A 72089-nucleotide genomic window follows, 5' to 3' on the forward strand; every position below is an offset into this window, starting at 1 on the left:
GGAGGGCCCGCTGCAGGTGGACGTGTGCAGCGTTCCAAGTCTCCTCCGAGCGCCGCGCCCACTCATCCACCGCAGGAGCCTCGATCTGGCTCTGCTGCCAGGGTGCCAGAACCGGCTGGTAACCTAACACACATTGAAATGGGGTTAGGTTCGTGGAGGAATGGCGTAGGGAATTCTGGGCCATCTCGGCCCAGGGAACGTACCTTGACCACTCCTCCGGCCGGTCCTGGCAGTATGTTCTGAGAAACCTACCCACATCCTGGTTTACGCGTTCCACCTGCCCATTGCTCTCCGGGTGGTAGCCCGAGGTGAGGCTCACCGAGACCCCCAACCGCTCCATAAACGCTCTCCAGACCCTGGAGGTGAATTGGGGACCCCGATCAGCCACAATGTCCTCGGGCACCCCGTAGTGCCGGAACACATGGGTAAACAGTGCCTCGGCAGTTTGCAGGGCCGTAGGAAGACCCGGCATGGGGAGCAAACGACAGGCCTTAGAGAACCGGTCCACAACGACCAGGATGGTAGTATTCCCTTGGGAGAGAGGAAGGTCAGTTATAAAATCCACCGAGAGGTGGGACCATGGTCGTTGTGGAACGGGCAGGGGCAGTAACTTACCCCTAGGCAGATGTCTAGGCGCCTTACACTGGGCGCACACCGAGCAGGAGGAAACATAAACCCTCACATCCCTGGCCAACGTGGGCCACCAATATTTGGCACTAAGACAGTGCACTGTCCGGCCGATACCCGGGTGTCCAGAGGAGGGTGACGTGTGAGCCCAATAGATCAATCGATCCCGACACTCGAGCGGAACATACTTCCGACCCTCCGGGCATTGTGGTGGACTAGGGTCGGTGCGTAATGCCCGCTCGAGCTCAGAATCGAGCTCCCACACCACCGGTGCCACTAGACACGACTCCGGCAGTATGGGAGTGGGCTCCACGAACCTCTCCTCCCCGTCATACAGCCGAGACAGCGCATCTGCCTTCCCGTTTTGTGACCCAGGGATGTAGGTGATCTTAAAAGAGAAACGGGTCAAAAACATACTCCATCTAGCCTGCCGAGGGTTCAGCCTCCTCGCTGCCCGGATGTACTCCAGGTTACGGTGGTCCGTCAAAATGAGGAAAGGGTGTTGAGCCCCCTCAAGCCAGTGCCTCCACACCTTAAGGGCCTGTACCACAGCTAACAGCTCCCTGTCCCCTATGTCATAATTTCGCTCCGCCGGGCTGAGCTTCTTGGAATAGAAGGCACAGGGGCGGAGTTTAGGTGGCGCGCCTGACCGTTGTGAAAGCACGGCGCCAATACCGGCCTCAGACGCGTCCACCTCTACCTGAAATGGTAAAGAGGGATCCGGATGCGCCAGCACCGGGGCCGAGGTAAACAGGTCCTTCAGCCTCCCAAACGCCCTGTCCGCCTCGACTGACCACTGCAGACGCACCGGACCCCCCTTCAAGAGAGACGTGATGGGAGCTGCCACTTGCCCAAAACCCCGGATAAACCTCCGGTAGTAATTCGCAAACCCCAAAAACTGCTGCACCTCTTTCACAGTGGTTGGTGTTTGCCAATTACGCACGGCCGACGCTTCGGTCTACCTCCATCTTCACCCCTGACGCTGACAACTGATACCCCAAAAAAGGAGATCGACTCCTGGAAAAACAGACACTTCTCTGCCTTCACATACAGGTCGTGCTCCACCAGCCTCCGCAACACTCTGCGCACCAGGGCCACATGCTCGACACGGGTAGGTGAGTACACGAGAATGTCATCTATGTACACAACGACTCCCAGTCCCTGCATGTCCCTGAAGATCTCATCCACAAATGATTGGAAAACCGATGGAGCATTCATCAACCCGTATGGCATGACTAGATACTCGTAATGGCCCGAGGTGGTACTAAAGGCTGTTTTCCATTCATCATCCTTCTTGATGCGCACCAAGTTGTACGCGCTCCTGAGATCTAATTTCGTGAAGAAACGCGCCCCATGCAACGACTCAGTCATGGTCGCAATCAGCGGGAGTGGATAACTATACTTCACCGTAATCTGATTGAGACCACGGTAATCGATGCACGGACGCAAACCACCATCCTTCTTCTTCACGAAAAAGAAACTTCGAGGACGCGGGGAAGTGGACGGCCGTATGTATCCTTGTCTCAGCGATTCGTCTATGTAAATCTCCATAGCTTTCTTCTCCTCCTGAGACAGAGGATACACATGACTCCGTGGGAGCGCAGCTCCTGCCTGAAGGTTTATCGCACAATCCCCCTGCCTATGGGGTGGCAACCGCGTCGCCCTCGCCTTACTAAACGCGATAGCCAAATCCCCATACTCAGGTGGAATGTGCAATGCGGGCACCTGGTTTGGACTCTCCACCGAGGTAGCCCCTACGGAAACACCCAAACATCTACCCACACACTGAGCAGACCACTCCATCAGAGCCCTCTCCTGCCACGAAATCACTGGGTTATGGGTACTCAACCAGGGCATGCCCAGCACCACCGGATACGCAGGAGAGTCAATCAGGAACAGCTGAATCATCTCCTGATGATCCCCCTGCGCACACATCCTAAGTGGCGCCGTGACCTCCCTGATCAAGCCCGTACCCAACGGACGACTATCTAGGGCGTGAACGGGAAAAGGAACATCAACAGGAATGAGGGGAATCCCTAACGCTAAACAAAACTTTTTATCAATAAAATTCCCAGCTGCGCCTGAATCTACCAGCGCCTTATGCTGGGCATGAGGTGCTACCTGTGGAAAACATACAGGCATACAGAAATGGGCAACAGAGAGCTCTGGGTGAGTGGGGCGCCTACTCACCTGGAAGGAATCCCCAGTGCGGGGCCTGTCGTCATCTCCCCTAGGAGGCCATCCCCAGCACCTAGCCGCGGTGTGTCCTCCCCGACCACAGTTGGTGCAGTGGATGGACCCCCTAGCCTGCCGACCCCTCCTTTCTCTAGCGCCAGCGCCCCGAGCTCCATGGGACAAGGCTCGGAGGCGCTGGAGGGTGGAATGGACGGACCCTCCGCAAGACGTCCGCGGGTAGCCAGCAGGTTATCCAGCCTGATGGACATATCCACCAGCTGGTCGAAAGTGAGACTGGTGTCCCTGCACGCCAGCTCCCGACGGACGTCCTCACGTAGGCTGCATCGGTATAGATCGATGAGGGCCCGATCATTCCACCCTGCATCTGCCGCCAGAGTACGGAATTCGAGCGCGAATTCCTGGGCACTTCTCTTCCCCTGTCGGAGGAAGACCAGACGCTCCCCCGCCGCTCTCCCCTCCGGGGGATGGTCAAACACCGCCCTAAAGCGGCGGGAGAACTCGGTGTACGTGATGGTCGTGGCGTCGATCTTCCTCCACTCCGCGTTGGCCCACTCCAACGCTTTTCCGGCCAGGCAGGAGATCAGGGCGGACACGCTCTCATGCCCTGAAGGTGCCGGGTGCACGGTGGCCAGGTATAGCTCTACCTGGAGCAGGAATCCTTGACACCCAGCCGCTGTCCCGTCGTAAGCCCTCGGGAGAGATAGTCGGACTCCTCGAGGTTCCGGCGCTGGAATGGCCGGGCTGGCCGATGGTGCTGGCAGGGCGGGGCGGTGGTGGAGGCGAACCCCAGCCTCGGAGTGTGGTAATCACCTCCTGCAGGGCGTTCCCCATCTGCAGGAGTTGCTCTTGCTGGTCCCGAACCTGGGCTTCCAGTCTTGTCTGGGCTGCTTCGGCTCCTGCTGATTCCATGACTGGTGTATGATTCTGTCAGGGCGTGTGTAGGTGTAGTGTAGGAAATCAAATGCAGGACGCCGACTGTAGGTTCCAAAATGCTGTATTTCTGGCCCAACACAGGCAACAGGACAACTAAGCCCAACAGCTAAATTACGCACAAGGCGAAAAGGCAAATGCGCACAAACAGGTGCGACAAACGAAGTGGTGCACGAACAAGTGCAACTATGCTCCAGCGCAGTGGAGAAACTATGCTCAACCGAGCAAACACAACACTGACGAAAAACAATCATACACAACACATGACAAACACAACGAGAAACTTATAGGACACTAATTACGTAAAACAGAAACAGGTGTGACACAAACAGACAAAAGCAAACGAACATGAAACATCTATCGGTGGCAGCTAGAATTCCGGAGACGACGAGCGCCGAAGCCTGCCCGAACAAGGAGGAGAGGCAGCCTCGGCCGAAACCGTGACAACTACTGAACAATATGAAATCAGATCTAGTTAAATGGAACAATCTTCCCATAAATCTTACAGGTAGAATAAACCTCTTTAGAATGGCATGGCTCCCAACGTTGTTGTATTTATTTTCGGTAATACCAATTACCCCACCGAAGGCATTCTTTTAAAAAAGTGTACTCGGTCTCAACAGACTTTATATGGGCAAATAAAATAAATAGGAAAGTTTTACATCTCCCTAAGTCTGAATGTGGTTTTAACCTTCCAGACTTGGAACTGTATCAAACTCGCTACCCAAGGCTTTTACTTGCAACATACAGTTAAATGCACTGAAGAGGAACATTGTGTACATATTGAAGATGTGCATGCTCATCCATCGCCAGAATCTTTTTACGTGTCTATTTTCAAAGGATAAAGCTAAGAACGTTAAAAACGTCATAGTTAAGAACACTATAACAATATGGAAGAAAATGAAACGTATTCTACAAGAACAAATATCACTCCCTAAAAACACAACCCTATGGAACAATCCTTGGATAGCTTTTCAGAAGTCTCCGATAAATTTGCCCACATGGAAAACTAATGGCACAGAAACCGTAAATGACTTGGTAATAGGAAATACATGTCTTTATTATGAAAGCTTTAAAAAGCAATTGTGGATCCACCAATGTAGATATTTTCAAATACATGCACCTTATAAGTTGTATACAGTATCACAAAATGTCTATTTGAAATCTTTTGGAAATCAGCGCAATCCAGATTGAATCCTATTTTAGTCAGAAAAGGATATTCATATGATTGGTAAGATAAACAAAACCTTCTATCTCTTAGAAAAAAAATCTAAACCATTGGAACTGAACTGATATTGGCACAGGGAATGTTGGAACATCACTGGTGAAGGCACAGCTGGTGAAGGCACAGCTGGTGAAGACACAGCTTGAGTGTCATGCAGCCTCGCGGCAGGCTGACCCTCAGTCCAAACACACACACACACACACACAAACCCACCAAAACACAACACAACATTAGTTGTTGTCAGCAACGAGGCGTCCTAATCACAGCCCCCCTGGGAAACAGCTATTTATTGTGTTGTCACTTTTCTGTCTGTGTCTTAAAATGAAAACTCTTTCTGTTTTCTAGTTGTATTGTGTCTACCCCTGTGGAACGGGGAAGCCAGCAGGGAGCAAAGGAAGCCCAGTGGCTCATATTTTATCAGTGTGGGGGTGGCAGGTAGTCTAGTTGCTAGAGTAATGGACCAGTAACCGAAAGGTTCCTGGTTTGAATCCCAGAGCCTGTCGATCTGCAAGGCACTTAACCCTAATTGCTCCAGAGCTGTCAACAATGGCTGGCCGTGATCCCGCTCTCTGAGGGTGTCTCAGGGGGAGTGGGATATGCAACAAAAAAAAATGTTTCCATTTAACCTGACACTGTTCATGTGTAAAACAGGACGAATATGAGCCTATTGGAACGTGTGTGTGTTTGAGTGGTACTGCCTTAAAACTAAAATAGGTCACAGGCAGGATAGTCTATCCCCAAATTGAAATGCACACGCACACGCACACTTAGACACACTCACACAGACACACACACACACACACACTCACACAGACACACACACACACAGACACACACACACACACACACAGACACACACACACACACACACACACAGACACACACACACACACACACACACACAGACAAACAGACAGACAGACAGACAGACAGACAGACAGACAGACAGACAGACAGACAGACAGACAGACAGACAGACAGACAGACAGACAGAGAGAGACTAAAATAGGTCACAGGCAGCATAGTCTATCCCCACTTCCCCAGATTGAAGCACACACACAGACAGAGACACACAGACAGAGACACACAAACTGTAGTGTAAAATGACAAATGTGATGAATGAACGTATGAGTGGGCCGCGTCCTGAGGGGAGCAGTCTTTAGCTCAACCCAGCTGATGAGCTGTCCTGCACCTAACCTCCACACACCTCTACCTCTACCCAGCTGACGAGCTGTCCTCTATACACCTAACCTCCACACACCTCTACCTCTACCCAGCTGACGAGCTGTCCTCTATACACCTAACCTCCACACACCTCTACCTCTACCCAGCTGACGAGCTGTCCTCTATACACCTAACCTCCACACACCTCTACCTCTACCCAGCTGACGAGCTGTCCTCTATACACCTAACCTCCACACACCTCTACCTCTACCCAGCTGACGAGCTGTCCTCTATACACCTAACCTCCACACACCTCTACCTCTACCCAGCTGACGAGCTGTCCTCTATACACCTAACCTCCACACACCTCTACCTCTACCCAGCTGACGAGCTGTCCTCTATACACCTAACCTCCACACACCTCTACCTCTACCCAGCTGACAAGCTGTCCTGCACCTAACCTCCACACACCTCTACCTCTACCCAGCTGATGAGCTGTCCTGCACCTAACCTCCACACACCTCTACCTCTACCCAGCTGACAAGCTGTCCTGCACCTAACCTCCACACACCTCTACCTCTACCCAGATGACTCACTAAAGTACAGTACAGGTGACAGGTGACATGCCAGTGAGAAATAAATCACTCAACCAAGCAAAACAGCACAAAACAGCCTGGCTGGATCAAATAAATAATTGAACGTGTACGGTGCACTACATGGGAACGTCACTGGGAGAGAGAGCGGGGGAGAGAGAGCGGGGAGGGAGAGAGAGGGGGGAGAGAGAGGGGAGGGAGAGAGAGAGGGGGAGAGAGAGGGGGGAGAGAGGGGGAGAGAGAGGGAGAGAGAGAGGGGGGAGAGAGAGCGGGGGAGGGAGAGAGAGGGGGGAGAGGGAGAGAGGGAGAGAGAGGGGGGGAGAGATAGAGAGGGGGAGAGGGAGGGAGAGAGAGAGGGGGAGAGAGAGAGGGGGGAGAGAGGGAGAGATAGATGGGGAGAAAGAGAGAGGGGGAGGGAGAGAGAGAGAGAGGGGAAGAAATAGAGAGGGGGAGAGAGAGAGAGAGAGAGAGAGAGAGAGAGAGAGAGAGAGAGAGAGAGAGGGTGGGTGGGAGCGAGAGGGGGAGGAAGAGAGAGGGGGAGAGAGAGAGAGGGGGAGAGGGAGAGGAGAAGGAAGGGGGGAAAGATGTTTGTAGTTTTCCACTTTGCCAAATGAGGTGAAAGGAAAACGTCCTGTGACTGGATGGAGGGAGGGAGGGAGGAATGGATGGAAGGGACTGTATCAAATTTACAATTACTGTAAAGCACTATAAAACAGATTAGGATTATAGTAAATGTGGTAATGTATTACATAATGTGGTAATTGAAACCCCACCTCTTTAAGGAATACCTGGGATAGGATAAAGTAATCCTTCTACCCCCAAAAAAAAACATTGTAAAGTGGTTGTCCCACTGGCTATAAGGTGAATGCACCAATTTGTAAGTCGCTCTGGATAAGAGCGTCTGCTAAATGACGTAAATGTAAATGTAAATGTAATGTATTATAACGTGGTAGTGTATTACATAATGTGGTAATGTATTATATAATGTGGTAATGTATTATATAATGTGGAAGTGGACATGTATGATATTTACTATGCTGTCAGAAACAGTGTGTATGACCCTGATCATGGGATCATTGTAAAGACTGTGTGGTCTTCTCCCCGTCTGTCTTTCTGTCTGTCTCTAGGTGGGGAGGTTCTTTGGAGAAGTTGACGGCTCAGTGATGGCACGCCTTATCAAGATGGGCATGTTCAAAAGGTAAGACAACTAATTGAATGACAATAAAAAAAATACCTTTTACTGTACTATATCTCATGATAATACATTATACTGGTCTATATCTTTCTCATGGTAATACCTTTTACTGTACTATATCTCTTTAATGACAATACCTTTTACTGTACTATATCTTTCTCATGATAATACCTTTTACTGGTCTATATCTCATGATAATACCTTTTACTGTACAATATTTCATGACAATACCTTTTACTGTACTATATCTCATGATAATACCTTTTACTGTACAATATATCATGATAATACCTTTTACTGTACTATATCTCATGATAATACATTTTACTGTACTATATCTCATGATAATACCTTTTACTGTACAATATCTCATGACAATACCTTTTACTCTCTCATTTCACATCTCAAATTGCTTTACATTGAAAATACACTTGCAATAATGCTATTCTTGTTTTTTGTGATAAAGTATGTCATTCTGCGTATGGTTGTTAGTGTAACCCTACCACACTGTGTGTCATCAGCCCTTTGATTTGATTGGCTGGGTCGGTTTCTCTTACATCTACTGTACACCCTATTGCCTTCGTAGTGCACTACTTTTCAACAGGGCCCATAGGGAATAGGGTGACGTGGGGCGACACACCCATCTCTTTCATCAACTAGTTGCGTTGAGGATAACATCTTTCAGCTGTGTCTTTGATGGAGAAACACTCCTGAGTGATGTGATGCTATTTATAACAGCTCAAAGAAATGGGAGTGCTTGATTTAAGAGGATATTACGCAACCTGTTTCTGTGCATCTCTCTGTGTGTGTGTGTGTGTGTTTGTTTGTTTGTTTGTTTGTTTGTTTGTTTGTTTGTTTGTGTGTGTGTGTGTGTGTGTGTGTGTGTGTGTGTGTGTGTGTGTGTGTGTGTGTGTGTGTGTGTGTGTGTGTGTGTGTGTGTGTGTGTGTGTGTGTGTGTGTGTGTGTGTGTGTGTGTGTGTGTGTGTGTGTGTGTGTGTGTGTGTGTGTGTCTTCAGGGTATCTCTATACGACTATCAGGCCATGTGTAAGATGGGAGGACATTCTGCCAGCAGCGCCAGACCCCTTCTTAATGTGAGTATACATTTAAACAGCAGTCTCTGTGTGTGTGTGTGTGTTCATTGATGCATGTGTGTGTGAATAATGTGTGTGTGTGTGTGTTCATGGATGTGTCTTGTCCTCTTCCACTCCGCAGTCAACTGTCACACACACACTCACACACTCACACCCTCACACACTCACACACTCACACACTCACTCACACATTCACACACTCACACACACACACTCACACATACACTCACACACACACACACTCACATGCACACACAGACATACACATACACACACACTTACACACACACTCGCACACACAGACACTCACACACACTCACACACTCACACACTCACAGACACATACACACTCACACACTCACAGACACATACACACTCACACACTCACACAGACACACACAAACACACACACACATGGGATGGCTGGGATACTGGGCAGGATGGAGAGGGATCTGTAGGCTTACTGGACACATCATATGATATGTGGGGAGTGTGTGTGTGGGGTGTGTGTCCCCTCCTGAGTGTGTGTGTGGGGTGTGTCCCTCCTGAGTGTGTGTGTGGGGGGTGTGTCCCCTCCTGAGTGTGTGTGTGTGTGTGGGGTGTGTTCCCTCCTGAGTGTGTTTGTGGGGGGTGTCCCCTCCTGTGTGTGTGGGGGGGGTGTGTCCCTTCTGAGTGTGTGGGGTGTGTGTTCCCTCCTGAGTGTGTTTGTGTGGGGAGTGTCCCCTCCTGAGTGTGTGTGTGGGGGGTGTTCCCTCCTGAGTGTGTGTGTGGGGTGTGTGTCCCCTCCTGAGTGTGTGTGTGTGTGTGGGGTGTGTTCCCTCCTGAGTGTGTTTGTGGGGGGTGTCCCCTCCTGAGTGTGTGTGTGGGGGGTGTCCCCTCCTGAGTGTGTGTGGGGGGGGTGTTCCCTCCTGAGTGTGTGTGTGGGGGGTGTGTCCCCTCCTGAGTGTGTGTGTGTGTGTGGGGTGTGTTCCCTCCTGAGTGTGTTTGTGGGGAGTGTTCCCTCCTGAGTGTGTGTGTGGGGTGTGTCCCTCCTGAGTGTGTGTGTGGGGTGTGTCCCTCCTGAGTGTGTGTGTGGGGTGTGTCCCTCCTGTGTGTGTGTGTGGGGTGTGTCCCTTCTGAGTGTGTGGGGTGTGTGTTCCCTCCTGAGTGTGTGTGGGGAGTGTTCCCTCCTGAGTGTGTGTTTGCCAGAGCCAGATATACTCAGCAGCAGAGGCATGCTATCTGCATTACTGCTAACTCTGGTAGGATATGATATGCTGCATTACTGCTAACTCTGGTAGGATATGATATGCTGCATTACTGCTAACTCTGGTAGGATATGATATGCTGCATTACTGCTAACTCTGGTAGGATATGATATGCTGCATTACTGCTAACTCTGGTAGGATATGATATGCTGCATTACTGCTCTGGTAGGATATGATATGCAGCATTACTGCTCTAGTATTATATAATATGCTGCATTACTGCTAACTCTGGTAGGATATTATATGCTGCATTACTGCTAACTCTGGTAGTATATGATATGCTGCATTACTGCTAACTTTGGTAGGATATTATATGCTGCATTACTGCTAACTCTGGTAGTATATGATATGCTGCATTACTGCTCTGGTAGGATATGATATGCTGCATTACTGCTCTAGTATTATATAATATGCTGCATTACTGCTAACTTTGGTAGGATATTATATGCTGCATTACTGCTAACTCTGGTAGTATATGATATGCTGCATTACTGCTCTGGTAGGATATGATATGCTGCATTACTGCTCTAGTATTATATAATATGCTGCATTACTGCTAACTTTGGTAGGATATGATATGCTGCATTACTGCTCTGGTAGGATATGATATTTCCTCTTACTTCTCTCTCTTGTTTCTCTGAGAGTCATTCCATGTGTGTACCTTTGTTTTCCCGCATACTGTGCTACTGCATGCTCATTGGAAGTCTAGACTGGGTTAAATCAAATTTTATTAATTTGATTGATTGATTTTCTCTATCCCTCTCTGTCTTGCTCTCAATCTCTCTCTTTCTTTCTTTCTTTCTTTCTTTCTTTCTTTCTTTCTTTCTTTCTTTCTTTCTTTCTTTCTTTCTTTCTTTCTCTCTCTCTCTCTCTCTCTCTCTCTCTCTCTCTCTCTCTCTCTCTCTCTCTCTCTCTCTCTCTCTCTCTCTCTCTCTCTCTCTCTCTCTCTCTCTCTCTCTCTCTCTCTCTCTCTCTCTGCAGCCCTTCTATGGTCTGGCGGCTGCTCTAAAATGGTTCCTCACCAACTTCCTACTGTAAGTGTGTCAGAGAGATCAGAGATCGTTGGCTGCTGGTAGCTAGGCAATTCTCCAGAGCCATTACAATGTGCTGTCACTCTGTTCTATATGTATGACCCTCTCCTTCTCTTCCTCTCTCCTTCTCTCCTTCTCTCCTTCACTCCCTCTCTCCCTCACTCCTTCTCTCCTTCTCTCCCTCTCTCCTTCACTCCCTCTCTCCTTCTCTCCTTCACTCCCTCTCTCCTTCACTCCTTCTCTCTCTCCTTCTCTCCCTCTCTCCCTCTCTCCTTCACTCCCTCTCTCCTTCACTCCTTCTCTCTCTCCTTCTCTCCCTCTCTCCTTCTCTCCTTCACTCCCTCTCTCCTTCACTCCTTCTCTCTCTCCTTCACTCCCTCACTCCTTCTCTCCATCTCTCCCGCTCTCCTTCACTCCTTCTCTCTCTCCTTCTCTCCCTCTCTCCTTCTCTCCTTCACTCCCTCTCTCCTTCACTCCTTCTCTCTCTCCTTCTCTCCCTCTCTCCTTCTCTCCCTCTCTCCTTCTCTCCCTCTCTCCTTCACTCCCTCTCTCCCTCACTCCTTCTCTCCATCTCTCCCGCTCTCCTTCACTCCTTCTCTCCCTCTCTCCTTCACTCCCTCTCTCCTTCTCTCCTTCACTCCCTCTCTCCTTCACTCCTTCTCTCTCTCCTTCTCTCCATCACTCCTTCTCTCTCTCTCTCCTTCACTCCTTCTCTCCCTCTCTCCTTCTCTCTCTCTCTCTCCCTCTCTTTCGCTTTCACTCATTTTCCTTCTTTCCTCTTCCTCTCTGTAGATTTTTACTGGAGTTCAACATATGCGGACTCTGGCACTCCGACCACTTTGCTGAAGGTAAGCACAGTCCAGGAAAGCATTCATTCCTATTCATCTCAATCAGCTTCCATGTGTTGTGTTGCACTGTTTGGCTTCCCATGTCCCAATCTGTGTCTCTCTCATGTTGTCTCCTGTCCTGACCACATCCACCCAATGTCTCGATCACCACTATCATCATCTTCATCATCACCTGTCAATCATTCTCACCACCTCATTCCTCCCACCCAGCCAAGCCCGGCTTCAAAGGTACAGGTTAAATCATGTGCGTGTGCGTGTGTTTTGTATGGCAACAGATGATCAGAGGATGTACTGTATCTATCTAATTTATTTAAAGTTGATCAGGATCAGATCAATTCACAGTAATGACAGCTAGTAAAAATAATTCAAGAGTCTGACATCTAAGGTCTATCCTTGTCCACAGTCATTGAGATGTCAATCACCATGCATGGTGGTTATGCTATATGACAGCTGTAATATAGACAGACTCTATCATCACTTATTAGAAGAATCTATCTAAACCCTGTTCCAGTCTCATGCAGTGGTGATTGCCAGGTATCTCTGCATGGAAATACACTGTGGTCCCTTAGCTCCTAGCCCTTCAGTGTTTGTCAATCTGAAAGAACCAACGAGGTGTAAGAGCTGGATTGAGTTGGAAAAAGGGGTTAAGGGTTGTTCGGGGACTGTGCCTCGTGCCCGTCTCCTGAGTGGCGCAGTGGTCTAAGGCACTGCATCGCAGTGTTAACTGTGCCACTAGAGATCCTGGTTCGAATCCAGGCTCTGTCGCAGCCGGCCGCGACCGGGAGACTCATGGGCGGCGCACAATTGGCCCAGCGTCGTCCAGGGTAGGGGAGGGAATGGCCGGCAGGGATGTAGCTCAGTTGATAGAGCATAAAACGCCAGGGTTGTGGGTTTGATTCCCACGGGGGGCCAGTATAAAAAAAAGATGTATTCACTAACTGTAAGTCGCTCTGGATAAGAGCGTCTGCTAAATATGTAAAATGTAAATGAGTGATTAGGACTGGAAGTGTGTACGTTAGTTTGAGCAATGGTGATTGGCTCTCCCTATCATCAGGATACAGTAAGTGAATAGTGATCGGTTGTCTCTGTCCCCAGCGTCGGCCCAGAAGAAGAAGGGAGACATCCTGCAGCCGTGTGACACGGAGTACCCCAGCTTTCTGTACGAGCCCTCCATCAAGGAGACCAACAGCCTCATCAAGTGTGGACGCTGTCAGAAGTAAGAACACACACACACACATGGGCATGCAAACACACACACATCACACACTTTTTCTGACTTAAAAAAAAAGTAAAAAACATCGTTTATATGAATGACAAAAGCATGAAAATAACTTTTATATAAACAAAACAATAATATACATTCTAGAAGCTATAGTCTACTTTATATAAATCTCACAGCTTGAGTCACACGTCACCTCAGTCCTCTTAAATCTCTCTTAGAGTAGATCACTTTTTCCTGAGATTATTTCCACCCCCATGCTTCACAGTAGGTATGGTGTTCTTTGGATGCAACTCAGCATTCTTTGTCCTCCAAACACGACGAGTTGAGTTTTTACCAAAAAGTTATATTTTGGTTTCATCTGACCATATGACATTCTCCCAATCCTCTTCTGGATCATCCAAATGCACTCTAGCAAACTTCAGACGGGCCTGGACATGTACTGGCTTAAGCAGGGGGACACGTCTGGCACTGCAGGATTTGAGTCCCTGGCGGCGTAGTGTGTTACTGATGGTAGGCTTTGTTACTTTGGTCCCAGCTCTCATCAGGTCATTCACTAGGTCCCCCCGTGTGGTTCTGGGATTTTTGCTCACCGTTCTTGTGATCATTTTGACCCAACGGGGTGAGATCTTGCGTGGAGCCCCAGATCGAGGGAGATTATCAGTGGTCTTGTATGTCTTCCATTTCTTAATAATTGCTCCCACGGTTGATTTCTTCAAACCAAGCTGCTTACCTATTGCATATTCAGTCTTCCCAGCCTGGTGCAGGTCTACAATTTTGTTTCTTGTGTCCTTTGACAGCTCTTTGGTCTTGGCCATAGTGGAGTTTGGAGTGTGACTGTTTGAGGTTGTGGACAGGTGTCTTTTATACTGATAACAAGTTCAAACAGGTGCCATTAATACAGGTAACGAGTGGAGGACAGAGGAGCCTCTTAAAGAAGAAGTTACAGGTCTGTGAGAGCCAGAAATCTTGCTTGTTTGTAGGTGACCAAATACTTATTTTCCACCATAATTTGCAAATAAATTCATTAAAAATCCTACAATGTGATTTTCTGGATTTTTTTTTCTCAATTTGTCTGTCATAGTTGACGTGTACCTATGATGAAAATTACAGGCCTCTCTCATCTTTTTAAGTGGGAGAACTTGCAAAATTGGTGGCTGACTAAATACTTCCCCCCCCCACTGTATCTGTCATTCTCTCTCTCTCTCACTCCAGTCTCTCTCTCTCTCTCTCTCTCTCTCTCTCTCTGTCTCTCTCTCTCTCTCTCTCTCTCTCTCTCTCTCCAGTCTCTCTCTCTCTCCAGTCTCTCCCGCTCTCTCTCTCCACTCTCTCCAGTCTCTCTCTCTCTCTCCCCAGTCTCTCTCTCTCCAGTCTCTCTCTCTCTCCAGTCTCTCTCTCTCTCTCTCTCTCTCTCTCTCTCTCTCTCTCTCTCTCTCTCTCCAGTCTCTCTCTCTCTCTCTCTGTCTCTCCAGTCTCTCTCTCTCTCTCTCTCTCTCTCTCTCTCTCTCTCTCTCTACCTCTATGTATCTGTAATTCTCTCTCATCCCATCTATACCTATATATGTCTCTTCTGACAGGCAGCCACTAGCCTGAAGATCAGAGAGAGAGAGACTGGAGAGAGAGAGACTGAGAGAGAGAGAGAGAGAGAGAGAGAGAGAGAGAGACTGGAGAGAGAGAGAGAGAGAGACTGGAGAGAGAGAGAATGGAGAGAGAGAGAGACTGGAGAGAGATAGAGACTGGAGAGCGAGAGACTAGAGAGAGAGAGAGAGAAACTAAAATGAATTATCCTAAATTGGGCGGACACACTCCATTTTCTAAGGATTTGTTTCCAGTGTGAGGGCTAAGCAAAGGCCATCTCAATTTGATCTGTGGGAAAGAGCGGTTTGAGGTGTTCCAGCGCCCCCATTTGGTGGAAATGGGATATAACAAACATTATAATAATATAATATGCCATTTAGCAGATGCTTTTATCCAAAGCGACTTACAGTCATGTGTGCATACATTTTTACGTATGGGTGGTCCCGGGGATCGAACCCACTACCCTGGCGTTACAAGCGCCATGCTCTACCAATTGAGCTACAGAGGAATTATGTGTGTCTAATGACAGGGAATGGCATTGTATTGAGAGGTGTGTGATTCATAATTAATATATATATACTATCTTACTCAAACTTGATCTTTATCCATAGATTACACATTAATTTTGGATTTTAGATTAATCCATAGATTAAAGTCCATACCAGACAATAGAATGGTTCAAGAGTGCATCGGTTCATACTGCTAAACTGTTTAATGAGCACTAGGTGGCAGTGTTTCATAGTGTGTGTTACAGTTTTTACAACTGCGACCTGGCCAAGATAAAGCAAAGCAGTGCGTTAAAAACAACAACAACACAGAGTTACATATGGGATAAAACAAAATGTACAGTCAATAACACAATAGAAAATCTATATACAGTGTGTGCAAATGTAGTAAGTTATGGAGGTAAGGCAATAAATAGGACATAGTGCAAAATAATTACAATTTAGTATTAACACTGGAGTGATAGATGTGCAGAAGATGATGTCAGTTACTAGTTACCTGTCCAAAATTGTAATCAGTAACGTAACTTTTGGAATACCCAAACTCAGTAATGTAATCTGATTACTTTCAGTTACATTTTGATTACTGTCCCTTTAAGAGGCATTAGAAGAAGACAAAAAGCATCCATCAAACGCATTTGGTGTGTCATCATAGTGGTCTCTGATTGGTGGTCATCATTTGGTGTGTCATCATAGTGGTCTCTGATTGGTGGTCATCATTTGGTGTGTCATCATAGTGGTCTCTGATTGGTGGTCATCATTTGGTGTGTCATCATAGTCGTTTCTGATTGGTTTCAGACTCTCTCAGGTGGAACAAACTAAAACTTGTTTCAATGCTGAATTGAAAGTCATTGAGTGAAGAGAAAAGTGCTAAACCACTTCTATGCTCGCTTCGAGGCAAGCAACACTGAAGTATGCATGAGAGCACCAGCTGTTCCGGATGACTATGTGATCACGCTCTCCGTAGCCAATGTGAGTAAGACTTTTAAGCAGTTTAACATTCACAGGGTCGCAGGGTCAGACGGATTACCAGGACGTGTACTCCGAGTATGTGCTGACCAACTGGCAAGTGCCTTCACTGACATTTTCAACATGTCCCTGACTGAGTCTGTAATACCAACATGTTTCAAGCAGACCACCATAGTCCCCGTGCCCAAGGACACTAAGATAACCTGCCTAAATGATTACCGACCCGTAGCACTGACGTCTGTAGCCATGAAGTGCTTTGAAAGGCTGGTCATGGCTCACATTATCCCAGAAACCCTAGACCCACTCTAATTTGCATACCGCCTCAACAGATCCACAGATGATGCAATCTCTATTGCACTCCACACTGCCCTTTCCCACCTGGACAAGAGGAACACCTACATGAGAATGCTATTCATTGACTACAGCTCAGCGTTCAACACCACAGTACCCTCAAAGCTCATCACTAAGCTAAGGATCCTGGGACTAAACACCTCCCTCTGCAACTGGATCCTGGACTTCCTGACGGGCCGTCCCCAGGTGGTAAGGGTAGGTAACAACACATCTGCCACGCTGATCCTCAACACGGGGGCCCCTCAGGGGTGCGTGCTCAGTTCCCTCCTGTACTCCCTGTTCACCCATGACTGCATGGCCAGGCACGACTCCAACACCATCATTAAGTTTGCCGACGACACAACAGTGGTAGGCCTGATCACCGACAATGATGAGACAGCCTATAGGGAGGAGGTCAGAGACCTGGCTGTGTGGTGCCAGGATAACAACCTCTTCCTCAACGTGACCAAGACAAAGGAGATGATTGTGGACTACAGGAAAAAAAAGAGGACTGAGCACGCCCCCATTCTCATCGACTGGGCTGTAGTGGAACAGGTTGAGAGCTTCAAGTTCCTTGGTGTCCACATCACCAACGAACTATCATGGTCCAAACACACCAAGACAGTCGTGAAGAGGGCACGACAAAGCCTATTCCCCCTCAAGAGACTGAAAAGATTTGGCATGGGTCCTCAGATCCTCAAAAAGTTCTACAGTTGCACCATCGAGAGCATCCTGACTGGTTGCATCACCGCCTGGTATGGCAACTGCTCGGCCTCCGACCGCAAGGCACTACAGAGGGTACTGCGTACGGCCCAGTACATCACTGGGGCCAAGCTTCCTGCCATCCAGGACCTCTATACCAGGCGGTGTCAGAGGAAGGCCCTCAAAATTGTCAAAGACTCCAGCCACCCAAGTCATAGACTGCTCTCTCTGCTACCGCACGGCAAGCGGTACCGGAGCACCAAGTCTAGGTCCAAAAGGCTTCTTCCAAGCCATAAGACTCCTGAACAAATAATCATGGCTACCCAGACTATTTGCACTGCCCCCCCACCCCCACCCCATCTTTTTACACTGCTGCTACTCTGTTAATTATTTATGCATAGTCACTTTAACTCTACCCACATGTACATATTACCTCAACTACCTCAACTAGCCGGTGCCCCCACACATTGACTCTGCACTGGTACCCCCCTGTATATAGCCTCCCTACTGTTATTTTATTTTACTTCTGTTCTTTTTTTCTCAACAATTTTTTTTGTTGTTATTTTACTTTTTTATTAAAAAATAAATGCATTGTTGGTTAAGGGCTGTAAGTAAGCATTTCACGGTAATGTCTACACCTGTTGTATTCGGCGCATGTGGCAAATAAAATGGTTTAAGGACAACAAAGTCAGGTATTGGAGTGGCCATTACAAAGCCCTGACCTCAATCTTATAGAACATTTGTGGGCAGAACTGAAAAGGTGTGTGCGAGCAAGGAGTCCTACAAACCCGACTCAGTTACACCAGCTCTGTCAGGAGGAATGGGCCAAAATTCACCCAACTTATTGTGGGAAGCTTGTGGAAGGCTACCCGAAACGTTTGACTAATTTAGTGTATGTCAACTTCTGACCCACTGGGAATGTGATGAAAGAAATAAAAGCTGAAATAATCATTCTCTCTACTATTATTCTGACATTTCACATTCTTAAAATAAAGTGGTGATCCTAACTGACCTAAGACAGGGAATTTTTACTAGGATTAAATGTCAGGAATTGTGAAAAACTGAGTTTAAATATATTTGGCTAAGGTGTATGTAAACTTCCGACTTCAACTGTACATTTCATTTGAAGATTTAAGATATTTTTTCATGATGGCAGTGTGCTTTTACCTTTGATTACATGATTGTTTCGTACAAGTTGTGTACTAACCATTTAATTGCGCTCTCTCTCTGTCTGTCTCTCTGTCTCTCTCTCTGTCTGTCTCTCTGTCTCTGTCTGTCTCTCTCTGTCTCTCTCTGTCTCTCTCTGTGTGTGTGTGTGTGTGTGTGTGTGTGTGTGTGTTCCAGGATGTTTGTAACCCAGGTGGTCCCTGACAGTAACCTGCTGATGTTGGTGATACAGGCAGACTGTGACTGTTCCCGTCAGTACCCTCCTATCACCATGGAACCCAAGGAAGTGAAATATATCCTTTAACTTACTGGTTCACTCTCACAAGCCCTCTTCCTGACACAGACAGTGATTGAAAGAGGTATAATGGTGTTGTGGAAGTGGGATTTGAGATCTATGAATAAGCAGTTCCAGTCATATATCAGACAAATCACTTATCTTATTATGTTCTCTTTCATTTAAACCAGTTAGGAATTGCTGTTTTACACTGTGGGGAGCAGTCTCTTCTTAAACTCTTCTCCTTGACACATTGAATCACATTAAATCTCTCATAAATCAAATTGATATCCCACATCAATGTTCAATCAAATGTATTTATTAAGCCCTTTTTACATCAGCAGATGTCACAAAGTGCTTATACAGAAACCCAGAGAGAGAGAGAGAGAGAGAGAGAGAGAGAGAGAGAGAGAGAGAGAGAGAGAGAGAGAGAGAGAGAGAGAGAATACACCAGATATGACAGACTGACCCTACACGTAGACTATTGCAGCATATATACTTGTTGTTCAGAGGGGTTGGGTTAAATGTGGAAGACACATTTCAGTTGAATGCATTCAGTTGTACAACTGACTAGATATCCCCCTTTCCCTTGTTAAGTGTGTTGGTATTGCAGCATATATACTTGTTGTTGTTGTTAAGTGTGTTGGTATTACAGCATAGATACTTGTTGTTGTTGTTAAGTGTGTTGGTATTGCAGCATAGATACTTGTTGTTGTTGTTAAGTGTGTTGGTATTGCAGCATAGATACTTGTTGTTGTTGTTAAGTGTGTTGGTATTGCAGCATAGATACTTGTTATTGTTGTTAAGTGTGTTGGTATTGCAGCATAGATACTTGTTATTGTTGTTAAGTGTGTTGGTATTGCAGCATAGATACCTGTTGTTGTTGTTAAGTGTGTTGGTATTGCAGAATAGATACTTGTTATTGTTGTGAAGTGTGTTGGTATTTCAGCATAGATACTTGCTATTGTTGTTAAGTGTGTTGGTATTGCAGCATAGATACTTGTTATTGTTGTAAAGTGTGTCGGTATTTCAGCATAAATACTTGTTATTGTTGTTAAGTATGTTGGTATTGCAGCATAGATACTTGTCGTTGTTAAGTGTGTTGGTATTGCAGCATAGATACTTGTTGTTGTTGTTAAGTGTGTTGGTGTCCTTGACCTCTGTGTACATAACGCCTCAGTAAAGTGTGACAGGATGAAATCTCAGAAGGTCCGTAGGAGACCCGAGTCCTGCCACGCATACCACCCTCAGGTCAGCACCCCATATTGGTCCACTGCCTCCCCTTATTGGTCCAGTGACACCTCTCTGAACCAATCACTTCAAGTGGATGGATTGACATCAGAAGAGAACATCTGCTGTACTATCCACAAAGCTCCCTTAATATTTTGGGAAAAACAAAACATCAAACTGAGTATTTTCTATCCTAAAAATCAAAAATATGAACTTTCTAGCCTTATGCAGTGTGTTCATTATACCACAGGTTGTAACTGTATGTGTTGTTATTGATTGATTACAGGAAAACGCCAAGGAGTGTGGAGGTGCATCACAGATCTACCCGTCTGTCTCTCTCTTCCTCACCTGTCTCACTGCCTCCTTCGCCTGTCTCAAGGCCTCCACGCTGGTCTTCCGATGACAGACAGACAGCTACCTAGCCTAAACCCTGACCCCCTCTGAATCGGAATCTCCCTGGAGGATTCCAGAATGCCTGAACATAGCATGCCTGCTACTGCTTGCGTTATCTTTATCAATCAATATGACTTAAGTTATGATATTGATCATTTGGGTTGTTGGACTGAAAGGAATATGGCAGCTGAACAGAGAGCTGTTGATTGACTCCATGCTTGATGACTTTACAATCACAGAGAGCTGATGACTCCAGATGCTTGATGACTTTCAATCACAACCGCCAAAGTTGTGCTTATTTGGACAACAATTCTAAAACCATGAAAGGGCTTTTAGATTTTTTATTCTTCTTCAGTGTCTTATAAGAGAACATTATAGTGTTTCTATGCAAAAGGAAACATGCTTTCTTTGACCGTGGAAAGATCCAGTATCTCCTATACGTATTCCAAAGGACTTGACTTTGCAATAGGACCATGGAAGACTATCAGTCTGTGGATGATGTGTTTGATAAAAATAATACTCTGGATCCATGCATGTGTATGTCTGTTTACCTCAAGCCATGAAATGGAGGAGGAACCTTGGATAAGACATAGGCGCCTTTGAACAGTGATACAATTCAGATAGTGGAATCAGTGACCTCTGCTGGTCGAAATATGACATTGCAGGATGTTGATGAATCAAGTGGAGACTGACTGGCTGGCTGCTGAAGGACGGATGAACGAACACAATGGAATCAACTTCCACATTGTTCTCTTCATAACTTATCACTCTTTGGTCTACAAACACATCAAGTATCTACTATTAAATGTGGGCTGGGTTTTCACTTTTGGAAATGGATGGACGCTGTTTCAGGAATAACCTTCAAGTCACATATCTTAGATGCAATCTGAGACTTACTGAACCAGTTGGCTTAATTGTAAAACAAGAACCATTACTGACCACCTACTTCTGTCTTGGACTACTAGGTGAAACAGCCATTCTGTTTAGAAGGAGCAACATTACAATGTGTTGGACTACTAGGTGAAACAGCCATTCTGTTTAGAAGGAGCAACATTACAATGTGTTGGACTACTAGGTGAAACAGCCATTTTGTTTAGAAGGAGCAACATTACAATGTGTTGGACTACTAGGTGAAACAGCCATTTTGTTTAGAAGGAGCAACATTACAATGTGTTAGATATCAGGATCTCCAAGGTGTCTTTCATCTGAGCTTTACTGTATGACTCCAAAGGCTTTTATGATGGTTTATAGTTTTTAGCTAAATTCATGCATTCAATTATGTTTTTTTTTCATGGCATAATCTCTTCTTTCTAATTCAAATGCCTTTAGTCATGAATTAAATGATTATTAAATGCATAATTAAGAATAATAAGATGGAATACTGCTAAATTAGTATTGCTTGCTGGACATAAAAAAGTACTGTAAGATTTCAGTGTCTAGTGATATTCTAAGCAGTCTTGTTTTAGCAGTCTGTCCCTTTAACTTTGACAGTAATGCTGTAATGATGTTTCGTCATCATGTGGTAACTGTCCTCATGATACAGTATTGTTGAACAATATGCTGTTGCCTGTGTATGTATGTAATGTGATTGACATGTCCTGAGTCCTGTGTGTCTGGCTGCTTGTGTCCCAAATGGCACCCTTTTCCCTATGTAGTGCACTACTTTTGACCAGGACCCATAGGGAATAGGGTGCCATTCGGAGAATAGCCTGAGAGTCTGGGAGGCAATATGATTCATACAGCACAGTTTGATTGACATTGTAGATGGAATGGATCAAAAATAATGCAATAAATAAACGTAATTTCTTTATTTAAAAGCTGTACTCCCTTTTGATGCTTGTATTTTAGCCATGTAATTTAGCCTGTCAGTTATGACATGTTTTTTATCTTGTATCATCTTATAATTCATATATTCAGCAGTGTATGCACTCAAAACTCCAAAGATTGTATTTTCTTCAATGCTTTGTTTTTATTTATGTACTGCTTCAGGGAAATGTAAAGGCATGGTGTCCGACAGTGACAAGATTATTGTCTTTCTGTCTGAGGCACTGTCATTATACAATATTGACAATACATTCAATAGGAAAAATGTGTCATTGCACAAGGAGAAGTGCTAACCTTTCTTGCCCTTCTTCTTGGTGCTCTCATCCCAGGTGTTGGCACTGACCAGGGACATGTTGCCCTGGCCCAGGGAGGGAAGCAGTTTGGGCCGGGGGGCAACCGGGGGTTTGGGGACCATCTTTGGAGGAGGAGCATCCCTCTGGGCTCTCCTGGCCAGCAGGGGTCCTGTCCGGACGAAGGCCTCAGGCCTGGTGATGTCCCTGGGGGGGCTGGTTGTACTTCTGGCAGCCTCCTCTGGCTGGGCAGCCTCCGGCATGGAGAGAAAAAACACATTGAAAAATGACTGTGTTGTTCTTGGGTACTGACTCACAAAAGTAAGAATGAACAGATTGGAAATCATCATCAGTGGAGGAAAAATAAGAATGCCCCACATTGCCCTCCTCAGAATGGAGGCTTTCTAGTTTTCCTGAGACCTGCCAGTCTGTCCACATCCAGGGCTCTGTCGCTGCCCAGCCTCACTACAGTCAAAGCTCATGTGGCCCGGAGAAAAGCACTTGAAGCACAGCTGGTGCATCTGACAGTGAGCTTTGGTCCAGTGATTAGTGCTTCCACAGACAGCGCACTCACACTGATGTTTGTGGAACTGTTTACGGGGCCCTCTGTTCACAGACTGAGTATTGCTGACCAGAGCATTCTCTAACAAAGTCAAAACGTTCATTAATGTCCCACCCTCAGATGGGACATTAAAAATATGAAACATTAGGTCTTTTCACAGGACCCACTCCCTCCTGAGGGCAGTCAAAAACGGCAGCCACCTGCTGTGAAAGTTGTGTTCTACATGCTTTACGTTCCCTTAACAGTTCATCCAACCGATGCTGTACCTCACTGGCTGTCCAGTCACGAATGGGTTTGCTCTTGAACACTTGGGCCAACTCTTTATCAGGACAGTTGCGTACAAACATGACTGCCAACTCTGAGCACTGATTGGGTAAGGTCCTGCCCTCACTCACAAGGTACTGTTCGGCTGCCTCTGCAGCTTTGTTAAGCCTAATCCAGAAATCTATTGGACCCTCATTAGCATATGGTTTGATTGAATAGAAATCAGCTAATGGCATACCTGAGCAGACAGTATCCCCAAAGTGTTGCTTGAAAACACTGAACACCGCCTTAACATCTGTGACAACAAGGTTGTTACGCTTCCAGACTTTGGTCACATCCCGTGCCCTCCCCATGAGCCTAGACATCACCTCCCCAACATTCCCAGACCCAGTGTAACCCCTCTTCTCTAGGTAGACTTCCATTAACTCCTCCCACTCCAGGACAGAGTACTTATCTGAGCCATCACCCCTAAAAAGAGGTGGAGCACTAACATCTGACTTCACAACCAGATTCAGCTTGGACGCATCAATAAAGGTTGACCAACACTGCTCAGGCAGGGGAAACTGCTGGGGTTGGTGAGGGGGACGGGCAGGAGAAAGACTTGAAACCCCAGGTTGCAGTAAACTCGCTCTGATAGATTCTCCTATCTCTGAACCAATCTGCTTAATAAGGTCACTAAGCTGACTCGGAGGTGTCCCATTATCACCGAGTACTGTGGATGATGGTACATCAAAAGACAGAGGTGGGATACCCTGGTCAGGTGGAACAAACAGCCTACCCCTCCCAGTGCTTGCAAACTCAGGACTAGCAAACGCTCTACTCCCAGGAGCTGACTGTACAATTGGTGTAAATGGAAGGACACCCCTCCCTCTACCCACACTAAAATCCCCAGCATAACACGGGTGCATTTAGTGCATTCAAATACCAAAAAAAATAAATGCAATAAACAAATTCATCCAAAACATACAAAAAAGCACTAATACCTGTATCTAATGAATATGCTACATTCACTTTCACTGTTTACAGTATATATTCACTTACAGTAAACCATCAACAAATTCATATGCGCAGGTCGTGCACCTCATCCACATGCACAGCTCCGGCGGTCGGCTTGAGCTGACCAGTCGGCAGGTCACGTAATTAGGACACTGCCACAACTGGAATTCTGATGGTTGGATAATTTTTATTCGACCTGCACACGAAGAGACAACACACAATATGTTAGCTCTTGGTGCAGCCACAGCTCTCGGGCACCTTGCTAGTTGAAGGTCAGGCAAAAGAGAACAGGTGCTGCATGAACACATTCAGTGCCTAACAACACACTATACAATACAAGTAAAATGATATACAACATAATTCTGACAAAATAAAAGACATACCTGCACACCACGAGACAACACACAATAGGTTAGCCCTTGGTGCAGCCACAGCTCTCGGGCACCTGCGTGAGCACATAGAAACTCACTCAAACACTGCCCCAAATACTCCCGAGTTACAATAGGTACCCTAATTAGCGAGCTCGGTGAAAGTTGTTAACATAAATATTTATATTGTCCACATTGTAACAAAACCTGTAGTTGCGTAACAGCACTTTGTGTAACTTTACCACAGCTTTATATTGACAAATTACGACGCCAAGGACAATATACCTTCCTAGTTGAAGGTCAGGCAAAAGAGAACAATAAGAGGGTACATAAATACAGATAACCCGCGATGGACCAAACCAAAATATACACAACTTTTACAATTAGGTGTATTACCAATATAGATACATAAAAATGTTTGTACACCAAAAAATAACATTAGCTATTGAGCTGTAATTAAATAAAGAAACCACATTGAATTATTATTATTATTAACTTATTAACATCCCCTCTTGACCTGGCCTACTTGAACTGTCCTTGTGTGCAATTTGGTGCATAATCTAGGGGAAACATCACACTACTACACATATAATTCAAGTCATACCTTTATTGTCATTCATGCTCTTATGTTTAACCGAGTAGTTTTGCAAAAGTGTAACCTGCGTCAATTCAGAGCTAGGAAATATTGGAATAACGTGCTTAAGAGGACACCTGACACGCACAACAGGATAACGCAACAACCACATTTTCAATTGACAATCATTGATTTAAATGGATGTGGTCAATAGATTTGTATAGGCATATATACTCATTTAATTTAACTTGTAAGCCAAGGTTGGATTAGTAGGTCTATGCAACATGCACCTGGATAACCGCGTCATGAATCGGAACGGGCTCCAACGTCCTCATATACACATTATGACAAAATAAAGATCTTAATCTTTCACGAAATAAAGACATAGAAGAAAAAAGGTTCTAGAAACTCAATTTCTCCATGGCAATAGAATGTAAACATGTATATTGCGCCAAACATATCCAAATATCGCCTACAACTCAATTCTCAGCGCAGCATATTGGACGACTCCACAGGCATTGATCATTCGCGACTTTAAGTCATTCCTGTTATCTCTAGAGCATCCCGTATATTTATAGCGCTGCATTTCGTCCCCCTCTGACCATGGATAGGGTTGGGAGCATTCCTGAGTTCACTTATGGTCCCACTAAGGTAATCTTAGGAGATATTCCTTTTGGCATACTGTAAATGCCTGTGCATAATGTACCTAATAAAGCATAATTATTTTAATTATCTTCAAAGGAATTCTGTAGAAGCAGCCTTTATTTTCAGACTCTGCAGGCCTGCTGGGAGGAAGCATATTACAATAAACAGGTAAGATTCATCCCACAAAAACAGTAACCACAGAAAAAAAGAGATAGATTTAATCCCAAAACAAGAGTTTTATTTCAAGACAGTTTAGAGAAGATGGTCATAAGAGTTCTTAATATCACTTGCAAATTGTGAGACATGAGCAGTTGTGAAATGTTGCGAGAGGCCCTTCTGAAAGCACATTATATGGTCTTTAGTGGCACGGTCTCACACCTTACCTCATCTTGCAGAAGAAGCTCATGGTCCACTATCTGCTGCTCCAGAGTCGAGGCCAGGTCTCGCCCCATGTCACCATGGAGCACATGAGCGACTGGCTGGTGTCTCAGGGCAAAAAATCCCTTAGGGAGAGGTGAGTACCACGTCAGCTCTCACCTTCACTGCCATTCTCTGTCACCAGCAGCACTCCAGGAGGTGTGGGTAAAATAAACAACAGATAAATAGGAAGCCAGGAAAGTTGAAATGCTTTGTGTTTTATTTGAAGGGTGTGGAAGGAAACCCTGGAGGAAGGGAACGAACTCGCTCGGCTGGTAAGAGAATGAGAGTTAGAGACTTAGACTATCAGTCAGTGAGCTCTTTTCTAGCCTTTCAACAACTAGTTAGTACAGCAGAATATATCTGTTGTGAAATTACACTAATGGGACTTCCTGTTTCCTACGGCAGACCTGGGAAGTAAACACCTGCCTAAAAATGATTGACATGGAGCACAAGGCTGTCTGCAAGCTCCGCCGCTCTATGCACCCCACCTCTCCAGCTGGCGCTGACATGTGAGTTCCATGTACTGCCCCACATACGGCTTGCTCCATTCATCTACACATCTGGAGCTATGCAGAAAATAACTAGGGCAGTGTTCTCTGTGTGAACATTGCACATCGTTTAGCTTTCTCTGCTGCTTTTTGTTGATTTCAGCGACCCCAAGGTCCACATCATCATGGAGAGAGCTGTGAGGAGCATTCAGGACAAGCTGTCCAATAAGCCCTGTAGCAACCTGCTCAGCCCATCCCAGGTTGTGGTGGAGCTGGTGCCCAGGATCCTCCTGGCCCTGTGGCTTCAGCCAGAGGAAGGCCATTCAGATCACCCCATCCTCCTAAGCGGGATGGCTGTGAGTATGGTGGTGGCCGTAGGGGAGAAGCTCTCCAGCATGTTGAAGGCCTCTTCTCCTCACACCCCTTTCTCCCGGGCTGCTGCTTTTGACTCTGTGAGGTCGATCCTTGGGAGAATCAGCCAGTCCTTCTCCCTGGATGACCTCACAACCCCTTTTTTTATGAGCTCTGTCTGTGCCTTTGTGGCGGACGAGGTGAAAAGCTGCTTCCAGCCTACTGCAGACACCCTGCCAGTTCCCCCTGTCCTAGTGGTGGCCGTCTCCGCCACACTACCAGCTGACATCCAAGCAGGTGAGTAGCACTCATAGAGAGCACTCTGACATATGCCTTTTGTCATGACATCCTGGTGCCTTGTAGTAGTAAAGCCAATCAGGATTTTAATTGTCACCCCAAACACAGATGCAGACCAGGCTTCTTCCCACCTGGAGGTTGTGGAAATCCCCCATAACACAGAGGCAGACCCGGCTTCTTCTCAGCTGGAGGTTGTGGACATCACCCCTAACAAAGAGGCACACCTGGCTTCTTCGCACCTGGAGGTTGTGGACATCACCCCTAACAAAGAGGCACACCTGGCTTCTTCCCACCTGGAGCTTGTGGACATCACCCCTAACACAGAGTTAGACCCGGCTTCTTCCTATCAGGAGGTTGTGGAAACCACCCCTAACACAGAGACAGACCCGGCTTCTTCCAACCTGGAGCTTGTGGACATCACCCCAAACACAGAGGCAGACCCGGCTTCTTCCCACCGTATGGTTGTTGACATCACCCATAACTCAGAGGCAGACCCAGCATCTTCCCACCAGGAGCTTGTGGACATCACCCCTAACACAGAGGCAGACCCATCTTCTTCCCACCAGGAGGTTATGGAAATCATCACTAACACAGAGGCAGACCTGGCTGCTTTCCACTTGGAGCTTGTGGACATCACCCCTAACACAGAGTTAGACCCGGCTTCTTCCTATCAGGAGGTAGTGGAAACCACCCCTAACACAGAGGCAGATCCTGCTTCTTCCCACCTGGAGTTTGTGGACATCACCCCTAACACAGATGCAGACCCGGCTTCTTCCCACCTAGAGGTTGTGGACATCACCCCAAACACAGAGGCAGATCCTGCTTCTTCCCACCTGGAGCTTGTGGACATCACCCCTAACACAGAGGCAGACCCGGCTTCTTTCCACCTAGTTGTTGTGGACATAACCTTTAACCCAGAGGCAGACCCGGCTTATTCCCAGCTGGAAGTTGTGGAAATCACCCCTAACATAGAGGCAGACCCGGCTTCTTCCCACCGTAAGGTTGTGGACATCACCCCTAATACAGAGGTAGACCCGGCTTCTTCTCACTTGGAGATTGTGTTCGTCACACCTAACAAAGAGGCAGAACCCGTCTCGTCCCACTTGGAAGTTGTGGACATCACCCCTTACACAGAGGCGGACCCGGCTTCTACCCACCTGAAGGTTGTGGACATCACCCCTAACACAGAGGCAGACCCTGCTTGTTCTCAGCTGGAGGTTTTGGACCTCACCCCTAACACAGATAAATACCCTGCTTCTTCACTCTTGGAGGTTGCGGACGTCACACCTGAAGAAAAGCCTCTCATGGTGGCCGTCTACGCCACTCTGCCATCTGACATCCAAGCAGGTGAGTAAGACTTATAGAAAGCACTCTGACAGGTGAAGTTCATCATGATAACATGTAAAGTGTTGGTCCCATGTTTCATGAGCTGAAATAAAAGATCCCATTCAACTGGCCAATGTTTAGAACCTACGGTTTGCATTTATTTACATTCTGCCCCGCTTTTGTCCGTTTCCAGAGGATGTTGCTGTGGTCACCCTGGACGTCACCCCACACGTCACCAAGGACGTGACCCTGGATGTTCCATGCAGGGCGAGGAAAGGGGCAGTCCGGCGTTTCTTTTGCAGGCTTTGGAGGGCAGTGTGCTGCTGCGCTTGCCACAAGGAAGAGGAGAAACAATATTAATTATTCATTAGACCAGAAACAGGATTGAACCATAGACCATTAAATTCTTTGCATTATAGTTGCCTTCAATTCTGATTTTCTTCTGTTTAATTCTTAATTAATTTCAGAACATTTCTCTAAACTTTGTGGAGTAGGTTGTATAAATAAGTGGGAAACATCCCAATCCCAATTTTAATGCTTTTAATAATTAACTTATTACATTTTTTTTAGATATATTATTTGACAAAAAGTGGAGGGCGCGACCAAAAAACTTTAATCATCATAGAAAACTCTTGCTCACTATTAAAAATGCATTGTTTTATTTAAGCAAGGTTAAAAGATTAACGTTTCGGCCTAGTCTATGACGATATGCAAGTTGTGTTTGCCCAGTTAAAGGGGGACCCAGACTCACCCTGGTTCTTGAGGGTTGCAGACACTGAATAATTATCATTTGAAATAAATGGCACTTTTCAAGTCTTGACTAAAAATCTTTAATGAATATGAATTTAAATACAATTGACTTGAGGATCAGAGCAGGTGTCACGGTTTCGGCCGAGGCGGCGCTTCCTCCTTGTTCGGGCAGGTTTCGGCGGTCGTCGTCTCCGGAGTACTAGCTGCCACCGTTCTATGTTTCTTGTTTGATTGGTTTTGTCTGTTTGTCACACCTGTTTTGTGTTATGTCTCATTAAGCACCCTATTTAGTTCCTTGTTGTTAGTTAGGTGTTGTGTGTAATTGTTTCCTTGTCGTGTTGCTGCGCTACCTATTTTGGTGCGCTATTTTGTAGCTTGCCTCCTTGTTGTTTTTTAGGAGAGATTTTACGCACATGTTTAGTGCGCCCGTTTGCTTACGCCTGTGCGCGCTTTTCTCGCCTCCGGGCTGTTCTTGGATTATTTTGTGTGATCTACTAAAGTCTTTGTTTGGACTTAACTTCTGCGTCCTGCGCCTGATTCCACACCACACCTACCTACAGCAACTCTTGACAGCAGGCAGGCTGACTGGCTTGCCCTGAAGGCCCTCTGCCTCTACCTCTGTGTGGTTAATCTCAGCCAAGAGGTTGTATGGGTTGTCTGTCTCTCTCTGGGTGTGAATCACTATCACTATGACCTCTTGCTCAGCCTGCCCGTTGGCCTGATTAGAAGGCTTCCCCTCTCATTCCTTGCTCACAGGAGCAGGGGTGATGGCATCCGGGGTAACCTCTTCCTCTCCTGTATCTAACCCATCTTTCTGGCTGTGAGTTCGACTGAGGTCACTCGTTCTCTCTCCCAGGGTGTTGGATAGTTTCTCCTCCTCTGTGTCTTGTGTATTTTCTACATTGTAGAATAATAGTGAAGTCATCAAAACTATTAAATAACACATATGGCATCATGTAGTAACCAAAAACATGTTACACATATCAAAATATATTTCAGATTTGAGATTCTTCAAAGTAGCCACCCTTTGCCTTGATCACAGCTTTGTACATACAGAATAATACGAAATGTTCTGAGACCAGGTTGCGCTTTCACCTAAGTAAGAATGGAATAAGGCAACCTCAGAGTTACATTCAAGGATACTTTATTGACACACACAGATGAAATGGACATGGAAAGGTAGTGGAATGATAGTGGTCCTGTAATGGACAGATAACAGGGGTAATGAATATGCACAATAACTGATAGCACAAGTAGAGCAACAACACTATTAACAAAGGAAGGGCTGTATTAATGGCATAATGCTACCTGCGGAGTATTACACAACACAGTAAATCACAGAGAGGCAACTTACAATAGGCAATGGTAGTAACTATGAAGAACAACAAGCAAGAATGATATACATGTTACAAACTCACTTTGTGCACGTACACTATCCCACGGTATCTCTGTGCATTCAAATTGTCATCGATAAAATGTTCATTGTCCGTAGCTTATGCCTGCCCATACCATAACCCCACTGCCACCATGGGGCATTCACAACGTTGACATCAGCCAACAGCTCGCCCATACGCTGCTTTACAAGTGGTCTGAAGTCGTGAGGCCAGTTAGAAGTACTGCCAAATTCTCTAAAGCCGCCTTGGCTTATGGTTGAGAAATTAACATAAACGTATCTGGCAACAGCTCTGGTGGACATTCCTGCAGTCCGTAAGCCAATTGCACGCTGCCTCAAAACTTGAAACATCTGTGCATTGTGTTGTGTGACAAAACTGCACATTTAAGAGTGGCATTTTATTGTCCTCAGCACAAGGTGCACCTGTGTAATTATCATGCTGTTTAATCAGCTTCTTGATATGCCATAGTTGTGAGGTGGATGGATTATCTTGGCAAAGGAGAAATGCTCGCTTACAGGGATGTAAACAAATTTGTGTACACAATTTGAGAGAAATAAGCTTTTTGTGCGAATGGAACGTTTCTGGGATTTTTATTTCAGCTCATGAAACATGGGACCAACACTTTACATGTTGCGTTTATATTTTTGTTCAGTGTAGTTATTAGGTTGGGAGATTGGGATCCTATCTGGGCTAGCTAAAGCCAACTTCATGGTTAGTAGTATGACAGAGTAAATATAACAAGACAAATTTAAACATCACAAATCTGAGGGGGCAAGTGACCCTGTGCCCCCTTTGGGCATGACGTCTCTGCTATCAACCACATCATTCTGTCTCCGTGAATATTCAAAACAGACACATTCATTCAGGTCTGGTACTGGTCCTACCATATAGATCAGGGATGGACAATTCCAGTCCTTGGGGGGTCGGAGGGGTGTCACACTTTTTCCCCATCCCTAGCAAACACAGATGATTAAACTTATTGCATTCTAAACTGAAACCCATGAGTACTTGATTATTAGAGTCAAACGTGTTAGCTGGGGCTGGGGAAAAAGTGTAACACCAATCAGGTCCCGAGGACTGGAGTTGCCCATCCCTGATATAGATGCTCTGTTTGCACGCATCGAGGGATGTGGTGACAGTGGTGACAAGGGAGCACACAGAAACAGCTTTGTCCTTTTAGAAAGTCGTCATAATCCTTAAATAAATATGATATGCATGCAAGAAATGCAAGAAATGCAGAGCCACTTCCAAAAACATATTGACAGAGTCTAGTATCTAGTAATCTAATCAATTCGTTTTCAACCCCTTTGTTATGGCAAGCCTAAATAAGCTCAAGAGTAAAAATGTGCTTAACAAGTCACATAATCAGTTAGATGGACTCACTATGTGTGCAATAATAGTGATTTTTGAACGACTACATAATCTCTGTACCCCACACATGCAATTATCTATTAGGTCCCTCAGTCGAGCAGTGAATTTCAAACATAGATTCAACCATGAAGACCAGGGAGGTTTTCCAATGCCTCGCAAAGAAGGGCACCTTTTGGTAGATGGGTACAAATAAAGCAGACATTGAATATTCCTTTGAGCATGGTGAAGTTATTAATTACGCTTTGGATGGTGTATCAATACACCCAGTCACCACAAAAATACAGGTGTCCATCCTAACTCAGCTGCCAGAGAGGAAGGAAAACGCTCAGGGATTTCACCATGAGGCCAATGGTGACTTTAAAACAGTTAGAAAGTTTAATGCTTTGATAGGAGAAAACTGAGGATGAATCATCAACATTGTAGTTACTCCACAATACTAACCTAATTGACAGAGTATGCACTCACTAACTGTAAGTCGCTCTGGATAAGAGCGTCTGCTAAATGACTAAAATGTAAATGTAAAAGAAGGAAACCTGTACATGCATTGTGTTTGCAATAAGGCACTAAAGTAAAACTGCAAATAATGTGGCAAAGAAATGAACTTTATGTCCTGAATACAAAGCGTAATGTTTGGGGTAAATCCAACACAACACATCACTGAGTACCACTCTTCATATTTCCAAGCATGGTGGTGGCTGCATCATGTTATGGGTATGCATGTCATTGGCAAGGACTAGATACTTTTTTAGGATAAAAATAAACGGCATAGAGCTAAGTACAGGCAGATTCCTAGAGGAAAACCTGGTTCAGTCTGCTTTCCAACAGACACTGGGAGACAAATTCCCTCTTCAGCAGGACAATAACCTAAAACACAAGGCCAAATATTCACTGGAGTTGCTTACCAAGATGACATTGAATGTTTCTGAGTGGCTTAGTTACAGTTTTGACTTAATTCGGCTTGAAAACCTATGGCAAAAAAAAAATGGCTGTCTATACAATGTATATTGCATACATTTTACAATCCAGTTGTGCAAAGCTCTTGGAGATTTACCAAGTAAGACACAGCTTTAATCGACTCAGGGGTGGGAATACTTATGTAAATGAGATATTTCTGTATGTAATTTCCAATACATTTGCAAAAATTTCAAAAGCGTGTTTTCAATTTGTCATTATGGGGTATTGTGTGTAGCTGCGTGAGAGGAAATATTATAATTGAATCCATTTTGAATTCAGGCTGTAAGAAAACAACATGTGGAATAAGTTAAGGGGTATGAATACTTTCTGAATGCACTGTATATCTGCAAGAAAGTGATAAATAAGTGACTGTTTGAAAGGGGGTCATATAAACATTGCCTTATTTATATTTTTACATATAACATAAAGTTAATTCTGTCTGAAATAGTCATGCTATAATGGGCGTCGTTTCTCAGACCAAATTTCCATTCTGGCTCAAACAAAGCAATCTGATCATGCTCCAGTCAAAAACAGCTATAGGGAATGGCTATACATTGTCCAATCTCCTTCCACACATTGATTTCATCTTATTCAGAAAAAAACAAATTTGAAATTAAGTGTTGTTTCAGTGTCTTGTTGCAGGTTGTGCAATGTTTAAAAGTGTGTGAGAGAAAAAGCATTAACTTGTGTGTGTGGTGTCAAGTGTGGATGGTCCTATGTATGCAAATAGCCGAGATTGGATATTTCAGCACCATGGACAGCAGCGACATTGGGATAGCGAGATCTGTAATTCAGCAACACATGACACTGGATAGCGGCTGTCTCAGGTGAAGTTGGCATTGGGAAAATCCCATCTAATGGGAAACGAGGCATAGGAGGCAAAAAGACTGAAGGAGAAGACTCCCACAGGAACTCTTGGCTTTTAAATAATAGGGAATACATCTGCAAATAATGTACTGACTTTTCTAACTACACTGTACAGCTTTAGTGTGTCTGTGCGTCATACGTACAACTGCAAGCAATTCGCTTCTCAAATCCTTCTCAAATGTCTGTTTAAAACAACTGTTAGACTAATACAATGCGTACTGTTACGAATTATTACTATTCCCAACAAGACAACGAAGTGATGGTCTATACCCGCCATGGAGACATATAAAGGCTACTTCCCCCCCACCAAAAGTTCCCACGCTGAGCGATATTGTTTACTACATCACTATGCATATAATTCAAGTCATACCTTTATTGTCATTCAGTTATATTCTTTCAGTTACGTTTTGATTACTGTCCCTTTAAGAGGCATTAGAAGAAGACAAAATGGATCCATCAAACGCATTTGGTGTGTCATCATAGTGGTCTCTGATTGGTGGTCATCATTTGGTGTGTCATCATAGTGGTCTCTGATTGGTGGTCATCATTTGGTGTGTCATCATAGTGGTCTCTGATTGGTGGTCATCATTTGGTGTGTCATCATAGTGGTCTGTGATTGGTGGTCATCATTTGGTGTGTCATCATAGTGGTCTCTGATTGGTGGTCATCATTTGTTGTGTCATCATAGTGGTCTCTGACTGGTGGTCATCATTTGGTGTGTCATCATAGTGGTCTCTGACTGGTGGTCATCATTTGGTGTGTCATCATAATGGTCTCTGATTGGTGGTCATCATTTGGTGTGTCATCATAATGGTCTCTGATTGGTGGTCATCATTTGGTGTGTCATCATAGTGGTCTCTGACTGGTGGTCATCATTTGGTGTGTCATAGTCTTTTCTGATTGGTGGTCAGACTCTCTCAGGTGGAACAAACTAAAACTTGTTTCAATGCTGAATTGAAAGTCATTGAGTGAAGAGAAAGGTGTCAATATTTTTTCGCAAACTTCCTTTCTGAATTTAAAAGTAATCCAAGAAGTAATCATCTCGTTTTTCAAAAGTATCTGTAATCTGATTACAATATTTTTGCTGGTAACCAGAGCATATGAGTGGAGTGGAGCGGGAGCGAGCGTGGAGCGTGAGCGGACGGATTTTGAACAGAGCGCAGAGCGGCATTTTTAAAAGGACGGAGCGTCGCCCTATGTCCCGCTCCAATTTCGCTCGCTCACACCACGAGTCTGAAGCATGCTCAAGCCTGACCCAGAATCCATCTGTTTAATTTAATTTGTGTCATCCATGAATTTGTATTTTATAGAGCGAGAGGAGCAGCAGCAGCAACAAGAGAAAAGGGTTGAGGAATTCAAAAGTGTATTCACTGCACGCAAAGGCCCAACCATAACAAGGGAGAGAAAAAGAGAGCTGGATGTAGCATTTTTTGAAATGATTTTCATGGACTATGAACCGCTGAGTAAAGGAGAACGCGAAGGGATGCAACACTTCGCCAGCGCAGCTCAACCGGGCTACACTCCCCCAAGAAACTATGATAAATCAGTACTTTACTTTGTCAAATTTACATCTGAGATGCCCCATTCACATGCTTCAGCTGGCGATCAAAAAACGCCGTTAACAAGCACGACAACATTAATAGGCTGTTAGTGAAAGTCGGGCACCTGGTGAAAAGTGTACGCAAGAGCACAGAGGAAACCGACCAATTAGGTGTCCGCCCCACAAATGCCTGCGCCATTCGATGGAGCAGCCAGCTGCGGATGATTCAGTCGTTCATCCGGTTGTTCCAAAAAGACCCGTTATGGTAAAACAAACTCAAGTCTAATGTTGCTAACATCACCCTGAATCAAGTACGGCAGCTGACGCACCTTGTCAGTGTGCTGACACCACTAGCAGACCTCACAGACAAAATGCAGAAGGAGCTGGGGAACCTGGGGATGATCCTCCCTGCTGTCACAGAAATCAAATCCCTGCTCACCGATTACACTCACGCTGCACTTCCAATGGGCATCGCTGCTTTTGCAGAAACATTGGCAAACAACGTGTCAATTCGCTATGGAATATACTATACTGATTAACATCTCATTTTAGCGTCAGTGTTAGATCCCTGTTTCAAGACAGAATGGATAATCCGAGATGAGTCTGTATGCAACAAGATCGGGGAGATAAAGTAAGGCTGTGGTTTAAGCTAAAAGTGAAATACATGCAGATTTTGTTCCTTTTTTGGAGTGAGCGGGGGGGCGATTTGAGTGGAGCGCGATGCAAACTGCGTTGAGCGCTGAGTGATAATGAGCGGACTGGCCTGATGTGGCTTTGAGCGGGGGGAGCGGAGGGGTGAACAGCTCCGTGAGCGAGGAGCTGAGATTCTCACCGCTCCACTCCGCTCATATGCTCTGCTGGTAACATAACTGATTACAAGTACAGTTTTCTTGTAATCAGATTACGTGTGTGTGTGTGTCTGTCTGTCTGTCTGTCTGTGTGTGTGTGTGTGTGTGTGTGTGTGTGTGTGTCTGTGTGTGTGTGTGTGTGTGTTTTACACTCTGCACCCTCAGCAGTAAAGTGAAATATTATGACTCCAGTTCTGAGAAGATGAGACTTTGTATCCCAGAGCTGATGTCTTTACAATATCACTCCTGTCATCTGTCTGACATCACTTTCAATTTCCTTTTCAGTATTTTTGTAGTGTAGTCCTATTCTATTACCCCAGTGATATCTGAGACGTGCTGAGAGCTAGTCACATAGTAAAGGAGACATACAGTTGAAGTCGGAAGTTTACATACACTTAGGTTGGAGTCATTAAAACTCGTTTTTCAACCACTCCACACATTTCATGTTAATGTCGTATCGAGTAAATGCTGGCAATTATTGCTGATAAACAAAGGAGTCCGCTCATACTGAACCTTTGACCATAAGTTTTATTCACATCACAAGCTTTCAGCATGAGTTACAGGTGTCAAGATCACCCGGAGAGCAGTGTCCTCGAATTGTAATGGCTGCTCTGCCCCCCTGTGCCTCCAGCATATACTTATAAACAATGTAAAAATATGGGTTGCTCCCTTTGCTGTCCAATCACCTGTCTCCCCTGGGGCGTCACCCTAAAAATGGCTACTTTTGAACTAAGATAAACATTCTTTCAGTTCCACTTAAAAACCCATTAACAAAGACATAATCCTAATACACTACATTAACAAACTATAGTTTTGGCAAGTCGGTTAGGACATCTAATTTGTGCATGACACAAGTAATTTTTCCAACAATTGTTTACAGACTGATTATTTCACTTATAATTCACTGTATCACAATTCCAGTTGGTCAGAAGTTTACATACACTAAGTTGACTGTGCCTTTAAACAGCTTTGAAAATTCCAGAAAATGGCTTTAGAAGCTTCTGATAGGCTAATTGACATTGTTTGAGTCAATTGGAGGTGTACCTGTGGATGTATTTCCAGGCCTACCTTCAAACTCAGTGCCACTTTGCTTGACATCATGGGAAAATCAAAAGAAATCAGCCAAGACCTCAAAAAAAAATGTGTAGACGTCCACAAGTCTGGTTCATCCTTGGGAGCAATATCCAAACGCCTGAAGGTACCACGTTCATCTGTACAAACAATAGTACGTAAGTATAAACACCATGGGACCACGCAGCCGTCATACCGCTCAGGAAGGAGACACGTTCTGTCTCCTAGAGATGAATGTACTTTGGTGCGAAAAATGCAAATAAATCTCAGAACAACAGTAAAGGACCTTGTGAAGATGCTGGAGGAAACAGGTACAAAAGGTACTGAAAGGTTACTCAGCAAGCCAGACTACGGTTTGCAACTGCATATGGGGACAAAGATCGTACTTTTTGGAGAAATGTCCTCTGGTCTGATGAAACAAAAATAGAATTGTTTGGCCATAATGACCATCGTTATGTTTGGAGGAAAAAGGGGGTTGCTTGCAAGTCGAAGAACACCTTCCCAACCGTGAAGCACGGGGTGGCAGCATCATGCTGTGGGGGTGATTTTCCAAGTTGTTTAAAGGCATCTGGGGAGATGGTGCCGGAGAAGATGGCTGTCGTTTTACAGCCCTCTAACCAATTGTACTATTATGTGTGTTTTGTCGCGTTATTTGTAATTTATTCTGTACATAATGTTTCTGCCATCGTCTCTTATAACCAAAAAGAGCTTCTGGATATCAGGATAGCGATTACTCACCTCATATTGGACGAAGATTTTTTCTTCAACGAGTCGGACGTGAAGGATATCCTACAGACACCCGACAAGGCCCAAATCCCCGTCATTCGCAGGAGAAAGAGACGGAGATATCGTGGACGTAGGTCGGGGTGCCTTGTAAGAATCCGACGGCGAACGAGTAAACTGCCTCTTCAATCAATCCTATTAGCCAATGTTCAATCATTTGAAAATAATTAGATGACCTACGTTTACGGTTATCCTACCAACGGGATATTAAAAACTGTAATATCTTATGTTTCACCAAGTCGTGGCTGAACGACAACATGGACAACATACAGCTGACGGGATATACGCTACATCGGCAGGATAGAGCGACAGACTCCGGTAAGACAAGGGGTGGCTGTCTGTGTATATTTGTAAACAACAGCTGGTGCACAAAATCAAATACTAAGGAAGTCTCGAGGTTTTGCTCGCCTGAGGTAGAGTATCTTACGATAAGCTGTAGACCACACTATTTACCAAGAGAGTTTTCATCTCTATTTTTCATAGCTGTCTATTTACTGCCACAAACCAATGCTGACATTAAGATTGCACTCAACGAGCTGTATAAGGCCATATGTAAATTGGAAAACGCTCATCCAGAGGCAGCACTCCTATTTGCCGGGGACTTTTTTAAATGTGCAACCAGAGGGAAAAAAACTCTAGACCACCTTTACTCCACACACAGAGACGCATACAAAGATCTCCCTCGCCCTCCATTTGGCAAATCTGACCATAACTCTATCCTCCTGATTCCTGCTTATAAGCAAAAACTAAAGCAGGAAGCACCAGTGACTCGGTTAATAAAAAAGTGGTCAGATGACCCAGATGCTAAGCTACAGTACTGTTTTGCTAGCACAGACTGAAACATGTTCCGGGATTCTTCAGATAGCATTGAGGAGTACACCACATCAGTCACTGGCTTCATCAATAAGTGCATCGATGACGTGTTCCCCACAGTGACTGTACGTACATACCCCAACCAGAAGCCATGGATTACAGGCAACAACCGCACTGAGCTAAAGGGTAGAGCTGCCGCTTTCAAGGAGCGGGACTCTAACCTGGACGCTTATAAGAAATCCCGCTATGCCCTCCGATGAACCATCAAACAGGCAAAGAGTCAATACAGGACTAAGATTGAATCGTACTACACCGGCTCTGACGCTCGTCGGATGTGGCAGGGCTTGAAAACTATTACAGACTACAAAGGGAAGCACAGCCACGAGCTGCCCAGTGTCACAAGCCTACCAGACGAGCTAAACCACTTCTATGCTCGCTTCGAGGCAAGCAACACTGAAGCATGCATGAGAGCACCAGCTGTTCCAGATGACTATGTGATCACACACTCTGTAGCCGATGTGAGTAAGACTTTTTAGCAGGTCAAAATTCATAAGGCCGCAGGGCCAGACGGATTACCAGGACGTGTACTCCGAGCATGTGCAGACCAACTGGCAAGTGTCTTCACTGACATTTTCAACATGTTCCTGACTGAGTCTGTAATACCAACATGTTTCAAGCACACCATCATAGTCCCCGTGCCCAAGGACACTAAGATAACCTGCCTAAATGACTACCGACCCATTGCACTGACGTCTGTAGCCATGAAGTGCTTTGAAAGGCTGGTCATGGCTCACATCAACACCATAATCCCAGAAACCCTAGACCCAATCCAATTTGCATACCGCCCAAACAGATGATGCAATCTCTATTGCACGTTACACTGCCCTATCCCACCTGGACAAGAGGAACACCTACATGAGAATGCTATTCATTGACTACAGCTCAGCGTTCAACACCATAGTGCCCTCAAAGCTCATCACTAAGCTAAGGATCCTGGGACTAAACACCTCCCTCTGCAACTGGATCCTGTACTTCCTGATGGGCCGCCCCCAGGTGGTAAGGGTAGGTAACAACACATCTGCCACGCTGATCCTCAACACAGGGGCCCCTCAGGGATGCGTGCTCAGTCCCTTCCTGTACTCCCTGTTCACCCATAACTGCATGGCCAGGCACGACTCCAACACCATCATTAAGTTTGCCGACGACGCAACAGTAGTAGGCCTGATCACCGACAACGATGAGACAGCCTATAGGGAGGAGGTCAGAGACCTGGCTGTGTGGTGCCAGGATAACAACCTCTCCCTCAATGTGACCAAGACAAAGGAGATGATTTTGGACTACAGGAAAGAAAAAAGAGGACTGAGCATGCCCCCATTCTCATCGACAAGGCTGTAGTGGAACAGGTTGAGAGCTTCAATTTCCTTGGTGTCCACATCACCAACAAACTATCATGGTCCAAACACACCAAGACAGTCGTGAAGAGGGCACGACAAAGCCTATTCCCCCTCAGGAGACTGAAAAGATTTGGCATGGGTCCTCAGATCCTCAAAAGGTTATACAGCTGCACCATCGAGAGCATCCTGACTGGTTGCATCACCGCCTGGTATGGCAACTGCTCGGCCTCCGACCGCAAGGCACTACAGAGGGTAGTTTGACGGCCCAGTACATTACCGGGGCCAAGCTTCCTGCCATTCAGGACCTCTATACCAGGCGGTGTCAGAGGAAGGCCCTCAATATTGTCAAAGACTCCAGCCACCCTAGTCATAGACTGTTCTCTCTGCTACCGCACGGCAAGTGGTACCGGAGAGCCAAGTCTAGGTCCAAAAGGCTTCTCAACAGCTTCTACCCCCAAGCCAAAAGACTCCTGAACAGCTAATCATGGCTACCCGGACTATTTGCACTGCCCCCCCACCCCCACCCCATATTTTTACGCTGCGCTACTCTGTTAATTATTTATGAATAGTCACTTTAACATATTACCTCAACTACCTCAACTAACCAGTGCCGGTACCCCCCCCTGTATATAGCCTCCCTACTGTTATTTTATTTTACTTCTGCTCTTTTTTTCTCAACCATTTTTATTTGTTGTTGTTTTATTTTACTTTTTTATAAAAAAATTAATGCATTGTTTGTTAAGGGCTGTAAGTAAGCATTTCACGGTAATGTCTACACCTGTTGTATTCGGCGCATGTGGCAAATAAAATGGCTTAAGGTCAACAAAGTCAAGGTATTGGAGTGGCCATTACAAAGCCCTGACCTCAATCCTATAGACAATGTTTGGGCAGAACTGAAAAAGTGTGTGCGAGCAAGGAGTCCTACAAACCCGACTCAGTTACACCAGCTCTGTCAGGAGGAATGGGCCAAAATTCACCCTACTTATTGTGGGAAGCTTGTGGAAGGCTACACAAAACGTTTGACCCAAGTTAATCAATTTTTAAAGGCAATGTTACCAAATACTAATTGAGTGTATGTCAACTTCTGACCCACTGGGAATGTGATGAAAGAGAAATACAAGCTGAAATAAATCATTCTCTCTACTATTATTCTGACATTTCACATTCTTAAAATAGTGGTGATCCTAACTGACCTAAGACAGGGAATTTATACTAGGATTAAATGTCAGGAATTGTGAAAAACTGAGTTTAAATATATTTGGCTAAGGTGTATGTAAACTTCCGACTTCAACTGTACATTTCATTTGAATATTTAAGATATTTTTTCATGATGGCAGTGTGCTTTTACCTTTGATTACCTGATTGTTTCATACAAATTGTGTTCTAACCATTTCATTGCGCTCTCTCTCTGTCTGTCTCTCTGTCTCTGTGTGTGTTTGTGTGTGTGTGTGTGTGTGTGTGTTCCAGGATGTTTGTAACCCAGGTGGTCCCTGACAGTAACCTGCTGATGTTGGTGATACAGGCAGACTGTGACTGTTCCCGTCAGTACCCTCCTATCACCATGGAACCCAAGGAAGTGAAATATATCCTTTAACTTCCTGGTTCACTCTCACAAGCCCTCTTCCTGACACAGACAGTGATTGAAAGAGGTATAATGGTGTTGTGGAAGTGGGATTAGATATCTATTAATAAGCAGTTCCAGTTATATATCAGACAAATCACTTCTCTTATTATGTTCTCTTTCATTTAAACCAGTTAGGAATTGCTGTTTTACACTGTGGGGAGCAGTCTCTTCTCAAACTCTTCTCCTTGACACATTGAATCACATTAAATCTCTCATAAATCAAATTGATATCCCACATCAATGTTCAATCAAATGTATTTATAAAGCCCTTTTTACATCAGCAGATATCACAAAGTGCTTATACAGAAACCCAGAGAGAGAGAGAGAGAGAGAGAATACACCAGATATGACAGACTGACCCTACACGTAGACTATTGCAGCATATATACTTGTTGTTCAGAGGGGTTGGGTTAAATGTGGAAGACACATTTCAGTTGAATGCATTCAGTTGTACAACTGACTAGATATCCCCCTTTCCCTTGTTAAGTGTGTTGGTATTGCAGCATATATACTTGTTGTTGTTGTTAAGTGTGTTGGTATTGCAGCATAGATACTTGTTGTTGTTGTTAAGTGTGTTGGTATTGCAGCATAGATACTTGTTGTTGTTAAGTGTGTTGGTATTGCAGCATAGATACTTGTTGTTGTTAAGTGTGTTGGTATTGCAGCATAGATACTTGTTATTGTTGTTAAGTGTGTTGGTATTGCAGCATAGATACTTGTCGTTTTTAAGTGTGTTGGTATTACAGCATAGATACTTTTTTTTTTTTTTTTTTTTTCTGGGGGGAATGGATCAGCTTAATTTTGCAGATAGATTGTATCTTCTATCAATGTAATTGTCTGCATCACTTCCAATCCCCCATGTTTATCTTTATTTTTTATATATATATTCCCCCTTATTACTTCTCAACCCCACCATCCTTTCCCCACCCGGAGCAAACTAGTGAACAACAACGCCCAGGCCTCTACTTCCGGTCTATACTTACTATCCACACCTTATGGACAGAGCCAACCTTACAACAATTATATACAGGTAAAAGTCAGTAAATTAGAATATTTTGAAAAACTTGATTTATTTCAGTAATTGCATTCAAAAGGTGTAACTTGTACATTATATTTATTCATTGCACACAGACTGATGCATTCAAATGTTTATTTCATTTAATTTTGATGATTTGAAGTGGCAACAAATGAAAATCCAAAATTCCGTGTGTCACAAAATTAGAATATTACTTAAGGCTAATACAAAAAAGGGATTTTTTAGAAATGTTGGCCAACTGAAAAGTATGAAAATGAAAAAATATGAGCATGTACAATACTCAATACTTGGTTGGAGCTCCTTTTGCCTCAATTACTGCATTAATGCGGCGTGGCATGGAGTCGATGAGTTTCTGGCACTGCTCAGGTGTTATGAGAGCCCAGGTTGCTCTGATAGTGGCCTTCAACTCTTCTGCGTTGTTGGGTCTGGCATTCTGCATCTTCCTTTTTCACAATACCCCCACAGATTTTCTATGGGGCTAAGGTCAGGGGAGTTGGCTGGCCAATTTAGAACAGAAATACCATGGTCCGTAAACCAGGCACGGGTAGATTTTGCGCTGTGTGCAGGCGCCAAGTCCTGTTGGAACCTGAAATCTCCATCTCCATAGAGCAGGTCAGCAGCAGGAAGCATGAAGTGCTCTAAAACTTGCTGGTAGACGGCTGCGTTGACCCTGGATCTCAGGAAACAGAGTGGACCGACACCAGCAGATGACATGGCACCCCAAACCATCACTGATGGTGGAAACTTTACACTAGACTTCAGGCAACGTGGATCCTGTGCCTCTCCTGTCTTCCTCCAGACTCTGGGACCTCGATTTCCAAAGGAAATGCAAAATTTGCTTTCGTCAGAAAACATGACTTTAGACCACTCAGCAGCAGTCCAGCTCTTTTTTTCCTTAGCCCAGGTGAGACGCTTTTCGCGCTGTTTCTTGGTCAACAGTGGCTTGACACGAGGTATGCGGCAGTTGAAACCCATGTCTTTCAAGCGTCTCTTGGTGGTGGATCTTGAAGCCCTGACTCCAGCAGCTGTCCACTCCTTGTGAATCTCCCCCACATTTTTGAATGGGTTTTTTTCACAATCTTGACTAGGGCGCGGTGATCCCTATCGCTTGTACACTTTTTCTGACCACAGTTTTTCCTTCCCTTTGCCTCTCTATTAATGTGTTTGGACACAGAGCTCTGAGAACAGCCAGCCTCTTCTGCAATAACCTTTTGTGTCTTTCCCTCCTTGTGCAATGTGTCGATGGTCGCCTTTTGGACAGCTGTCAAATCTGAAGTCTTCCCCATGTTTGTGTAGGCTTCAGAACTGGACTGAGAGACCATTTAAAGCCCTTTGCAGGTGTTTTGAGTTAATCAGCTGATTAGTTTGTGGCACCAGGTGTCTTCAAAATGTAACCCTTACACAATATTCTAATTTTTGTGACACACGGAATTTTGGATTTTCATTTGTTGCCACTTCAAATCATCAAAATTAAATGAAATAAACATTTGAATGCATCAGTCTGTGTGCAATGAATAAATATAATGTACAAGTTACACCTTTTGAATGCAATTACTGAAATAAATCAAGTTTTTCAAAATATTCTAATTTACTGACTTTTACCTGAATATATATATATATATATATATATATATATATATATATATATATATATATATGGTCCTCTGGTAGAGCACGGCGCTTGTAACGCCAAGGTAGTGGGTTCAATCCCGGGACCACCCATACACAAAAAAATAATAATGTATGCACGCATGACTGTAAGTCGCTTTGGATAAAAGCGTCTGCTAAATGGCATATTATTATTATTATTATTATTATATATATATATATATATATATATATATATATATATATTTATTTTTTCTTTATTTTTTTGCTCCTGAACTTCTTCTACTCTCAACCTCTCCGATCATTTTCATGATGTCCATCCGGTTTGCTTCTAAATGCCATATCTTTCTAACTGTGCTCCTTCCCAAAAGCTCCCAACATACAACCTATATACTTATTATGGACACAGTATGCCCACATCATTAGCTATCTTTGCCATTATTTGTTGTTATTTGTTATTAGTCCCATCCTTCAACTCTATTCAATACCTCCCATCTATCTCTTAACACCATCCAGATAGGATTTCTATTTGCCATAGTTGAAGCTCGCATCCGTTACAAGACCATGGTGCTTGCCTATGGAGCAGTGAGGGGAACGGCACCTCCGTACCTTCGGGCTCTGATCAGTCCCTACACCCAAACGAGGGCATTGCGTTCATCCACCTCTGGCCTGCTGGCTCCCCTTCCTCTGCGGAAGCATAGTTCCCGCTCAGCCCAGTCAAAACTGTTCGCTGCTCTGGCACCCCAATGGTGGAACAAGCTCCCTCACGACGCCAGGACAGAGGAGTCACTCACCACCTTCCGGAGACATTTGAAACCCCACCTCTTTAAAGAATACCTGGGATAGGATAAAATAATCCTTACACCCCCCAAAAAAAAAAAAAAAAAAAAGTGTAAAGTGGTTATCCCACTGGCTATAGGGTGAATGCACCAATTTGTAAGTCGCTCTGGATAAGAGCGTCTGCTAAATGACGTAAATGTGCCCTTGAGCAAGGCACTTAACCCTAATTGCTCCTGTAAGTCGCTCTGGATAAGAGCGTCTGCTAAATGACTAAAATGTAAATGTATATTTCAACCGTACTGTGATGTTTTACAAAAGTTCTGAACCTTTCTATTCTCATTGCTTCTACAGATTGTGAATTAAAAATAAACATTTTTGCTAAAAGTATTATTATATTATTGATTGATTGACTATGACTTTTCAGATCACCCAGTAATGCTATCTGCAAGGTTAGTTCCAGGTAAATATTGCAATCCTTTAGCCATTCCTGGACCTGTGTCCAAAAACAAGCTACAAATGGACAGAACCAAAACAAATGATCTAATGATTCTATCTCTTCACAGCAAAATCTGCAGAGCTGGGAAGATTGTATCCCCCATATAAATAACATTCTATTGGTAGCAAGAATTTTATATAATAATTTAAATTGAAAGATTCTAATTTTTGAATCCGGTGTCATTTTGCGTGTCAGTTCATAAACACTATGCCATGGGATCGGTACGTCAAAGATCTCTTCCCAACTATTTTGCAATCTATATGGGACGGCTGTCAATCCTTTGGTCCTTAAGTGAAACTGATATACTTTTTTATTTATCACAGTTTTCCTTAACCAATTATGTTCTTTAATGCAAGGCCGACAGACAAGTTCCTTACTTTCTCCCCCTTCAACTTTCCTCTTCCACTTTTGCGGTAAGGCTGCAATTATTTGGTTGTAATTTTGGGTAGAGCAGACATTTCCATATGTTTTTGTTAGCTGCATGTGCGACATAACTCCACCAGTCCTACCGATGATATCATTTACGAAGATTATACCTTTTTTAAACATTCTGTCAAAAAATAAAGGTTTTTTGTCAATTAGTATATTTGAATTTAACCACAATATTTGTTGCATTATTTGCTCTGTCGTTTCTGGAGGATTAAATTGAAATTGCAACCAACTTTCTATGGCTTGTTTTAGAAATAGTGACATTTGGGAGGTTATTTCCTTTTCAAATAACTGAAAGTGAGAGGTTGTAATCTGAATAAAGGGAAAAAGGCCTTTCTTGAACAGTGGGTGAGACAATCTTACTAATTTGCTTGAGAACCAGTTCGGATTTAAGTATAACTTTTGGATGACTGAAGATTTTAGTGATAGGTCTAATGCTTTAATATTTAATAATTTCTGTCCTCCGAATTCATATTCATTATATAAATATGCTCTTTTAATTTTGTCTGGCTTGCCGTTCCAAATAAAATTGAATATTTTTTTCTCATATAATTTAAAAAACGGTTTGCTAGGCGTAGGCAAGACCATAAGCAAATAGGTAAACTGGGATAATACTAAAGAGTTAATCAGGGTGATTTTTCCACAAATTGACAGGTATTTTCCTTTCCATGGTAGTAAGATCTTATCTATTTTTGCTAACTTTCTATTAAAATGTATTGAAGTGAGATCATTTATTTCCTTTGGGATATGTATTCCGAGTATATCCACATCACCATCAGACCATTTTATTGGTAAACTACATGGTAATGTAAAAATTGTATTTTTAGTGATCCAATACGTAATATAGTACATTTGTCATAATTTGGTTTTAATCCAGAGAGGTTAGAAAATGTATCTAGATCCTCTATGAGGCTGTGGAGGGATTCTAGTTGTGGATCTAAAAGAAAACATGAATCATCTGCGTACAATGACACCTTTGTTTTTAAGCCCTGTATTTCTAATCCTCTGATATTATTATTATTGGATCTGATTTTAATAGCTAACATCTCGATGGCCACAATAAATAGATATGCCGATAGTGGACAACCTTGTTTCACTCCTCTTGACAGTTTAAAACTTTCTGAGAAATAGCCATTATTTACTATTTTACACCTAGGGTTACTATACATGATTTTGACCCATTTTATAAGAGATTCTCCAAAATTGAAATGCTTGCAGCATAGATACTTGTTGTTGTTAAGTGTGTTGGTATTGCAGCATAGATACTTGTTGTTGTTGTTGTTAAGTGTGTTGGTATTTCAGCATAGATACATGTTATTGTTGTTAAGTGTGTTGGTATTGCAGCATAGATACTTGTTATTGTTGTTAAGTGTGTTGGTATTGCAGCATAAATACTTGTTGTTGTTGTAAAGTGTGTTGGTATTGCAGCATAGATACTTGTTGTTGTAAAGTGTGTTGGTATTGCAGCATAGATACTTGTTATTGTTAAGTGTGTTGGTATTGCAGCAGAGATACTTGTTGTTGTTGTTAAGTGTGTTGGTATTGCAGCATAGATACTTGTTATTGTTGTTAAGTGTGTTGGTATTGCAGCATAAATACTTGTTATTGTTGTTAAGTGTGTTGGTATTGCAGCATAGATACTTGTTATTGTTGTTAAGTGTGTTGGTCTTGCAGCATAGATACCTGTTGTTGTTGTTAAGTGTGTTGGTATTGCAGCATAGATACTTGTTATTGTTGTTAAGTGTGTTGGTATTGCAGCATAGATACTTGTTATTGTTAAGTGTGTTGGTATTTCAGCATAGATACTTGTTGTTGTTAAGTGTGTTGGTATTGCAGCATAGATACTTGTTGTTGTTGTTAAGTGTGTTGGTATTGCAGCATTGATACTTGTTGTTAAGTGTGTTGGTATTGCAGCATAGATACATGTTATTGTTGTTAAGTGTGTTGGTATTGCAGCATAGATACTTGTTATTGTTAAGTGTGTTGGTATTGCAGCATAGATACTTGTTATTGTTAAGTGTGTTGGTATTTCAGCATAGATACATGTTATTGTTGTTAAGTGTGTTGGTATTGCAGCATAGATACTTGTTATTGTTGTTAAGTGTGTTGGTATTTCAGCATAGATACATGTTATTGTTGTTAAGTGTGTTGGTATTGCAGCATAGATACTTGTTATTGTTGTGAAGTGTGATGGTATTGCGGCATTGATACTTGTTGTTGTTAAGTGTGTTGGTATTGCAGCATATATACTTGTTGTTGTTAAGTGTGTTGGTATTGCAGCATAGATACTTGTTATTGTTGTTAAGTGTGTTGGTATTGCAGCATAGATACTTGTTATTGTTGTTAAGTGTGTTGGTATTGCAGCATAGATACTTGTTGTTGTTAAGTGTGTTGGTATTGCAGCATATATACAGTGGGGAAAAAAGTATTTAGTCAGCCACCAATTGTGCAAGTTCTCCTACTTAAAAAGATGAGAGAGGCCTGTCATTTTCATCATAGGTACACGTCAACTATGACAGACAAAATGAGAATTTTCTTTCCAGAAAATCACATTGTAGGATTTTAATGAATTTATTTACAAATTATGGTGGAAAATAAGTATTTGGTCAATAACAAAAGTTTCTCAATACTTTGTTATATACCCGTTGTTGGCAATGTCACAGGTCAAATGTTTTCTGTAAGTCTTCACAAGGTTTTCACACACTGTTGCTGGTATTGTGGCCCATTCCTCCATGCAGATCTCCTCTAGAGCAGTGATGTTTTGGGGCTGTCGCTGGGCAACACAGACTTTCAACTCCCTCCAAAGATTTTCTATGGGGTTGAGATCTGGAGACTGGCTAGGCCACTCCAGGACCTTGAAATGCTTCTTACGAAGCCACTCCTTCGTTGCCCGGGCGATGTGTTTGGGATCATTGTCATGCTGAAAGACCCAGCCACGTTTCATCTTCAATGCCCTTGCTGATGGAAGGAGGTTTTCACTCAAAATCTCACGATACATGGCCCCATTCATTCTTTCCTTTACACGGATCAGTCGTCCTGGTCCCTTTGCAGAAAAACAGCCCCAAAGCATGATGTTTCCACCCCCATGCTTCACAGTAGGTATGGTGTTCTTTGGATGCAACTCAGCATTCTTTGAGTTTTTACCAAAAAGTTATATTTTGGTTTCATCTGACCATATGACGTTCTCCCAATCCTCTTCTGGATCATCCAAATGCACTCTAGCAAACTTCAGACGGGCCTGGACATGTACTGGCTTAAGCAGGGGGACACGTCTGGCACTGCAGGATTTGAGTCCCTGGCGGCGTAGTGTGTTACTGATGGTAGGCTTTGTTACTTTGGTCCCAGCTCTCTGCAGGTCATTCACTAGGGTGGTTCTGGGATTTTTGCTCACCGTTCTTGTGATCATTTTGACCCCACGGGGTAAGAACTTGCGTGGAGCCCCATTTCGAGGGAGATTATCAGTGGTCTTGTATGTCTACCATTTCCTAATAATTGCTCCCACAGTTGATTTCTTCAAACCAAGCTGCTTACCTATTGCAGATTCAGTCTTCCCAGCCTGGTGCAGGTCTACAATTTTGTTTCTGGTGTCCTTTGACAGCTCTTTGGTATTGGCCATAGTGGAGTTTGGAGTGTGACTGTTTGAGGTTGTGGACAGGTGTCTTTTATACTGATAACAAGTTCAAACAGGTGCCATTAATACAGGTAACGAGTGGAGGACAGAGGAGCCTCTTAAAGAAGAAGTTACAGGTCTGTGAGAGCCAGAAATCTTGCTTGTTTGTAGGTGACCAAATACTTATTTTCCACCATAATTTGCAAATAAATTCATAAAAAATCCTACAATGTGATTTTCAGGATTTTTTTTCCTCAATTTGTCTGTCATAGTTGACGTGTACCTATGATGAAAATTACAGGCCTCTCTCATCTTTTTAAGTGGGAGAACTTGCACAATTGGTGGCTGACTAAATACTTTTTTCCCCCCACTGTACTTGTTGTTAAGTGTGTTGGTATTGCAGAATAGATACTTGTTATTGTTGTGAAGTGTGTTGGTATTGCAGCATAGATACTTGTTATTGTTGTTAAGTGTGTTGGTATTGCAGCATAGATACTTGTTATTGTTGTTAAGTGTGTTGGTATTGCAGCATAGATACTTGTTATTGTTGTTAAGTGTGTTGGTATTGCAGCATAGATACTTGTTGTTGTTAAGTGTGTTGGTATTGCAGCATATATACAGTGGGGAAAAAAGTATTTAGTCAGCCACCAATTGTGCAAGTTCTCCTACTTAAAAAGATGAGAGAGGCCTGTCATTTTCATCATAGGTACACGTCAACTATGACAGACAAAATGAGAATTTTCTTTCCAGAAAATCACATTGTAGGATTTTTAATGAATTTATTTACAAATTATGGTGGAAAATAAGTATTTGGTCAATAACAAAAGTTTCTCAATACTTTGTTATATACCCGTTGTTGGCAATGTCACAGGTCAAATGTTTTCTGTAAGTCTTCACAAGGTTTTCACACACTGTTGCTGGTATTGTGGCCCATTCCTCCATGCAGATCTCCTCTAGAGCAGTGATGTTTTGGGGCTGTCGCTGGGCAACACAGACTTTCAACTCCCTCCAAAGATTTTCTATGGGGTTGAGATCTGGAGACTGGCTAGGCCACTCCAGGACCTTGAAATGCTTCTTACGAAGCCACTCCTTCGTTGCCCGGGCGATGTGTTTGGGATCATTGTCATGCTGAAAGACCCAGCCACGTTTCATCTTCAATGCCCTTGCTGATGGAAGGAGGTTTTCACTCAAAATCTCACGATACATGGCCCCATTCATTCTTTCCTTTACACGGATCAGTCGTCCTGGTCCCTTTGCAGAAAAAACAGCCCCAAAGCATGATGTTTCCACCCCCATGCTTCACAGTAGGTATGGTGTTCTTTGGATGCAACTCAGCATTCTTTGAGTTTTTACCAAAAAGTTATATTTTGGTTTCATCTGACCATATGACGTTCTCCCAATCCTCTTCTGGATCATCCAAATGCACTCTAGCAAACTTCAGACGGGCCTGGACATGTACTGGCTTAAGCAGGGGGACACGTCTGGCACTGCAGGATTTGAGTCCCTGGCGGCGTAGTGTGTTACTGATGGTAGGCTTTGTTACTTTGGTCCCAGCTCTCTGCAGGTCATTCACTAGGGTGGTTCTGGGATTTTTGCTCACCGTTCTTGTGATCATTTTGACCCCCACGGGGTAAGAACTTGCGTGGAGCCCCATTTCGAGGGAGATTATCAGTGGTCTTGTATGTCTACCATTTCCTAATAATTGCTCCCACAGTTGATTTCTTCAAACCAAGCTGCTTACCTATTGCAGATTCAGTCTTCCCAGCCTGGTGCAGGTCTACAATTTTGTTTCTGGTGTCCTTTGACAGCTCTTTGGTATTGGCCATAGTGGAGTTTGGAGTGTGACTGTTTGAGGTTGTGGACAGGTGTCTTTTATACTGATAACAAGTTCAAACAGGTGCCATTAATACAGGTAACGAGTGGAGGACAGAGGAGCCTCTTAAAGAAGAAGTTACAGGTCTGTGAGAGCCAGAAATCTTGCTTGTTTGTAGGTGACCAAATACTTATTTTCCACCATAATTTGCAAATACATTCATTAAAAAATCCTACAATATGATTTGCAGGATTTTTTTTCCTCAATTTGTCTGTCATAGTTGACATGTACCTATGATGAAAATTACAGGCCTCTCTCATCTTTTTAAGTGGGAGAACTTGCACAATTGGTGGCTGACTAAATACTTTTTTCCCCCACTGTACTTGTTGTTAAGTGTGTTGGTATTGCAGAATAGATACTTGTTATTGTTGTGAAGTGTGTTGGTATTGCAGCATAGATACTTGTTATTGTTGTTAAGTGTGTTGGTATTGCAGCATAGATACTTGTTATTGTTGTTAAGTGTGTTGGTATTGCAGCATAGATACTTGTTATTGTTGTTAAGTGTGTTGGTATTGCAGCATAGATACTTGTTGTTGTTAAGTGTGTTGGTATTGCAGATTAGATACTTGTTGTTGTTGTTGTTAAGTGTGTTGGTATTGCAGCATAGATACTTGTTGTTGTTAAGTGTGTTGGTATTGCAGCATAGATACTTGTTGTTGTTAAGTGTGTTGGTATTGCAGCATAAATACTTGTTATTGTTGTTAAGTATGTTGGGATTGCAGCATAGATACTTGTTGTTATTGTTAAGTGTGTTAGTGTCCTTGACCTCTGTGTACATAACGCCTCAGTAAAGTGTGACAGGATGAAATCTCAGAAGGTCCGTAGGAGACCCGAGTCCTGCCACGCATACCACCCTCAGGTCAGCACCCCATATTGGTCCACTGCCTCCCCTTATTGGTCCAGTGACACCTCTCTGAACCAATCACTTCAAGTGGATGGATTGACATCAGAAGAGAACATCTGCTGTACTATTCACAAAGCTCCCTTAATATTTTGGGAAAAATAAAACATCAAACTGAGTATTTTCTATCCTAAAAATCAAAAATATGAACTTTCATTATACCACAGGTTGTAACTGTATGTGTTGTTAATGATTGATTACAGGAAAACGCCAAGGAGTGTGGAGGTGCATCACAGATCTACCCGTCTGTCTCTCTCTTCCTCACCTGTCTCACTGCCTCCTTCGCCTGTCTCAAGGCATCTACGCTGGTCTTCCGATGACAGACAGACAGCTACCTAGCCTAAACCCAGACCCCCTCTGAATCGGAATCTTCCTGGAGGATTCCAGAATGCCTGAACATAGCATGCCTGCTACTGCTTGCGTTATCTTTATCAATCAATATGACTATATGACTTAAGTTATGATATTGATCATTTGGGTTGTTGGACTGAAAGGAATATGGCAGCTGAACAGAGAGCTGTTGATTGACTCCATGCTTGATGACTTTACAATCACAGAGAGCTGATGACTTCAGATGCTTGATTACTTTCAATCACAACCGCCAAAGTTGTGCTTATTTGGACAACAGTTCTAAAACCATGAAAGGGCTTTTAGATTTTTATTCTTCTTCAGTGTCTTATAAGAGAACATTATAGTGTTTCTATGCAAAAGGAAACATGCTTTCTTTGACCGTGGAAAGATCCAGTATCTCCTATGCGTATTCCAAAGGACTTGACTTTGCAATAGGACCATGGAAGACTATCAGTCTGTGGATGATGTGTTTTATAAAAGGCTTTAATAAAATAATACTCTGGATCCATGCATGTGTATGTCTGTTTACCTTAAGCCATGAAATGGAGGAGGAACCTTGGATAAGACATAGGCGCCTTTGAACAGTGATACAATTCAGATAGTGGAATCAGTGACCTCTGCTGGTCGAAATATGACATTGTAGGATGTTGATGAATCAAGTGGAGACTGGCTGGCTGCTGAAGGACGGATGAACGAACACAATGGAATCAACTTCCACATTGTTCTCTTCATAACTTATCACTCTTTGGTCTACAAACACATCAAGTATCTACTATTAAATGTGGGCTGGGTTTTCACTTTTGGAAATGGATGGACACTGTTTCAGGAATAACCTTCAAGTCACATATCTTAGATGCAATCTGAGACTTACTGAACCAGTTGGCTTAATTGTAAAACAAGAACCATTACTGACCACCTACTTCTGTCTTGGACTACTAGGTGAAACAGCCATTCTGTTTAGAAGGAGCAACATTACAATGTGTTGGACTACTAGGTGAAACAGCCATTTTGTTTAGAAGGAGCAACATTACAATGTGTTGGACTACTAGGTGAAACAGCCATTTTGTTTAGAAGGAGCAACATTACAATGTGTTGGACTGCTAGGTGAAACAGCCATTTTGTTTAGAAGGAACAACACTACAATTTGTTGGACTACTAGGTGAAACAGCCATTTTGTTTAGAAGGAGCAACATTACAATGTGTTGGACTGCTAGGTGAAACAGCCATTTTGTTTAGAAGGAACAACATTACAATTTGTTGGACTACTAGGTGAAACAGCCATTTTGTCTAGAAGGATCAACATTACAATGTGTTGGACTACTAGGTGAAACAGCCATTTTGTTTAGAAGGAGCAACATTACAATGTGTTGGACTACTAGGTGAAACAGCCATTTTGTTTAGAAGGAGCAACATTACAATGTGTTGGACTACAAGGTGAAACAGCCATTTTGTTTAGAAGGAGCAACATTACAATGTGTTGGACTACTAGGTGAAACTGCCATTTTGTTTAGAAGGAACAACATTACAATTTGTTGGACTACTAGGTGAAACAGCCATTTTGTCTAGAAGGATCAACATTACAATGTGAGGGATTACTAGGTGAAACAGCCATTTTGTCTAGAAGGAGCAACATTACAATGTGTTGGACTACTAGGTGAAACAGCCATTTTGTTTAGAAGGAGCAACATTACAATGTGTTGGACTACTAGGTGAAACAGCCATTTTGTTTAGAAGGAGCAACATTACAATGTGTTGGACTACAAGGTGAAACAGCCATTTTGTTTAGAAGGAGCAACATTACAATGTGTTGGACTACTAGGTGAAACAGCCATTTTGTTTAGAAGGAACAACATTACAATTTGTTGGACTACTAGGTGAAACAGCCATTTTGTCTAGAAGGATCAACATTACAATGTGAGGGATTACTAGGTGAAACAGCCATTTTGTCTAGAAGGAGCAACATTACAATGTGTTGGACTACTAGGTGAAACAGCCATTTTGTTTAGAAGGAACAACATTACAATTTGTTGGACTACTAGGTGAAACAGCCATTTTGTCTAGAAGGATCAACATTACAATGTGTTGGACTACTAGGTGAAACAGCCATTTTGTTTAGAAGGAGCAACATTACAATGTGTTAGATATCAGGATCTCCAAGGTGTCTTTCATTTGAGCTTTACTGTATGACTCCAAAGGCTTTTATGATGGTTTATAGTTTTTAGCTAAATTCATGCATTCAATTACAGTGGGGAAAAAAAGTATTTAGTCAGCCACCAATTGTGCAAGTTCTCCCACTTAAAAAGATGAGAGAGGCCTTTAATTTTCATCATAGGTACACGTCAACTATGACAGACAAAATAAGAAAAAAAAATCCAGAAAATCACATTGTAGGATTTTTAATGAATTTATTTGCAAATTATGGTGGAAAATAAGTATTTGGTCAATAACAAAAGTTTCTCAATACTTTGTTATATACCCTTTGTTGGCAATGACACAGGTCAAACGTTTTCTGTAAGTCTTCACAAGGTTTTCACACACTATTTTGGCCCATTCCTCCATGCAGATCTCCTCTAGAGCAGTGATGTTTTGGGGCTGTCGCTGGGCAACACAGACTTTCAACTCCCTCAAAGATTTTCTATGGGGTTGAGATCTGGAGACTGGCTAGGCCACTCCAGGACCTTGAAATGCTTCTTACGAAGCCACTCCTTCGTTGCCCGGGCAGTGTGTTTGGGATCATTGTCATGCTGAAAGACCCAGCCACGTTTCATCTTCAATGCCCTTGCTGATGGAAGGAGGTTTTCACTCAAAATCTCACGATACATGGCCCCATTCATTCTTTCCTTTACACGGATCAGTCGTCCTGGTCCCTTTGCAGAAAAACACCCCCAAAGCATGATGTTTACACCCCCATGCTTCACAGTAGGTATGGTGTTCTTTGGATGCAACTCAGCATTCTTTGTCCTCCAAACACGATGAGTTGAGTTTTTACCAAAAAGTTATATTTTGGTTTCATCTGACCATATGACATTCTCCCAATCCTCTTCTGGATCATCCAAATGCACTCTAGCAAACTTCAGACGGGCCTGGACATGTACTGGCTTAAGCAGGGGGACACGTCTGGAACTGCAGGATTTGAGTCCCTGGCGGCGTAGTGTGTTACTGATGGTAGGCTTTGTTACTTTGGTCCCAGCTCTCTGCAGGTCATTCACTAGGTCCCCCTGTGTGGTTCTGGGATTTTTGCTCACCGTTCTTGTGATAATTTTGACCCCACGGGGTGAGATCTTGCGTGGAGCCCCAGATCGAGGGAGATTATCAGTGGTCTTGTATGTCTTCCATTTCCTAATAATTGCTCCCACAGTTGATTTCTTCAAACCAAGCTGCTCACCTATTGCAGATTCAGTCTTCCCAGCCTGGTGCAGGTCTACAATTTTGTTTCTGGTGTCCTTTGACAGCTCTTTGGTCTTGGCCATAGTGGAGTTTGGAGTGTGACTGTTTGAGGTTGTGGACAGGTGTCTTTTATACTGATAACAAGTTCAAACAGGTGCTATTAATACAGGTAACGAGTGGAGGACAGAGGAGCCTCTTAAAGAAGAAGTTACAGGTCTGTGAGAGCCAGAAATCTTGCTTGTTTGTAGGTGACCAAATACTTATTTTCCACCATCATTTGCAAATAAATTCATTAAAAATCCTACAGTGTGATTTTCTGGATTTTTTTTCTTAATTTGTCTGTCATAGTTGACGTGTACCTATGATGAAAATGACAGGCCTCTCTCATCTTTTTAAGTGAGAGAACTTGCACAATTGGTGGCTGACTAAATACTTTTTTTCCCCACTGTATGTTTTTTTTTCCCCTTCTGAAAGGAATGTTGTCCAGGGCCTCCACTGCCACCCTCTTGTTGCCCCTGCCGCTTCTCTCTTCCTGGTCGTACATGGGGCACATGTAGGCGGTGCGCCTCAGGGCGTAAATGTCCACCTCGTCCTCGTCAACCCACGGCTGGTAGGGCCGCTGGGAGGGAACGGCCGACTTGACCAGACAGGGCCTCATTATCGCCAGCTCTAGGTCACGGGGGATATGCCTCAGGCCCAGGCTTTTCTTTTCATGGCATAATCTCTTCTTTCTAATTCAAATGCCTTTAGTCATGAATTAAATGATTATTAAATGCATAATTAAGAATAATAAGATGGAATACTGCTAAATTAGTATTGCTTGCTGGACATAAAAAAGTACTGTAAGATTTCAGTGGCTAGTGATATTCTAAGCAGTCTTGTTTTAGCAGTCTGTCCCTTTAACTTTGACAGTAATGCTGTAATTATGTTTCGTCATCATGTGGTAACTGTCCTCATGATACAGTATTGTTGAACAATATGCTGTTGCCTGTAATGTGATTGACATGTCCTGAGTCCTGTGTGTCTGGCTACTTGTGTCCCAAATGGCACCCTTTTCCCTATGTAGTGCACTACTTTTGACCAGGACCCATAGGGAATAGGGTGCCATTCGGAGAATAGCCTGAGAGTCTGGGAGGCAATATGATTCATACAGCACAGTTTGATTGACATTGTAGATGGAATGGATCAATAATAATGCAATAAATAAACGTCATTTCTTTATTTAAAAGCTGTACTCCCTTTTGATGCTTGTATTTTAGCCATGTAATTTAGCCTGTCAGTTATGACATGTTTTTTATCTTGTATCATCTTATAATTCATATATTCAGCAGTGTATGCACTCAAAACTCCAAAGATTGTATTTTCTTCAATGCTTTGTTTTTATTTATGTACTGCTTCAGGGAAATGTAAAGGCATGGTGTCCGACAGTGACAGGATTATTGTATTTTCTGTCTGAGGCACTGTCATTATACAATATTGACAATACATTCAATAGGAAAAATGTGTCATTGCACAAGGAGAAGTGCTAACCTTTCTTGCCCTTCTTCTTGGTGCTCTCATCCCAGGTGTTGGCACTGACCAGGGACATGTTGCCCTGGCCCAGGGAGGGAAGCAGTTTGGGCCGGGGGGCAACCGGGGGTTTGGGGACCATCTTTGGAGGAGGAGCATCCCTCTGGGCTCTCCTGGCCAGCAGGGGTCCTGTCCGGACGAAGGCCTCAGGCCTGGTGATGTCCCTGGGGGGGCTGGTTGTACTTCTGGCAGCCTCCTCTGGCTGGGCCGCCTCCGGCATGGAGAGAAAAAACACATTGAAAAATTACTGTGTTGTTCTTGGGTACTGACTCACAAAAGTAAGAATGAACAGATTGGAAATCATCATCAGTGGAGGAAAAATAAGAATGCCCCACATTGCCCTCCTCAGAATGGAGGCTTTCTAGTTTTCCTGAGACCTGCCAGTCTGTCCACATCCAGGGCTCTGTCGCTGCCCAGCCTCACTACAGTCAAAGCTCATGTGGCCCGGAGAAAAGCACTTGAAGCACAGCTGGTGCATCTGACAGTGAGCTTTGGTCCAGTGATTAGTGCTTCCACAGACAGCGCACTCACGCTGATGTTTGTGGAACTGTTTACGGGGCCCTCTGTTCACAGACTGAGTATTGCTGACCAGAGCATTCTCTAACAAAGTCAAAACTTTCATTAATGTCCCACCCTCAGATACAGATGGTGCCTGGTCTGGTTCACGGCCACATTGAGAAAAAATATGAAACATTAGGTCTTTTCACAGGACCCACTCCCTCCTGAGGGCAGTCAAAAACGGCAGCCACCTGCTGTGAAAGTTGTGTTCTACATGCTTTACGTTCCCTTAACAGTTCATCCAACCGATCCTGTACCTCACTGGCTGTCCAGTCACGAATGGGTTTGCTCTTGAACACTTGGGCCAACTCTTTATCAGGAAAGTTGCGTACAAACATGACTGCCAACTCTGAGCACTGATTGGGTAAGGTCCTGCCCTCACTCACAAGGTACTGTTCGGCTGCCTCTGCAGCTTTGTTAAGCCTAATCCAGAAATCTATTGGACCCTCATTAGCATATGGTTTGATTGAATAGAAATCAGCTAATGGCATACCTGAGCAGACAGTATCCCCAAAGTGTTGCTTGAAAACACTGAACACCGCCTTAACATCTGTGACAACAAGGTTGTTACGCTTCCAGACTTTGGTCACATCCCGTGCCCTCCCCATGAGCCTAGACATCACCTCCCCAACATTCCCAGACCCAGTGTAACCCCTCTTCTCTAGGTAGACTTCCATTAACTCCTCCCACTCCAGGACAGAGTACTTATCTGAGCCATCACCCCTAAAAAGAGGTGGAGCACTAACATCTGACTTCACAACCAGATTCAGCTTGGACGCATCAATAAAGGTTGACCCACACTGCTCAGGCAGGGGAAACTGCTGGGGTTGGTGAGGGGGACGGGCAGGAGAAAGACTTGAAACCCCAGGTTGCAGTAAACTCGCTCTGATAGATTCTCCTATCTCTGAACCAATCTGCTTAATAAGGTCACTAAGCTGACTCGGAGGCGTCCCATTATCACCGAGTACTGTGGATGATGGTACATCAAAAGACAGAGGTGGGATACCCTGGTCAGGTGGAACAAACAGCCTACCCCTCCCAGTGCTTGCAAATTCAGGACTAGCAAACGCTCTACTCCCAGGTGTACAATTGGTGTAAATGGAAGGACACCCCTCCCTCTACCCACACTAAAATCCCCAGCATAACACGTCTTATGGATTTGAGAATCTTCCATGGCTCAACAGAGCACTAAAATACAATGTAATTTAGTGCATTCAAATACAAAAAAATAATAATGCAATAAACAAATTCATCCAAAACATACAAATAAGCACGAATACCTGTATCTAATGAATATGCTACATTCACTTTCACTGTTTACAGTATATATTCACTTACAGTAAACCATCAACAAATTCACATGCGCAGGTCGTGCACCTCATCCACATGCACAGCTCCGGCGGTCGGCTTGAGCTGACCAGTCGGCAGGTCACGTAATTAGGACACTGCCACAACTGGAATTCTGATGGTTGGATAATTTTTATTCGACCTGCACACGAAGAGACAACACACAATATGTTAGCTCTTGGTGCAGCCACAGCTCTCGGGCACCTTGCTAGTTGAAGATCAGGCAAAAGAGAACAGGTGCAGCATGCACACATTCAGTGCCTAACAACACACTATACAATACAAGTAAAATGATATACAACATAATTCTGACAAAATAAAAGACATACCTGCACACGAAGAGACAACACACAATAGGTTAGCCCTTGGTGCAGCCACAGCTCTCGGGCACCTGCGTGAGCACATAGAAACTCACTCAAACACTGCCCCAAATACTCCCGAATTACAATAGGTACCCTAATTAGCGAGCTCGGTGAAAGTTGTTAACATAAATCTTTATATTGTCCACATTGTAACAAAACCTGTAGTTGCGTAACAGCACTTTGTGTAACTTTACCACAGTTTTATATTGACAAATTACGGCGCCAAGGACAACATACCTTCCTAGTTGAAGGTCAGGCAAAAGAGAACAATAAGAGGGTACATAAATACAGATAACCCGCGATGGACCAAACCAAAATATACAAAACTTTTACAATTAGGTGTATTACCAATATAGATACATAAAAATGTTTGTACACCAAAAAATAACATTAGCTATGGAGCTGTAATTAAATAAAGAAACCACATTGAATTATTATTATTATTAACTTATTAACATCCCCTCTTGACCTGGCCTACTTGAACTGTCCTTGTGTGCAATTTGGTGCATAATCTAGGGGAAACATCACACTACTACACATATAATTCAAGTCATACCTTTATTGTCATTCATGCTCTTATTTTTAACCGAGTAGTTTTGCAAAAGTGTAACCTGCGTCAATTCTAGGAAATATTGGAATAACGTGCTTAAGAGGACACCTGACACGCACAACAGGATAACACAACAACCACATGTTCAATTGACAATCATTGATTTAAATGGATGTGGTCAATAGATTTGTATAGGTATATATACTAATTTAATTTAACTTGTAAGCCAAGGTTGGATTAGTAGGTCTATGCAACATGCACCTGGATAACCGCGTCATGAATCGGAACGGGCTCCAACGTCCTCATATACACATTATGACAAAATAAAGATCTTAATCTTTCACGAAATAAAGATATAGAAGAAAACAGGTTCTAGAAACTCAATTTCTCCATGGCAATAGAATGTAAACATGTATATTGCGCCAAACATAACCAAATATCGCCTACAACTCAATTCTCAGCGCAGCAAATTGGACGACTCCACAGGCATTGATCATTCGCGACTTTAAGTCATTCCTGTTATCTCTAGAGCATCCCGTATATTTATAGCGCTGCATTTCGTCCCCCTCTGACCATGGATAGGGTTGGGAGCATTCCTGAGTTCACTTATGGTCCCACTAAGGTAATTTTAGGAGATATTGCTTTTGGCATACTGTAAATGCCTGTGAATAATGTACCTAATAAAGCATACTTATTTTAATTATCTTCAAAGGAATTCTGTAGAAGCAGCCTTTATTTTCAGACTCTGCAGGCCTGCTGGGAGGAAGCATATTACAATAAACAGGTAAGATTCATCCCACAAAAACAGTAACCACAGAAAAAAAGAGATAGATTTAATCCCAAAACAAGAGTTTTATTTCAAGACAGTTTAGAGAAGATGGTCATAAGAGTTCTTAATATCACTTGCAAATTGTGAGCAGTTGTGAAATGTTGCGAGAGGCCCTTCTGAAAGCACATTATATGGTCTTTAGTGGCACGGTCTCACACCTTACCTCATCTTGCAGAAGAAGCTCATGGTCCACTATCTGCTGCTCCAGAGTCGAGGCCAGGTCTCGCCCCATGTCACCATGGAGCACATGAGCGACTGGCTGGTGTCTCAGGGCAAAAAATCCCTTAGGGAGAGGTGAGTACCATGTCAGCTCTCACCTTCACTACCATTCTCTGTCACCAGCAGCACTCCAGGAGGTGTGGGTAAAATAAACAACAGATAAATAGGAAGCCAGGAAAGTTGAAATGCTTTGTGTTTTATTTGAAGGGGTGTGGAAGGAAACCCTGGAGGAGGGGAACGAACTCGCTCGGCTGGTAAGAGAATGAGAGTTAGAGACTTAGACTATCAGTCAGTGAGCTCTTTTCTAGCCTTTCAACAACTAGTTAGTACAGCAGAATATATCTGTTGTGAAATTACACTAATGGGACTTCCTGTTTCCCTACGGCAGACCTGGGAAGTAAACACCTGCCTAAAAATGATTGACATGGAGCACAAGGCTGTCTGCAAGCTCCGCCGCTCTATGCACCCCACCTCTCCAGCTGGAGCTGACATGTGAGTTCCATGTACTGCCCCGCATACGGCTTGCTCCATTCATCTACACATCTGGAGCTATGCAGAAAAAAACTAGGGCAGTGTTCTCTGTGTGAACATTGCACATAGTTTAGCTTTCTCTGCTGCTTTTTGTTGATTTCAGCGACCCCAAGGTCCACATCATCATGGAGAGAGCTGTGAGGAGCATTCAGGACAAGCTGTCCAATAAGCCCTGTAGCAACCTGCTCAGCCCATCCCAGGTTGTGGTGGAGCTGGTGCCCAGGATCCTCCTGGCCCTGTGGCTTCAGCCAGAGGAAGGCCATTCAGATCACCCCATCCTCCTAAGCGGGATGGCTGTGAGTATGGTGGTGGCCGTAGGGGAGAAGCTCTCCAGCATGTTGAAGGCCTCTTCTCCTCACACCCCTTTCTCCCGGGCTGCTGCTTTTGACTCTGTGAGGTCGATCCTCGGGAGAATCAGCCAGTCCTTCTCCCTGGATGACCTCACAACCCCTTTTTTTATGAGCTCTGTCTGTGCCTTTGTGGCGGACGAGGTGAAAAGCTGCTTCCAGCCTACTGCAGACACCCTGCCAGTTCCCCCTGTCCTAGTGGTGGCCGTCTCCGCCACACTACCAGCTGACATCCAAGCAGGTGAGTAGCACTCATAGAGAGCACTCTGACATATGCCTTTTGTCATGACATCCTGGTGCCTTGTAGTAGTAAAGCCAATCAGGATTTTAATTGTCACCCCAAACACAGATGCAGACCAGGCTTCTTCCCAACTGGAGGTTGTGGAAATCCCCCATAACACAGAGGCAGACCCAGCTTCTTCCCACCCATTGGTTGTGGACATCACCCCTAACACAGAGTCAGACCCTGCTTCTTCCAACCTGGAGGTTGTGGACATCACCCATAACACAGAGGCAGACCCGGCTTCTTCTCACCTGGAGGTTGTGGAAACCACCCCTAACACAGAGACAGACCCGGCATCTTCCAACCTGGAGCTTGTGGACATCACCCCAAACACAGAGGCAGACCCGGCTTCTTCCCACCGTATGGTTGTTGACATCACCCATAACTCAGAGGCAGACCCAGCATCTTCCCACCTGGAGGTTGTGGACATCACCCCTAACACAGAGGCAGACCCGGCTTCTTCTCACCTGGAGGTTGTGGACATCACCCCCAACAAAGAGGCACACCTTGCTTCTTCCCACCTGGAGGTTGTGGACATCACTCCTAACAAAGAGGCACACCTGGCTTCTTCCCACCAGGAGCTTGTGGACATCACCCCTAACACAGAGGCAGACCCATCTTCTTCCCACCAGGAGGTTATGGAAATCATCCCTAAAACAGAGGCAGACCTGTCTGTTTTCCACTTGGAGCTTGTGGACATCACCCCTAACACAGAGGCTAAGAAGGCTTCTACCCACCTGAAGTTTGTGGTCATCACCCCTAACACAGAGTTAGACCCGGCTTCTTCCTATCAGGAGGTTGTGGTCATCACCCCTAACACAGAGGCAGACCCGGCTTCTTCCCACCTGGAGCTTGTGGACATCACCCCAAACACAGAGGCAGATCCTGCTTCTTCCCACATGGAGTTTGTGGACATCACCCCTAACACAGATGCAGACCCGGCTTCTTCCCGCCTAGAGGTTGTGGACATCACCCCAAACACAGAGGCAGATCCTGCTTCTTCCCACCTGGAGCTTGTGGACATCACCCCAAACACAGAGGCAGATCCTGCTTCTTCCCACCTGGAGCTTGTGGACATCACCCCTAACACAGAGACAGACCCGGCTTCTTTCCACCTAGTTGTTGTGGACATAACCTTTAACACAGAGGCAGACCCGGCTTATTCCCAGCTGGAAGTTGTGGAAATCACACCTAACATAGAGGCAGACCCGGCTTCTTCCCACCGTAAGGTTGTGGACATCACCCCTAATACAGAGGTAGACCCGGCTTCTTCTCACCTGGAGGTTGTGGAAATCACCCCTAACAAAGAGGCAGAACCCGTCTCTTCCCACTTGGAGATTGTGTTCGTCACACCTAACACAGAGGCAGAACCCATCTCGTCCCACTTGGAAGTTGTGGACATCACCCCTTACACAGAGGCAGACCCGGCTTCTACCCACCTGAAGGTTGTGGACATCACCCCTAACACAGAGGCAGATCCGGCTTCTTCCAACCTGGAGGTTGTGGACATCACCCATAACACAGAGGCAGACCCGGCTTCTTCGCACCTGGAGGTTGTGGTCATCACCCCTAACACAGAGTTAGACCCGGCTTCTTCCTATCAGGAGGTTGTGGAAACCACCCCTAACACAGAGACAGACCCGGCTTCTTCCAACCCGGAGCTTGTGGACATCACCCCAAACACAGAGGCAGACCCGGCTTCTTCCCACCGTATGGTTGTTGACATCAACCCTAACACAGAGGCAGACCCATCTTCTTCCCACCAGGAGGTTATGGAAATCATCACTAACACAGAGGCAGACCTGGCTGCTTTCCACTTGGAGCTTGTGGACATCACCCCTAACACAGAGAAAGACCCGGCTTCTTCTCACCTGGAGGTTGTGGAAATCACCCCTAACAAAGAGGCAGAACCCGTCTCTTCCCACTTGGAAGTTGTGGACATCACCCCTTACACAGAGGCAGACCCGGCTTCTACCCACCTGAAGGTTGTGGACATCACCCCTAACACAGAGGCAGATCCGGCTTGTTCTCAGCTGGAGGTTTTGGACCTCACCCCTAACTCAGATGCATACCCTGCTTCTTCACTCTTGGAGGTTGCGGACGTCACACCTGAAGAAAAGCCACTCATGGTGGCCGTCTACGCCACTCTGCCATCTGACATCCAAGCAGGTGAGTAAGACTTATAGAAAGCACTCTGACAGGTGCCGTTCATCATGATAACATGTAAAGTGTTGGTCCCATGTTTCATGAGCTGAAATAAAAGATCCAATTCAACTGGCCAGTGTTTAGAACCTACGGTTTGCATTTATTTACATTCTGTCCCGCTTTTGTCCCTTTCCAGAGGATGTTGCTGTGGTCACCCTGGACGTCACCCCACACGTCACCAAGGACGTGACCCTGGATGTTCCATGCAGGGCGAGGAAAGGGGCAGTCCGGCGTTTTTTTTGCAGGCTTTGGAGGGCAGTGTTCTGCTGCGCTTGCCACAAGGAAGAGGAGGAACAATATTAATTATTCATTAGACCAGAAACAGGATTGAACCATAGACCATTAAATTCTTTGCATTATAGTTGCCTTCAATTCTGATTTTCTTCTGTTTAATTCTTAATTAATTTCAGAACATTTCTCTAAACTTTGTGGAGTGATTGTATAAATAAGTGGGAAACATCCCAATCCCAATTGTAATGCTTTTAATAATTAACTTATTACATTTTTTTAGATTTATTATTTGACAAAAAAGTGGAGGGCGCGACCAAAAAACTTTAATCATCATAGAAAACTCTTGCTCACTATTAAAAATGCATTGTTTAATTTAAGCAAGGTTAAAAGATTAACGTTTCGGCCTAGTCTATGACGATGTGCAAGTTGTGTTTGCTCAGTTAAAGGGGGACCCAGACTCACCCTGGTTCTTGAGGGTTGCAGACACTGAATAATTATCATTTGAAATAAATTGCACTTTTCAAGTCTTGACTAAAAATCTTTAATGAATATGAATTTAAATACAATTGACTTGAGGATCAGAGCAGGCAGGCTGACTGGCTTGCCCTGAAGGCCCTCTGCCTCTACCTCTGTGTGGTTAATCTCAGCCAAGAGGTTGTATGGGTTGTCTGTCTCTCTCTGGGTGTGAATCACTATCACTATGACCTCTCGCTCAGCCTGTCTGTTGGCCTGATCAGAAGGCTTCCCCTCTCATTCCTTGCTCACAGGAGCAGGGGTGATGGCATCCGGGGTGACCTCCTCCTCTCCTGTATCTAACCCATCTTTCTGGCTGTGAGTTCGACTGAGGTCACTCGTTCTCTCTCCCAGGGTGTTGGATAGTTTCTCCTCCTCTGTGTCTTGTGTATTTTCTACATTGTAGAATAATAGTGAAGTCATCAAAACGATTAAATAACACATATGGCATCATGTAGTAACCAAAAACGTGTTACACATATCAAAATATATTTCAGATTTGAGATTCTTCAAAGTAGCCACCCTTTGCCTTGATCACAGCTTTGTACATACAGAATAATACGAAATGTTCTGAGACCAGGTTGCGCTTTCACCTCCCCGGTAAGAATGGAATAAGGCAACCTCAGAGTTACATTCAAGGATACTTTATTGACACACACGGATGAAATGGACATGGAAAGGTAGTGGAATGATAGTGGTCCTGTAATGGACAGATAACAGGGGTAATGAATATGCACAATAACTGATAGCACAAGTAGAGCAACAACGCTATTAACAAAGGAAGGGCTGTATTAATGGCATAATGCTACCTGCGGAGTATTACACAACACAGTAAAACACAGAGAGGCAACTTACAATAGGCAATGGTAGTAACTATGAAGAACAACAAGCAAGAATGATATACATGTTACAAACTCACTTTGTGCACGTACACTATCCCACGGTATCTCTGTGCATTCAAATTGTCATCGATAAAATGTTCATTGTCCGTAGCTTATGCCTGCCCATACAATAACCCCACTGCCACCATGGAGCATTCACAACGTTGACATCAGCCAACAGCTCGCCCATACGCTGCTTTACAAGTGGTCTGAAGTCGTGAGGCCAGTTAGAAGTACTGCCAAATTCTCTAAAGCCGCCTTGGCTTATGGTTGAGAAATTAACATAAACGTATCTGGCAACAGCTCTGGTGGAAATTCCTGCAGTCCGTAAGCCAATTGCACGCTGCCTCAAAACTTGAAACATCTGTGCATTGTGTTGTGTGACAAAACTGCACATTTTAGAGTGGCATTTTATTGTCCTCAGCACAAGGTGCACCTGTGTAATTATCATGCTGTTTAATCAGCTTCTTGATATGCCATAGTTGTGAGGTGGATGGATTATCTTGGCAAAGGAGAAATGCCGCTTACAGGGTTGTAAACAAATTTGTGTACACAATTTGAGAGAAATAAGCTTTTTGTGCGAATGGAACGTTTCTGGGATTTTTATTTCAGCTCATGAAACATGGGACCAACACTTTACATGTTGCGTTTATATTTTTGTTCAGTGTAGTTATTAGGTTGGGAGATTGGGATCCTATCTGGGCTAGCTAAAGCCAACTTCATGGTTAGTAGTATGACAGAGAAAATATAACAAGACAAATTTAAACATCACAAATCTGAGGGGGCAAGTGACCCTGTGCCCCCTTTGGGCGGGACGTCTCTGCTATCAACCACATCATTCTGTCTCCGTGAATATTCAAAACAGACACATTCATTCAGGTCTGGTACTGGTCCTACCATATAGATCAGGGATGGACAATTCCAGTCCTTGGGGGTCGGAGGGGTGTCACACTTTTTCCCCATCCCTAGCAAACACAGATGATTAAACTTATTGCATTCTAAACTGAAACCCATGAGTACTTGATTATTAGAGTCAAACGTGTTAGCTGGGGCTGGGGAAAAAGTGTAACACCAATCAGGTCCCGAGGACTGGAGTTGCCCATCCCTGATATAGATGCTCTGTTTGCACGCATCGAGGGATGTGGTGACAGTGGAGGCAAGGGAGCACACAGAAACAGCTTTGTCCTTTTAGAAAGTCGTCATAATCCTTAAATAAATATGATATGTATGCAAGAAATGCAAGAAATGCAGAGCCACTTCCAAAAACATATTGACAGAGTCTAGTATCTAGTAATCTAATCAATTTGTTTTCAACCCCTTTGTTATGGCAAGCCTAAATAAGCTCAGGAGTAAAAATGTGCTAACAAGTCACATAATCAGTTAGATGGACTCACTATGTGTGCAATAATAGTGATTTTTGAACGACTACATAATCTCTGTACCCCACACATGCAATTATCTATTAGGTCCCTCAGTCGAGCAGTGAATTTCAAACATAGATTCAACCATGAAGACCAGGGAGGTTTTCCAATGCCTCGCAAAGAAGGGCACCTTTTGGTAGATGGGTACAAATAAAGCAGACATTGAATATTCCTTTGAGCATGGTGAAGGTATTAATTACGCTTTGGATGGTGTATCAATACACCCAGTCACTACAAAAATACAGGTGTCCTTCCTAACTCAGCTGCAGGAGAGGAAGGAAAACGCTCAGGGATGTCACCATGAGGCCAATGGTGACTTTAAAACAGTTAGAAAGTTTAATGCTTTGATAGGAGAAAACAGAGGATGAATCATCAACATTGTAGTTACTCCACAATACTAACCTAATTGACAGAGTATGCACTCACTAACTGTAAGTCGCTCTGGATAAGAGCGTCTGCTAAATGACTTAAATGTAAATGTAAAAGAAGGAAACCTGTACATGCATTGTGTTTGCAATAAGGCACTAAAGTAAAACTGCAAATAATGTGGCAAAGAAATGAACTTTATGCCCTGAATACAAAGCGTAATGTTTGGGGCAAATTCAACACAACACATCACTGAGTACCACTCTTCATATTTCCAAGCATGGTGGTGGCTGCATCATGTTATGGGTATGCATGTCATTGGCAAGGACTAGAGACTTTTTTAGGATAAAAATAAACGGCATAGAGCTCTCTGTTCACCCATGACTGCATGGCCAGGCACGACTCCAACACCATCATTAAGTTTGCCGACGACACAACAGTGGTAGGCCTGATCACCGACAACGATGAGACAGCCTATAGGGAGGAGGTCAGAGATCTGGCCGTGTGGTGCCAGGACAACAACCTCTCCCTCAACGTGACCAAGACAAAGGAGATGATTGTGGACTACAGGAAAAAAAAGAGGACTGAGCACGCCCCCATTCTCATCGACGGGGCTGTAGTGGAACAGGTTGAGAGCTTCAAGTTCCTTGGTGTCCACATCACCAACGAACTATCATGGTCCAAACACACCAAGACAGTCGTGAAGAGGGCACGACAAAGCCTATTCCCCCTCAGGAGACTAAAAAGATTTGGCATGGGTCCTCAGATCCTCAAAAAATTATACAGCTGCACCATCGAGAGCATCCTGACTGGTTGCATCACCGCCTGGTATGGCAACTGCTTGGCCTCTGACCGCAAGGCACTACAGAGGGTAATGAGTACGGCCCAGTACATCACTGGGGCAAAGCTCCCTGCCATCCAGGACCTCTATACCAGGCGGTGTCAGAGGAAGGCCCTCAAAATTGTCAAAGACTCCAGCCACCCTAGTCATAGACTGTTCTCTCTGCTACCGCACGGCAAGCGGTACCGGAGTGCCAAGCAGGGACGGCTTGTTCAATAGGGCGATATGGGCGACGCACTGCCAAACGGGAAAAGGAAGGGATTTTTTTTCTAATCAATTATAAAAAATAAAAAAAAATAATAATAATATTTTTTTTTTTATACATTTATAAAAAATTATATCACGGCAACAGCAGTTATCAGTGTTCACGTCTGATCTGCCAGCCACTAAATGTCAAATCAGGCTAAAGTCGTGCTTCAAATGGCCCCGCCCGTTTTTTGGGCGATTTCAGTCAGGTTGAAAATCGCCCAGAAGTCTCTCATAGCCTGTCATGTAAAATCTATTTTTTTCACATTTCAAAGCTTTCAATACATTCTCTATGGGTGTCTGTGTGCATGCACTTACGCGCTTTCGTCATACGTGACGTAACGTTGAACGTAACTAAGACAATGGCGGCTATCAGCGTCTATGTTGCGACCTGCAGTGTGGCGTTATTTTATGTTTTTAATTTGTAGACTTAGTTTACAAACATTCTGCAAACATTCTGCTTTGGACTGATCTTCGGTCTTGGACTGATCTTGTTGATCGTGTACATACCCGCTACGAACGGACTAAATAATGAAAACGCTGCTGGCAGAGAGGTGGAGCCGGCCACCTTCACCCTGGTCAGAGCGGACCGCGATCCTGGTAAGAGAGCGACTGTACCCCGACATTGAACTGCTTTCTGTGTCATTGAACCTTACTATTGTTGATAAAACAAGTTTACTGGAGAACGGAGAAAAAGTAGAGACTTTTGGACAAGGTGGATAATTGTATAATATAAGGCAGTTTATTCAGAGGTAAAGATATCTGCAATCGCGTTCACGGACCCGTTCGGTCAAACTCTTAGGGAGCTATAAATCAAGCCCCATTACTTACCATATCAGATAAGAGAAATTGCTGCAGCTACATATATTTTACATCCTGGCCCTACATAGTTCACTATTTGCATCACTTACCAAAATATTACATGTGGTCATATATGCTTGGAAAGTGGAGATGCCATAGAACGTCAAAAAAGTAAACATTGCTGGAGACACATTGCGTTTGCTAGCGAAGAGATTTGTTGTGGCAAATGAACTTGGGCTGGGAATTGCCAGGAACCTCACGATAAGATATATGCATCAGCATTGCGAGTCTCATGATTCTATACGTATTGCGATTCGATACTGTGATTTTATTGCGCACCATATGTCTGTTGCAGAGGGATCAGAAAGCCATGAGAACGAGTTTTGATCAGTCATGGAAATAAAAGTGCTGAAAACAAATTGGCTCCCAATGTGAAAAGATTGAGAACAAGCTATGAAGGAACAATAATGGTGTTTTGGTGCAGGTACAGCCAACTAGCGCTAAAATATTGCGATATTGTCAATACAGTATATCGTAAAGTATCACTATGTAACTCGATTTCTTTCACCCCAATCCCTCAAATTAACGGTAAATAACTGAATTGTTTGCCCCACATTTAGCTAAGATGATTAGCTAGCCAGCTAAAATGTTTTATTTAGTTAGCAGTCGCATCTACAATAGTTTACTGTCAATAACATGTCTCCAAAAATGACGTGGTGTCTCCAATTGTGTTGACATTTTACAATTGCAATGCGCATCCATGAGTATCCACTTTCTGTAGCTCAGCTGGTAGAGCATGGTGCTTGTAACGCCAAGGTAGTGGGTTCGATCCCCGGGACCACCCATACACAAAAATGTATGCACGCATGACTGTAAGTCGCTTTGGATAAAAGCGTCTGCTAAATGGCATATTATTATTATTATTATTATTATTATCTGAAGAGAGCCCCGAAACATTGTGTGCAGACATTTTATGCAATAAATGAAGTAGGTTCAATCTAGTAGTTCTGATCTTCTGATTGGTCCTGATGAGTTGGGCGAGGTCCCCTCCAGGCTACTGTCACTGTTGCATTGGCTCTGAGTCGGGTTCTCTGTCTTCAAATGTTCAGCCTAAGAGAGGGGATTTTTTGTGTGTGTGTGTGTGTGTGTGTGTTTAACAGTGATGATGTGTGTGTGTGTGTGTGTTTAACA

General features: G+C 44.0%; 1 protein-coding gene and 1 long non-coding RNA gene across 2 annotated transcripts; both read left to right on the top strand.

The window, feature by feature from the left end:
* Positions 1–7862: 7862 nt before the first annotated feature.
* LOC121561323 (voltage-dependent calcium channel subunit alpha-2/delta-4-like) lies at positions 7863–19023 on the top strand (the record flags this gene model as incomplete). Its single annotated transcript, XM_045219232.1, has 7 exons — positions 7863–7933; positions 8947–9022; positions 11251–11303; positions 12093–12148; positions 12359–12376; positions 13244–13364; positions 18794–19023. Coding segments are annotated over 7 exons (522 nt in total), but the record flags the coding sequence as incomplete, so codon positions are not given.
* An 830-nt stretch (positions 19024–19853) lies between these two features.
* LOC121561324 lies at positions 19854–21000 on the top strand. Its single transcript, XR_005999210.2, has 2 exons — positions 19854–20141; positions 20407–21000. It is a non-coding gene; the product is annotated as an uncharacterized LOC121561324 (long non-coding RNA).
* Positions 21001–72089: the final 51089 nt, after the last annotated feature.

Source organism: Coregonus clupeaformis, unplaced genomic scaffold, assembly GCF_020615455.1.
Source record: "Coregonus clupeaformis isolate EN_2021a unplaced genomic scaffold, ASM2061545v1 scaf2171, whole genome shotgun sequence".
NCBI lineage: Eukaryota > Metazoa > Chordata > Actinopteri > Salmoniformes > Salmonidae > Coregonus > Coregonus clupeaformis.